At 39.8% G+C, this 57,671-nt stretch overlaps 1 protein-coding gene across 5 annotated transcripts; it reads right to left on the bottom strand.

The window, feature by feature from the left end:
• Nucleotides 1–14,091: 14,091 nt before the first annotated feature.
• On the bottom strand, nt 14,092–50,865 carry LOC120103961 (beta-glucosidase 22-like). Of its 5 annotated transcripts, none has more exons than XM_039124546.1 (13): nt 50,656–50,865; nt 50,453–50,516; nt 49,320–49,378; nt 35,523–35,598; nt 35,366–35,437; nt 34,592–34,679; nt 34,251–34,506; nt 15,565–15,680; nt 15,272–15,492; nt 15,162–15,190; nt 14,979–15,093; nt 14,673–14,766; nt 14,092–14,572 (listed from the first exon to the last, which is right to left on the bottom strand). In XM_039124546.1, the coding sequence occupies exons 1-13, from the start codon at nt 50,797–50,799 to the stop codon at nt 14,344–14,346; spliced, it is 1,563 nt and encodes a 520-aa protein (XP_038980474.1). In that variant the 5' UTR covers nt 50,800–50,865; the 3' UTR covers nt 14,092–14,343. The 5 variants fall into 5 exon arrangements, with proteins under 5 accessions (XP_038980474.1, XP_038980475.1, XP_038980476.1 ...); XM_039124547.1 differs by having other exon boundaries at nt 14,979–15,081; XM_039124548.1 differs by lacking the exon at nt 35,366–35,437 and having other exon boundaries at nt 35,490–35,598.
• Between the last annotated feature and the right edge of the window lie 6,806 nt (nt 50,866–57,671).

The following is a 57,671-nucleotide window of genomic DNA, read 5'->3' as shown; positions in this document are numbered from 1 at the left end:
CTACAATGCCCTAATCACTTAATACCAACTTCACCTATTGTCATATAAGCATGGGTTCTTCACATGCCTTATTTTGTGATGTATCAGCTGTTTAGTTTAACTGGGAAAAAAACTAGCAGTGGTCAGTGTTTGAGAAAACAGGAGACAAGGATACTTATGGACATTGGAAGAATGAAGATAATCAAACGAGTTAGCATTCATTTCCTAATAAAGTTAAAATACTGTTAATATCCCTTTATGTCTGGTGATGGCACTCCAGGATGGCACTGCCTATTTTTGTTGACAGAGCATCATTCCACACCTTTGCAATGTCACTCTAAAAAAATCATCAAAGGCATCTAGATGGCAAGGTAAGCTATATGAAGGTATTAGCTGAAGCACTAAATCTCCAACTCAGATGGTGCGAGTGGGCCCAAATCATGATTTTGCACAAAGATGAAATATCCATTAATATGGGATCAGAAGTATATCTCAAGGTCACCATTTCCCACCTTGTTCTCTCATTGCACTACTACTCTTCCTTCCCCCTCTCAATTCTATCCATCTTGACAAGAGCTACTTTTTAAATTGGAGGAACAGAATACTCTCATAAAGATAAGGGTTTCAGCATTTTTTTGCTAATATTACTCCATCCTTCCCTTCTGCCCCATTTCAGCTCCACCTTAATCAGAAAAGGAAAACATAAATAAGCTCCTAGCTGCATGAACATCACATAGTCATCCGAAAAATTATACTCTTTTAGCAAGTTCTATTCATTTTAAGAGAAAGCCAATATTTAATGCCTAATAAAAATCAAATCCAACATACATCGGCGGCGGCGGCGGCAACAACAGCTCAAAGTATGAATAGATTTTAAAATATAAGAAATCCTTCTACCAATGACAACACACAGCATGACTCTATAACCACCACCAAGCTGAAAATTTTCCTTCAATCAATGAACTAAAATAGCAAGCAAGCAAGCAACATCCCAATCATTAGTCATATACCATCTAAAATAACCCAAGGAAACAGATTAAAACCAGAAACTATAAAATAAGAGACAATCAGACAACCAAACAAGGAACTACATATAATCGCACTAAAATCGGAGATTTACAACAGAATATATGAAAAGAACGAGCACAGATTAACTAATAAAACGCTTTGATTTTGTACTCTACAGCCTCCAGGATCGCATCTTTCCCTCGGATCCAGAGCTTAAACGACTAAGAGAACATACGGATCGGCAAACTACCTGTGAGAAGATCCTGGTAGACGAGCATGGTTCCTCCAATGAACAATCCCTAACCCTAGGCGACAAAAAGATGAAGAGCCGGGGAAGGGCAAAGGAGGCGCGAGCTGAGAGGGAAGAAGTAATGCCGACAAGGATTATATAGGCGAGTGTTTGGGTGCGCCGTAGGGTTTCGCTGCGTCGGAGAGCACAGGTGCTTTAGTTTAACACTAACTCTTTCAAGGACCGTCCGATCAGTGAAATTAAGTGTGATGTGATCTTTCCGTAGATGCTCGCACTGTAAAACGTGCAAGCCAGGCTGCAAATTCTTATCGGATTCTTATAATTGAATAGGTGAGGTTCCAGCTTGACATAGGGATGTGGGCAGAGATGACGAGGCCAATCATACCCCAATAATTCTATATGACATAATTTTAAATTATTTTGACTTCTAAAATTGTTTTTAAATTTAATAATTTTAAGCTGATTCAAAAAAAATAGGGGAAATTAATCACCGGTACATTTATTGACCGTCTTTAACGTTTAATCCCTGTTGACTGGTTGTTTAACGATCAGTCCAGCCATATTTCAATACTTTATTATGAGACGAAAACGCCCCTAAGAATATTAAAATGCCCCTGCCCCTTTTGATCTCCCATTCCCAAAAGAAGAAGAAGAAACAGGGGCAGCCGCCACCGACCACGGCCCGTCCCCGCCCGAGCTCCCTCCCGCGGTCGCACCGGCGCCGTCTCGCTCCCTACCGAGCCCCATCCCGCGGCCCCGCACCTTCCGTGCCCCTTCCCTTCCTAATCTCCCGTTCTCAGAAGAAAAAGAAGAAGAAGAAGGCCCGGCCGCCGCCGACCACAGCTCGCCTCTGCCCGAGCTCCCTCCTGCGGCCGTCGCCGGCCCCTGCTCGCCCCCTCTCGCGGCCTCTTCCCTCCCGAGCCCCCTCCCATGGCCCGCCCCCCGTCCGAGCTCCCTCCCACGGCCCCCGCCCGAGCTCCCTCCCGCGGCCGCCGTCGGCCCCGGCTCGCCGTCGACGGCGGCCCCGCCCCCTCCAACGGCCGCCACGGCCCGGCCCCCTCTGGCGCCGGCGCTCGGCAGGAGGAGAAGAAAGAAGAAAGAAGAAAGAAGAAGAAGGGAAGAAGAGAAGAAAAAGAAAAGAAAAAAAGGAAAAGGAAAGAAAAAGAAGGAAAAAAAAAGAAAAAAATAAATAATTAAATAAATGCATAAATAAATAAATCAATAAATATAAATGGAACAAATAAAATAAATAAATAAAAATAAATAAATAAATAAATAATATATTCTATAATAAAATAAAATAATTATAAATAAATAAATAAAGTCGCCACGGCCGGGCCCTCTCCTGTGGCCCCCTTCTGCACCGCCATGGCCGGGCCCTCTCCCCCGGCCTCCGGTGGCGCCGGCCGGCGGGAGGAGAAGAAAGAAGAAGAAAGGAAGAAGAGAAAAAAAAGAAAAAGAAGGGAAAAAAGGAAAGAGAAGAAGAGAGGGAAAGAAAAAGAAGAAAAGGAAAGAAAAGAAGAAAAGGAAAAGAAGAAGAAAAAAGGAAAGAAAAAGAAGAAAAGGAAAAAAGAAAAAAAGAAAAGAAAAAGGAAGAAAAGGAAAGAAAAAGAAGAAAAAGGAAAGAAAGGAAAGAAAAGAAGAAAAGAAAAGAAAATGAAGAAAAGGAAAAAAAGAAAAAAAGAAAAGAAAAAAGAAGAAGAAAAAGGAAAGAAAAGAAGAGAAGGAAAGAAAAAGAAAAAGAAAAAGAAAAAAAGAAAAAGAAAAGAAAAGAAAGAAAAAAATAGAAGAAAAGAAAAGAAAAAGAAGATTCATGTATGTGCAGAGAATACTTAATTGTGTACAGAGAACATTTAACTGTGTGCATCACACACTTAAGTGTTCTCTGTACACAATTAAGTCTTCTCGCACACACTTAACTGTGTGATGCGTAGAACACTTAACTGTGTGCAGAGAAAATTTAAATGTGTGCATATAAGACTTAATTGTGTATAGAGAATATTTAACTTAACTGTGTGATGTATAGAATACTTAACTGTGTTGAGAGAAGATTTAAGTGTGTGCACAGAAGACTTAATTGTGTGTAGAGAAGGAAAGAAAAAGAAAAATAAAAGAAAAAAAAGAAGGAAAGAAAAAGAAAAAAAGAAGAAAAGGAAAGAAAAAGAGGAAAAAGGAAAGAAAAAGAAAAAAAGAAAAGAAAAAGAAGAAAAGGAAAAAAGAAAAAAAGAAAAGAAAAGAAAAAAAATTGTCGATTAACTGTGTGCAAAAAAGCAGAAAACTGTGTGCAAAAAGCACAAAACTGTGTTCGGGGGTAAATTTAGTGTGTGCCAACGTTAATTAAGTATGTTTCCAGGTTACATGCTCTAGGCTTACAACAATAAGTGTGTGCAAATGACACATATCTGTGTGCAGTAAACAATAAATTGTCTGCACAGAGCAGAATGCTTAACTTAACTGTGTGCACATGGCACATATCTGTGTGCAGTAATCGATAAACTGTGTGCAAAAAGCAGAAAACTGTGTGCAAAAAGCATAAAACTGTGTTCGGGAAATTGTGTGCATGGAGCAGAATGCTTAACTTAACTGTGTGCATATGGCACATATCTGTGTGCAGTAGTCGATTAACTGTGTGCAAAAAGCAGAAAACTGTGTGCAAAAAGCACAAAACTGTGTTCGGGGGTAAATTTAGTGTGTGCCAACGTTAATTAAGTATGTTTCTAGGTTAATTGAGTTTGTGCATGCTCTAGGCTTACAACAATAAGTGTGTGCAAATGACACATATCTGTGTACAGTAAACAATAAATTGTGTGCACAGAGCAGAATGCTGAACTTAACTGTGTGCACATGGCAAATATCTGTGTGCAGTAATCGATAAACTGTGTGCAAAAAGCAGAAAACTGTGCAAAAAGCATAAAACTGTGTTCGGGTAATTGTGTGCACAGAGCAGAATGCTTAACTTAACTGTGTGCACATGGCACATATCTGTGTGCAGTAGTCGATTAACTGTGTGCAAAAAGCAGAAAACTGTGTGCAAAAAGCACAAAACTGTGTTCGGGGGTAAATTTAGTGTGTGCCAACGTTAATTAAGTATGTTTCCAGGTTAATTGAGTTTGTGCCATGCTCTAGGCTTACAACAATAAGTGTGTGCAAATGACACATATCTGTGTGCAGTAAACAATAAATTGTGTGCACAGAGCAGAATGCTTAACTTAATTGTGTGCACATGGCACATATCTCTGTGCAGTAATCGATAAACTGTGTGCAAAAAGCAGAAAACTGTGCAAAAAGCATAAAACTGTGTTCGGGTAATTGTGTGCACAGAGCAGAATGCTTAACTTAACTGTGTGCACATGGCACATATCTGTGTGCAGTAGTCGATTAACTGTGTGCAAAAAGCAGAAAACTGTGTGCAAAAAACACAAAACTGTGTTCGGGGGGTAAATTTAGTGTGTGCCAACATTAATTAAGTATGTTTCCAGGTTAATGAGTTTGTGCCATGCTCTAGGCTTACAACAATAAGTGTGTGCAAATGACACATATCTGTGTGCAGTAAACAATAAATTGTGTGCACAGAGCAGAATGCTTAACTTAACTGTGTGCACATGGCACATATCTCTGTGCAGTAATCGATAAAACTGTGTGCAAAAAGCAGAAAACTGTGCAAAAAGCATAAAACTGTGTTCGGGTAATTGTGTGCACAGAGCAGAATGCTTAACTTAACTGTGTGCACATGGCACATATCTGTGTGCAGTAGTCGATTAACTGTGTGCAAAAAGCAGAAAACTGTGTGCAAAAAGCACAAAACTGTGTTCGGGGGTAAATTTAGTGTGTGCCAACGTTAATTAAGTATGTTTCCAGGTTAATTGAGTTTGTGCCATGCTCTAGGCTTACAACAATAAGTGTGTGCAAATGACACATATCTGTGTGCAGTAAACAATAAATTGTCTGCACAGAGCAGAATGCTTAACTTAACTGTGTGCACATGGCACATATCTCTGTGCAGTAATCGATAAACTGTGTGCAAAAAGCAGAAAACTGTGCAAAAAGCATAAAACTGTGTTCGGGTAATTGTGTGCACAGAGCAAGAATGCTTAACTTAACTGTGTGCACATGGCACATATCTGTGTGCAGTAGTCGATTAACTGTGTGCAAAAAGCAGAAAACTGTGTGCAAAAAGCACAAAACTGTGTTCGGGGGTAAATTTAGTGTGTGCCAACGTTAATTAAGTATGTTTCCAGGTTAATTGAGTTTGTGCCATGCTCTAGGCTTACAACAATAAGTGTGTGCAAATGACACATATCTGTGTGCAGTAAACAATAAATTGTCTGCACAGAGCAGAATGCTTAACTTAACTGTGTGCACATGGCACATATCTCTGTGCAGTAATCGATAAACTGTGTGCAAAAAGCAGAAAACTGTGCAAAAAGCATAAAACTGTGTTCGAGTAATTGTGTGCACAGAGCAGAATGCTTAACTTAACTGTGTGCACATGGCACATATCTGTGTGCAGTAGTCGATTAACTGTGTGCAAAAAGCAGAAAACTGTGTGCAAAAAGCACAAAACTGTGTTCGGGGGGTAAATTTAGTGTGTGCCAACGTTAATTAAGTATGTTTCCAAGTTAATTGAGTTTGTGCCATGCTCTAGGCTTACAACAATAAGTGTGTGCAAATGACACATATCTGTGTGCAGTAAACAATAAATTGTGTGCACAGAGCAGAATGCTTAACTTAACTGTGTGCACATGGCACATATCTCTGTGCAGTAATCGATAAACTGTGTGCAAAAAGCAGAAAACTGTGCAAAAAGCATAAAACTGTGTTCGGGTAATTGTGTGCACAGAGCAGAATGCTTAACTTAACTGTGTGCACATGGCACATATCTGTGTACAGTAGTCGATTAACTGTGTGCAAAAAGCAGAAAACTGTGTGCAAAAAGCACAAAACTGTGTTCGGGGGTAAATTTAGTGTGTGCCAACGTTAATTAAGTATGTTTCCAGGTTAATTGAGTTTGTGCCATGCTCTAGGCTTACAACAATAAGTGTGTGCAAATGACACATATCTGTGTGCAGTAAACAATAAATTGTCTGCACAGAGCAGAATGCTTAACTTAACTGTGTGCACATGGCACATATCTCTGTGCAGTAATCGATAAACTGTGTGCAAAAAGCAGAAAACTGTGCAAAAAGCATAAAACTGTGTTCGGGTAATTGTGTGCACAGAGCAGAATGCTTAACTTAACTGTGTGCACATGGCACATATCTGTGTGCAGTAGTCGATTAACTGTGTGCAAAAAGCAGAAAACTGTGTGCAAAAAGCACAAAACTGTGTTCGGGGGTAAATTTAGTGTGTGCCAACGTTAATTAAGTATATTTCCAGGTTAATTGAGTTTGTGCCATGCTCTAGGCTTACAACAATAAGTGTGTGCAAATGACACATATCTGTGTGCAGTAAACAATAAATTGTGTGCACAGAGCAGAATGCTTAACTTAACTGTGTGCACATGGCACATATCTCTGTGCAGTAATCGATAAACTGTGTGCAAAAAGCAGAAAACTGTGCAAAAAGCATAAAACTGTGTTCGGGTAATTGTGTGCACAGAGCAGAATGCTTAACTTAACTGTGTGCACATGGCACATATCTGTGTGCAGTAGTCGATTAACTGTGTGCAAAAAGCAGAAAACTGTGTGCAAAAAGCACAAAACTGTGTTCGGGGGTAAATTTAGTGTGTGCCAACGTTAATTAAGTATGTTCGGAGGTAAATTTAGTGTGTGCCAACGTTAATTAAGTATGTTTCCAGGTTAACTGAGTTTGTGCCATGCTCTAGGCTTACAACAATAAGTGTGTGCAAATGACACATATCTGTGTGCAGTAAACAATAAATTGTGTGCACAGAGCAGAATGCTGAACTTAACTGAGTTTTCTGCTTTTTGTAGAAATAATCCTTTTCTTCTTTTTCTTTTCTTTTTCTTCTTTCTTTCCTTTTTCTTCTTTTTCTTTCATTTTCTTCCTTTTTCTTTTCTTTTTTTCTTTTCTTTCTTTTTCTTCTTTTCTTTCTTTTTTTTCTTCTTCTTTCCTTTTCTTCTTTTTCTTTCCTTTTTTTCTTTTTCTTTCCCTCTCTTCTTTTTCTTTCCTTTTCTTCTGTTTTTTTTCTTTTCTTTTCTTTTTTTTTCTTCTTTTCTTTTTTCTTTTCCTTTCCTTTTCTTCTTTTTTCTTTTTCTTTCTTTTTCTTCCTTTTTCTTTATTTATTTATTTATTTATAATTATATTATTTTATTAGAATATATTATTTATTTATTTATTTTATTTATTTGTTTATTTATATTTATTGATTTATTTATTTATGCATTTATTTAATTATTTATTTTTTTTTCTTTTTTTTCTTTCTTTTTCTTTCCTTTTCTTTTTTTTTTCTTTTTCTTCTCTTCTTCCCTTCTTCTTCTTTCTTCTTTCTTCTCCTCCCGCGAGCCGGCGGCGCCGGAGGGGGCCGGGCCGTGGCGGCCGTTGGAGGGGGCGGGGCCGCCGTCGACGGCGAGCCGGGGCCGACGGCGGCCGCGGGAGGGAGCTCGGGCGGGGGCCGTGGGAGGGGCGAGGCCGCAGGAGGGGGCTAGGGAGGGGGCGAGCAGGGGCCGGCCGCGGCCGCAGGAGGGAGCTCGGGCGGAGGCGCGCCATGGTCGGCGGCGGCCGGGCCTTCTTCTTCTTCTTTTTCTGCTGAGATCGAAAGATTAGGAGGGGAAGGGGCACGGGAGGTGGCGGAGCCACGGGATGGGGCTCGGTAGGAAGCGAGACGGCGCCGGTGGCAGCCACGGGAGGGAGCTCGGGCGGGGATGGGCCGTGGTCGGTGGCGGCTGCCCCTGTTTCTTCTTCTTCTTCTTCTGGGAATGGGAGATCAAAAGGGTTAGGGGCATTTTCGGTATTTTTTGAAAAAACAAAAGGGGCTGAAGGACCGGGAATTAAACTTAATAGAGATAATGGACGAAAAATTTTAAGACCGGTCAACGGGGACTTTTTGTTATAGCGTGGTCTAAAAGAGGGTGGGTGATTAATTTCCCCTATTTTATTTTATTAGAATATATTATTTATTTATTTTATTTATTTATTTGTTTATTTATATTTATTGATTTATTTATTTATGCATTTATTTAATTATTTATTTTTTTTTCTTTTTTTTCTTTCTTTTTCTTTCCTTTTCTTTTTTTTTTCTTTTTCTTCTCTTCTTCCCTTCTTCTTCTTTCTTCTTTCTTCTCCTCCTGCGAGCCGGCGGCGCCGGAGGGGGCCGGGCCGTGGCGGCCGTTGGAGGGGGCGGGGCCGCCGTCGACGGCGAGCCGGGGCCGACGGCGGCCGCGGGAGGGAGCTCGGGCGGGGGCCGTGGGAGGGGGCGAGGCCGCAGGAGGGGGCTAGGGAGGGGGCGAGTAGGGGCCGGCCGCGGCCGCAGGAGGGAGCTCGGGCGGAGGCGCGCCATGGTCGGCGGCGGCCGGGCCTTCTTCTTCTTCTTTTTCTGCTGAGATCGAAAGATTAGGAGGGGAAGGGGCACGGGAGGTGGCGGAGCCGCGGGATGGGGCTCGGTAGGAAGCGAGACGGCGCCGGTGGCAGCCACGGGAGGGAGCTCGGGCGGGGATGGGCCGTGGTCGGTGGCGGCTGCCCCTGTTTCTTCTTCTTCTTCTTCTGGGAATGGGAGATCAAAAGGGGTAGGGGCATTTTCGGTATTTTTTGAAAAAACAAAAGGGGCTGAAGGACCGGGAATTAAACTTAATAGAGATAATGGACGAAAAATTTTAAGACCGGTCAACGGGGACTTTTTGTTATAGCGTGGTCTAAAAGAGGGTGGGTGATTAATTTCCCCAAAAAAATAACTTAATAAAAAAATTAATATATTAATATACCATCAATATGGGAAACACATTGTTGCCGTCCAACTTCTATTCATGCCCTCCTACGTAACCCTATCAAACAAGTTTATTTAGACTTCTCAGTAGGTTGATATCATAATGCATCAATATGCATATATTGTGTAAATTCTCAAGTATTTTTTTTTCGAAAAACTAAAATGGAAAGAAAAGAACAGCAAGAATGAACAAGATGGGCCTACAACCCCATTACAATAAACTATCTGATTTCTTTAGAAGAAGATCAAAATTGTCGATCTAATCCTAAAGAAGAAAAAAAATCTTTAAACCCATTCAGCTCTAATCTCTTAAAATAATATTAGAAAATAGAAAAACTAGTAAAAGTAGGGTCCATGATCCATTCTCTTTCGTTAGTGATGATAAAACTAAATTATGATACCTTTATTTGTATTAAAGATGTCCATCCTTATAAATTCTAGGTTGGAATTCTCTTTTAGGATGTATTTGAATGATTGGGCTGAAAATACTATTTAGTGGCTCAATCCACGAATCCCATAGAATTTTTAGTCCAATCATCGCCCTTAGTTCAAAGATGTTACATATTTTTTTCCAAAAAAAATATGTGTAGTGTAAATAGTCATAAAAAATCTAAAATCTTACATGTTGGGGATCTCAACTTTTATATTAACTTTTATTTTTAGTTGACTTGCTAATTTTTCTTAGATTGAGGAATATGTACAGCCGAGGTTTTTCCTAAAAAGAAAATTTTTATTTTGATTGGCTTGTTTTGAGGCATAAATGATGAAAATTTTCCTTTGATTGCTTGGTGCACTAGATCCTTCATGGATAGACATCATATTGTGCGTCTCAAAAAGTTACTCAATTTCATAAACAATATCACTAAATCGGACATCATATGGGCAAGTTAGGACTTTCAGAAATTTAATGCACAACTTGGCTTTCCTATGTGGCGAACCTCGCTCTTAAACCCTATGGCTAGTCGGATCCGATGATCCTCTTGGATTAACTGCTAACACTCTTAGGTGGGCAGAAGTTGTGCTAGAGGTTTAGAGATTAGGGAACAGCTACCATAACTAAGCTAGGGTTAAAATTTGTAATTGATAAAAACACTTTGATTGCATTCTCTAGGCATGCCATCTCACTGTTAGAGCAAGCTAACCCTAAGATTTCCTCAGAAGTTTGATAATCTTTTCCTTCTCTATTTCATACATAATGATAATAAGGATGAAAGCCTAGCTTTGCAACTGATCGATCTCTAGAGCTTGCCCTAAATACCTGTTGGGATCAAACCGAATCAACCTTCAAGATTATAGACTGATCTAAACACACAGACTTCAATGAACAAAACAGAAATAGAATCAAGTTATCAAACCAGGCAAGAACACGATTTTATGTGGTTCAAGTTCATAAAGAACCCTACATCCACGGGACTCAGCCACTAAGCAATTACCATACAAAACAAGATTACACCCTTAAGGAGAAAGTTATTCTCACAGCCTCACGATACAAGATTTCACTCTCTAGACTTAGCACCAAAGCAAAACTTCTCAAGACACTTCATAAATTCCAGTACACCCAATGTTCTCACTATCTTTTTTCTGAAGCAAATAATAGAATAACTAACTAACAGCTTTAGGTGCCAAGTCAGTAACTAACCAGAAAAGAGTTATAAACTAACTAACTAAAAAAATGATTACAACTAACTCTGTTTGTGAACCACAACTCACAAACCTCCACCTTGGTTTACAAACAAGTGATTTTCTGCTGTAGTTGCTTCCATGTCCTTATTCATCTTTATCAACCGACTTCAATCTGGACCAAAGTAATGCTTAAACTTGGCCAACGAAACAACCTTAGTTGCCATATCTACAAAATTATCCTCTGTAGATACCTTTTTCAAACTGATCAATCCGCTGCTCACAATATCTCTGATAAAATGGTGTCTTATATCTACATGCTTGGTTCTTTCATGATATACTGGATTCTTGCAGAGTTGAAGAGCACTCTGACTATCAGTACATAGTATTGCAGAAGAACCTATCACCCCAAGTTCCTTAACTAAACCCTGTAAACATAAAACTTCTTTCACAGCTTTTGTAGCAGTAATATATTCTACTTCTGTTGTAGACAAAGCCACAATAGATTGCAACTATGATTTCCAGCTCACAGATCCTCCACAGATGGTAAAAATATATCCAGTAGAAGATCTTCTCTTGTCCACATCCCCAGCATAATCTGAGTCAATGTACCCTAGAATACCTTCCACACTATTAGCTCTACCAAACCTCAATCCCACATTCACTGTACCTTTAAGGTATCTTAGTAACCATTTCACCCCTCTCCAATGCTCATGACCTAGATTTTTCATATACCTGCTAAGTACACTGATAGAATAAGCAATGTCAGGCCTCGAGCATACCATAGCATACATCATTGAACTAATAGTATTAGTATAGGGGATTTTAACCATTTGTTCCATCTCTTCATCAGTTCAGGACATTGAGTCACAAAAAATCTGAAGTGACCTGCTAAGGGCACACCAACAGGTTTAGACTCTTGCATAGAGAACCGTTTCAAAACCTTCTCTAGATAACTCTTTTGAGACAAAAATAGCTCCTTCTTATCGCTTTTTCTCTTGATCTCCATACCTAAAATTCATCTTACAGCCCCAAGGTCCTTGATGTCAAATTCTAAACTCAGCAGACCCTTTAGCTTTTGAATCTCAAGTTTCTCTTTGCAAGCTAGCAACATTTTATCTACATAGATTAATAAACATATCAAGTTGCCACTTTCAAGTCTTTTGAAATAGAAACACCCATCATAACTGCATCTCTTGAAACCAATCTTAATGACAAAGCCATCGAATTTCTTATACCATTGTCTAGGGACTACTTCAGTCCATATAAGGACTTTTTAAGTAGGCACACTAAATCCTCTTTGCCTGGTTCCTTGAAACCTTCTGGTTGTGACATGTATATCTTTTCTTCAAGATCTCCATGTAAGAAAGCTGTTTTGACATCAAGTTGCTCCAACTCCAAGTCATACTGCGCAACCAAAGCCATTAAAATTCTGATTGAGATATGCTTGACTACAGGAGATAATATCTCATTATAGTCAACCTCTTCCTTTTGTGTACAGCCCTTAGCAACAAGCCTGACTTTAAATCTCATTGGATCAATAGCTGTTGCACCTTCCTTCTTCTTATACACCCACTTGCAGCCCACAATTTTTTGGTTTTCTGGTTTCTTACCAAAATCTATGTCTGATTCTTATTCAGAGATTCCAACTCTTCAATCATAGCTACAATCCATTTCTTGGACTCTTTACTTTCAACAGCATCCTTGTAAGAAGTTGGCTCTTGTTCTTCAATCTCTGAGGCAGTCATAAGGGCATAAGAGATCAAATCTGCAAAACCATATCTAACAGGTGGTTTTATAGCCCTCTTAGTTCTATCTCTAGATAATTGGTAGTTCAAGACTGATCTTGATCCATCTGCTCTCAACTCCACCTGATCCTGTGCTCCAGCTGAACTAAATTCTATGGTTCCTTGGTTATTGGGTGGATCTTCAGTAACACCAGGTTGAGATACTTGGTGCTCGTAGTCAATTTAGGATGGAAACTCCACCTCAAACTCAAAATACTCCTTGTCTGGTGAGGACATACTCCTCTCTGTACTTTTAGCCTCATTACCTGCATTGTTAGTCCTCAAACAAAGCATTTCATTTTCATTAAAGATTACATATCTACTAATAATGATCTTAACCCCAGGAGCATCTTTCACCTATAATCTGTACCCTGTAACACCTTCTGGGTACCCTAAGAACACACATTTTAGAGATCTAGGCTCAAGCTTTCCTTCACTTTGGTGTACATAAGCTGTACAACCAAAAACTTTGAGATTTCTATAATTTGTCATTAATTTGTCAGATATCTTTGCGGTATTTTGGACAATACCGGGCTTGTAGCAAGCTGTTTCTGTAGCTGGAATTATGGATTTGAGCTTGAAAAAATATTGGTGCTTGAATAGAATCAGAAACATAATTAAATTGAGATTTGTATATGAGTTGATGGCATCTTAACTTGTTAAAAGGGCTCTTATATTTTTAAAATGCTGTGCTTGGGGTAGAACAAAAGTTTTGACTGTTTGTGTTAAATTTAGCATAATGCCAAAACAAAGGCATGCGGAAGAATATTGTTGGGCATGGTACAAGACAGATATGTCAAATAGTGTATGCACTTTTGTTATGATTATTATTTTAGAGACCTATTTGCATGACAAAATTATATTTAAAACTAAGGATGAGTAAACTAAACAAAAAAGAACATTTTTTATTAATATATCCCCTTTTATCTGATCTGACTTTTGACATGTTTTTCATTACTTTGTTATCATTTGTCCTATGTAAAGTTTTTCTTTTAATTTTTTTAATTTATATTAGAGTGTAGATCAGTATAAGCTTCCACTCTTGGCGACCACAGCCAAAATCTTGACATCAAATGAGCCAAGAGATTCCACAGAGTGGCACTATGACATATGACTTGGCCATGTAAAATGCTTGTGGGAATTGTGTGCAGATGTGTTATGTTCGGATGGAATAGAATATATGTTTACATTTGCATTATTGGTGGAGAAGGAAAGCAAAAAAAATTTGTTTCTTCTTTGAATTATGAGATAAACACTGGTGTGAGAACCATTCCATGATCTAAGCATCAATCCTCTATAGTTTCAGCATCTCAAACCTATGAGGTTGGGGTTCCAATTATTAGTGTAGGAAATCAAAATATTATACTTATGGTTGGGGTTTCTTTTCCATATCCGATAGATGCTATACTTATTGGATATAACCCACCAATTCTTTTTTTTTTAAAAAAAGTTTTGTTCTGCAAGGCTTCCCCAAGTCTCTGTCAAAATGTTTAACAGACAAATGACTGAAAATGATTCTAGGCGTCAGGAAAAGATATGTTGTCCTGTCACAAGAATAACTGGTCTGAAAATAGAAGGGAAGAAGTGCATTGATAGCTCAAATGCCACTGCATGGAAACTGAAATAGCTTACTGAACATTTACATGCAACTAGATTGTAACTTTGCCCGCTGATTATAACTTATTAATCTCATAACTTTGAATTACTGAGCCATTTAGGGAGTGCACATCACGCCTAATCTGATTTGGCAGAAGGTAGCTGTGTGCATTGTCTTCTCGCTCTCCATTGTAGGCCAAAAGGGATAATCTGAAGCAGTCTCATTGCTGAGCATGAGATGTGCCATTTAGACCAGTCCTTTCTATGTTCATATCTTGCTTCTTCTTGAGGAAGTTGGAGTACCAAAAGGCAGAGAGCTTTGGAACCCTTTCACGCTTCTCATCATCAAAATCCACAAAGTAGAGCCCAAAGCGTGATCTATACCCAGCCAAGAGCTCAAATACATCTAAAAATGACCACACAAAGTATCCTCTCACATCTGATCCATTCCTGCAGAAATGAACAAGGTGCTTAAAAGGTTTACAACATAAGTTTTCCTACTTTTTGTTTTGGTGGCTTGTAGTGTATATCATCAAGACAGCAGCGTTACCTGACAGCATCTAGAGTGCTTCCAATGAAGCCACTCAAGAAATCTATCCTGGCAGTGTCATGGATTGTGTCGTTGAATATTCCTACTCCATAACCTGATGGCAAAAATGCATTGTTGCAGACATAGACATCAGACATTCAAGCATCACCTCAGACACTTAGGGTGGTTGACACATTCAAAAAGTATGGTTTATGAGGGTATAAAAACTTCAAAAAAAGGTTTTCCAGGACATATTTTAACAACTGTTTGATTTTTGAAAAGTTGAAGATTTTAGGAGGTGCCTCGTGACCTTGGAAGCAGACTGACCATTTTCTTGGATATAAATGGGAGGATTTCCATAGGCTTCTTTAAGATACTCCAACATATATTCCAGCCCTTGTGGATCTGCTGGTGCAGGAACTGGGATAAGCTGATTTAACACCTGAGTCAGCCACAAGAAGCAGTGAACTAGTAACCAGCATTCAATAAAGGAATCATTTGCACTTTTACCTGATCAGTGGGTGTTATATTCTTTGATACTGCAATGAGATATCAGCCATTGGTTAGAGTACAGTCCACATAGTCTCCATCAGCCTATTACCAATGCAAGGAAACCAAACCTGTGAATTTTGCAAAGATATCTGCATTGTAGTCTCGAAGATCTGTCCTGGAACCATTGGAGTTATCACTGACATATGCCGAAAAATAGTGATTCAGACCAACAAAGTCGAATGAACCCTTCACTTGTTTGGACTGGTATTTGTTGAAGGATGGTAGCCTTGAACCAGCGTTTTTCTTCATGACCTCAGGGTAGTCTCCAAATACTAGGGGATTTATGATCCTGAAGTGGATGCTAGGAGGTCAGCTGCTTATATCCATATCAGTGTGGGTACTATACATGCTATTCCCTTACCAGCCTATCATGAAGTCTAATGATCTTTGGGCTGCTTGAACATCTGCTGTGGAGTTTGTAAATGCATAAGCCCAGAAAGTATACACATTCAAGCCTATCCAGCCATTTTGCATAACCTGAATTTAAGGATGTCAGCAGCATTGCCTCCCTTCTTTCTTGATCTAAAGCATGCAGTTTTAATGAAATTTGATAGACTATTATGTGGATATTGTTCAAATAAAATGATAGTGTTGTCAAGAAGAACTGAGTAAAACTACATAGTGCTGTATGCATGAACTGAAAATTCTTCATAAATATTGACTTTGAACTAGGATAGAAAGGAAGGAACCTCACTCAGAATCTGTGAGAACAAAATTCATAGAAGCTAATGCTATAAGGATGTTTTGTGCAGTGGGTTTGAATGGCAAGGAATGAAAACTAAAAGCTAACCAAATTACTAGGCTCTTAAAGTTCGTTAGTCATAGTTATAGGCAGAATAAAAGTTATAGGTTAATGGTCATATTTAGCCTTGCATTTCAAGGTGTTTAACAAGTAGATGTCTTCAATTTTTGTTATGATACATTACTCTAGGTTAAATACAACATTTCAATGACTTGCTTGTGGCGTTTTCGATGCTGTACCAAATTTGGTATCATTAGAGTAGAGCATTTTCCTGGAGAGATTATGACCTGAACAAAACATTCTTTAGATAATCAATGAAGAGATGAGAGCCATCCCGTTTTAAATTTGTAGTCACTAATATCTTTTGAACATTCTGTTAGACTATAATAGGTGAATGAGAAAATAGGCTGCAAAATGACCCACTTGAAAGGGTGCTTCTTAGAAGAGGTATGTCTCTTCAAAAGAGTTGCATCTTTTCATTGCATCTTTGTATGATGCATCTTTTCATTTAAAAGACATGACTATTAGCATGAAAGACATAACTATTTGTAGGGATGTGTCTATTCATTTGAATAGAAAAGATATGTCTCTTCACTTGGTGTCTATTCTGAAAAGTCACCATGAACTCTATAAATAGAGCCTTCCTCCAACCATTCTAAACACCGAATTTTTCCAATTCATCTAGTTCTCTCATTCTAGAGTTCTTAGAGAGCATAAGTGAGTTCATTCAAAGAGAGTACAAAAACTCAGTTTTTGGTTCGCCGTACAAACAAATTGGTGTGCTCATTTTGTTTGTGAAGATCATTGTATCCTGGGAGACAGACGCTCACGAGATCCAAAGCACCTGTGTGGAGGGCGAAATCTGTCTTAAGGACATAGTGTCAAACACTAGCCTTGATCTAACATAGTTGATTCTTCATTTGAGGTCAGATTTATTTATTCATATATTTATTATTCAATTTATTTTATAAATTCACAATACACGCAAACAACAATCTTAAGACAGATTTACACTTTTTATATTGTGTATATTGTGATTTTGTATTTATTTAATTATTTGCAAATAGTTTTATATATACACTTTATAATTCTATTTGCAAAATTTGTTCATTGTTGGTTTGCATTAACTTGACAAACTAAATTTTGATATTACTCATTCTAATTTGAGATTATTCATTTATTTAGTAATTAGAGATGGCTTTAAGTTCAAGCAATGTGGTGCCTACCGCCATTCCCATTGCCTCACATGTGAGCCATGGAGAGAAGCCCGAAAAGTTCAATGGGAACGATTTCAAGAGATGGCAACAAAATATGTTGTTCTATCTCACTACGTTGAATCTTGTGAAGGTTCTTCGTGAAGAAGCTCCTATTCCTGCCGAGGGTGAAGAGAATGCTCAAACTATGGCTACTGTAGAAGCATGGAAGCATTCTGACTTTCTATGCAAAAACTACATTCTCAATGGATTGGACAATACATTATATAATGTGTATCGTCCTCTCAAGTCGGCAAAGGAACTATGGGAATCCTTGGACAAGAAGTACAAAACGGAAGATGCTGGAACAAAGAAGTTCATTGTGGGCAAATTCTTAGACTACAAAATGGTCGACTCCAAGGATGTCATAAGTCAAGTTCAAGATCTCCAAGTGATCATCCCTGACATTCATGCTGAAGGGATGATACTAAGTGAGTCTTTTCAAGTGGCTGCAATTATTGAAAAATTACCACCACTTTGGAAGGATTTCAAAAATTATCTCAAGCATAAGCGCAAGGAGATGAAACTTGAAGACTTGATTGTTAGATTGAGAATTGAAGAAGACAATCAAAATTCTGAGAAAAAGGTTGGAAACCATTTCATGGAGTCCAAGGCTCATGTGGTGGAAGAGGGACACAAGACCAACAAAAGAAAAAGAAAGAATAATGATCAACAAGATACCAAGAGTGGCAATAGAAAGAGGTTCAAGGAAAATTGCTATGTGTGCAACAAACCTGGCCATCGTGCTAAGGATTGTCGCCACCGAAAGGCGCACGAGAATTTTAAGAAAAAGTCTCCACAAGCTAATATAACCGAGGTGGATAAGCTAGCTTCGAATGTTGCAGAATTGACTTTTTCTGCTGTTATATCTGAAGCAAATTTGGTTTCCAATACCAAGACATGGTGGGTAGACACTGGGGCTACTCGACACATATGTTCTAATAAGAACATGTTCACCTCCTATGAAACAGTTAGTGGTGAAAAACTATTCATGGGTAATTCTGCCACTTCAAAAGTTGAAGGCAAGGGCAAGGTTATATTGAAAATGACTTCGGAAAAAGAACTTACTCTAAACGAAGTGCTGCACGTGCCTGATATTAGAAAGAACCTCGTGTCTGGGTCATTGTTGAGCAAAAATGGCTTTAAGTTGGTTTTTGAGTCTGACAAATTTGTACTCACTAAAGGTGGAATTTATTTAGGCAAAGGGTACGTGAGCGAAGGGCTCTTTAAGATGAATGTAATGACTATTGTACCATCTATTAATAATAAGAATTTATCTTCTGCTTATATTATTGAGTCCTCAAATGTGTGGCATGGTAGATTAGGACATGTTAACTTTGATACTATGCGTAGATTGGTAAGTTTAGATTTATTGCCTAAATTTGATATTGATACTAGTAATAAATGTGAGACTTGTATAGAATCAAAACTAACAAGATCCTCTTTTCATTCAATTGAAAGAAGTACTGAACCTTTAGAATTGATACATACTGACATATGTGATTTGAAAAATATTCAAACTAGAGGAGGAAAAAAGTATTTTATTACTTTTATTGATGATTGCACAAGGTACTGCTATGTGTATTTACTTAGAAGCAAAGATGAGGCATTAGATATGTTTGTCCAATATAAGGATAAAGTTGAAAATCAACTTAGCAAAAGCATTAAGGCAATTAGAAGTGATAGAGGTGGTGAATATGATGCACCGCTTAATAAGTTCTGTCAAGAACATGGCATTATTCACCAAACTACTACGCCTTATTCACCTCAGCAAAACGGTGTTGCTGAAAGAAAGAATAGAACTCTAAAAGAGATGATGAATGCTATGTTGATAAGTTCAGGATTACCTCAGAATTTGTGGGGGGAAGCTTTGCTTTCTGCAAATTACATACTCAATAAGTTACCCCATAAGAAAACAAACAAAATCCCTTATGAAGCATGGAAAGGTAGAAGACCTTCCTACAAATATTTAAAAGTGTGGGGGTGTTTGGCTAAGGTATTGGTTCCTACTCCCAAAAAGAGCAAAATAGGACCTAAAACCATTGATTGCATATTTATTGGATATGCAAATAATAGTAGTGCTTATAGATTTCTTGTGCATAAATCTAATATTTCTGAAATACATGTCAATACAATTATTGAATCTAGAAATGCATCATTTTTTGAGAATATTTTTCCATGCAAAAATACAAGTGATACAAGTTCTCATAAAAGAACTTATGATGTTGCAACTAGTGATATGGATCATGAGTCCATTGAAAAAGAAAGAGGCAATGAAATTAGACGCAGTAAGAGGGCAAAGACTGCAAAGTCATTTGGTCCCGATTTTCTAACATATTTATTAGAAAATAAGCCTCAAAGCTTCAAAGAAGCAATGTCCACTCCTGAAGCACCTTTTTGAAAAGAAGCTGTTAATAGTGAAATTGAATCCATTATGCAAAATCACACATGGGAATTGGTAGATCTTCCACCTGGAAGTAAATCTTTGGGTAGTAAATGGATTTTCAAGAGAAAAATGAAAGCTGATGGATCAATTGATAATACAATGCTAGACTTGTGGCAAAGGGTTACAAGCAAAAGGAAGGTATTGATTATTTCGATACCTACTCGCCTGTTACGAGAATAACATCCATTCGTATGCTAATTGCTATTGCAGCATTGTATAACCTTGAAATACATCAAATGGATGTTAAAACAGCTTTCCTAAATGGTGATTTAAATGAGGAGATTTATATGGAACAACCTGAAGGTACCATTGTTCCAGGACAAGAAAAGAAAGTGTGCAAACTTATTAAATCCCTGTATGGATTAAAACAAGCACCTAAGCAATGGCATGAGAAATTTGATAAACACATGATCACAAATGGATTTAAAATCAATGAATGTGATAAATGTGTTTATGTCAAAAATGATAGCCAAGCCTATGTCATTGTTTGCCTCTATGTGGATGATATGATCATTCTGGGTAGTAATAATGAAATCATTAAAATTACCAAGAGAATGCTATCAAGTAAGTTTGACATGAAGGATTTAGGTGTTGCAGATGTTATATTAGGAATTAAGATTTCTAAAACATCTGATGGACTTATATTATCTCAATCTCACTACATTGAGAAAATACTTGAAAAGTTCAACAAAGAAGATAACAATGTAGCTAGAACACCTGTTGACATAAACCTTCATTTAGCCAAAAATACTGGAGAGTGCATTTCTCAAGTGGAATATTCTCGTATAATTGGTAGTCTAATGTATGTCATGAATTGCACTAGACCCGATATAGCATACTCAGTTAGCAAATTGAGTAGATATACGAGTAATCCTGGAGTTGATCATTGGAAGGCAATTATTAGAGTGCTGAGATATTTGAGATACACTCTAAACTTTGGTTTGCACTATACAAGATATCCAGCTGTACTTGAGGGATACAGTGATGCAAACTGGATATCTGATACTAAAGATACAAAATCCACAAGTGGTTATGTATTTACACTTGGTGGTGGTGCCGTGTCTTGGAAATCCTCTAAGCAAACATGTATTGCAAGATCCACAATGGAATCTGAATTTATGGCTTTAGATAAAGCAGGAGAAGAAGCAGAGTGGCTTCGACATTTTCTAGAGGATATTCCAATATGGCCAAAACCTGTGCCAGCAATATGTATACATTGTGATAACCAATCAGCAATAGGAAGGGCACAGAGTAATATGTATAATGGTAAATCTCGACATATCTGTCGAAGACATAATACCATAAGACAATTGCTCTCAAATGGAATTATATCGATAGACTATATAAAGTCTAAAGAGAATCTTGCGGATCCGCTTACTAAAGGTTTAACTAGAGAGCAAGTAAATTGCACATCGAGGGGAATGGGATTAAAGCCTATAATTAAAGAGTCATCATAATGGCAACCCAACCTAGTTGACTGGAGATCCCAAGATCTATGTTCAAAGGGACAACCGAATTATGTGTGGCTTAACATAAGCACTAGGGAGACAAAATCTCCAACCTATTCCTAAGATTAACTAGTGCTGCCTGCAGCGTTTATAATTAAGGGTAAGCTTCGCTTTTAATGAACTCTTATATCTTGAAAATCTAAGTGGGATATAGCAGGATATTCCTAATAAGAGTCACCTATATGAGTGTGAAGGGGCTGCTTCTATGAGAATTTTTATAAGGCTGAATTCTCTAGAGCACTCATGAATACCAGGAGTTGTTCAGGGCCAAAATGAACACAATCATGAGAACTAACTGTGTTAGCAAAGAGACTGTGTGAAGTCTATTTGATTCGATTTACTTAATCAGCTGAATAGTTCAAGACATCTTGTTCACTATTTAGCCAGTAAATCCGATAGCCTTTCACTAGAGAAGGTTCAAGGCCAAAAGCTACCTATCTCGATGCAGAATCTTTTCGCAATGTACTCTCTTAAGTGTCTGCATTAACATTTACATGCATTCAGCCAATTTTCTATTCATGTGGAGGATTGTTAGACTATAATAGGTGAATGAGAAAATAGGCTGCAAAATGACCCACTTGAAAGGGTGCTTCTTAGAAGAGGTATGTCTCTTCAAAAGAGTTGCATCTTTTCATTGCATCTTTGTATGATGCATCTTTTCATTTAAAAGACATGACTATTAGCATGAAAGACATAACTATTCATAGGGATGTGTCTATTCATTTGAATAGAAAAGACATGTCTCTTCACTTGGTGTCTATTCTGAAAAGTCACCATGAACTCTATAAATAGAGCCTTCCTCCAACCATTCTAAACACCAAATTTTTCCAATTCATCTAGTTCTCTCATTCTAGAGTTCTTAGAGAGCATAAGTGAGTTCATTCAAAGAGAGTACAAAAACTCAGTTTTTGGTTCGCCGTACAAACAAATTGGTGTGCTCCTTTTGTTTGTGAAGATCATTGTATCCTGGGAGACAGACGTTCACGAGATCCAAAGCACCTGTGTGGAGGGCGAAATCTGTCTTAAGGACATAGTGTCAAACACTAGCCTTGATCTAACATAGTTGATTCTTCATTTGAGGTCAGATTTATTTATTCATATATTTATTATTCAATTTATTTTATAAATTCACAATACACGCAAACAACACATTCATTATAGTAGATTTTTTATTTAAAAAATGCGATACCTGTTTTCGCCACACGCAGATCATTCACCCCTATTACAATCATGTATATTGTGGAGTGATTGATTATAACCCTATTTGATTTTGATGAGCTCAAAGCATTTGAGTATATCTTATGTTTACTAATGAATTCAATCTAGTGTTTCAGTGAAATTCTTGTAAATTTATGGTTAAGTGTCTCTAGATTTGGTTCAAGACATTTTGGATAAGTTAAGAAGTCAATTTGAACCAAAGTCTGAGACTCGAGTCGACTCCGGGATATTACGAGTCGACTCCAAGCGTATCAGAAGCACTGGCACAGGCTCGAGTCGACTCCTGTACCTTACGAGTCGACTCCAACTGAGAACAGACAGACAGACAGAAAGATCCAACTCAAAACCTGTCAACGAGTCGACTCCTGAAGAGCGCGAGTCGACTCCGATGCTTGCCGAGTCGACTCCAGAGTAGTATGAGTCGACTCCAGGGAGTTACAGACAGAAAGACAGAGAAGTTATTTTGGACTCTGAGAGCCGAGTCGACTCCTGAGGAACTCGAGTCGACTCCGATGGTTGGCTGGTCGACTCCAAAGGAAGCGAGAGTCGACTCCCAGTGTAATACAAGGCAAAAGTCAGAGAGCAACTTTCGGACACTGAGCGCCGAGTCGACTCCCGCAAAGCCCGAGTCGACTCCGAGACAGCGCGACCCCAAAAAGACAGAAGACAGTATTTTCGTCTCTGAGAGGCGAGTCGACTCCAAGACAGTTCGAGTCGACTCCAAGGCAGCGCTACCCCAAAAAGACAGAAGACTGTTTTTCGGATACTGAGAGCCGAGTCGACTCCGAAACAGTCCGAGTCGACTCCAAGACGGCACGAGCCAAAAGACAGAAGATCGGGAGTTCAGACTCTGAGCGCCGAGTCGACTCCCAGAATTTCTGAGTCGACTCGAGTGAGCAAAGTTGAAGAATACCTCTATGGATTCCTTGGAATGAGTCGACTCCAAAAGTGCCAGGTCAGCTCCAGACTTTGGAGAGTCGACTCCGGGTTAAGTCGAGTCGACTCCTAGTCGAGAAGAGCACTTTAATTCAAATCCGGAACAGTTGCCGAGCCGACTCCAGAAAAGCATGAGTCGACTCCTGCTGCAGCCGAGTCGACTCCAGATCGCGCGAGTCGACTCCGATCCCAACGGAAATATTGTCAGGATGTGCAGAATGTGCAAAACGGCTAGAAGATTGTGTCTAACGGCTAGTTTCCGTGGGGAATGGCTTAAATAGCCACAGAGAACTGTAGCAAGGTAGAGAAGTGATATTCCTTTCAAAGAAAACACGAAATCTTCATCTGCCAAAGGATTTCAACGGAAAAGAAGGAAGAGGGCCATTAACTCCATTCAACCAACTCTTTCCAGCATTAAAGAAGTCTCCTTCAACCTTCAAGTCGTCAAGACATTCAAGAGGAGACCCAGAGTTCGAGAAGCCCTCCTCTACATCATCATAAACTTGTTTGAGGGCTCTTAACTTCTCTCCTATTTCATATTGCTGAATATCTGCTTGTTTAGAAGCTGTATTTTTCTGTTTGTTTTTCTATTCATTTGGTCCTTACTTGATTCAATCAGGGGATTGAATCAAGGGTGTAAAGGTTTGTTGGTGAGCCTAGGTTGAAACCAACGTGTAAGGGTTTGATTGTGATCCCGGAAAAACAATCGGATGGTTCTAGTCGGTGAGCCTGGGAAAACCGACCGAGTTCGTTGTGATCTCGTAAAACAACAAGTTAGGTTGTGAGCTTGTAAAACAACCGGCTGTAATCCGAGGGGTTATAGTGAATTCTCAAGTGAGGCTTGAGGAGTGGACGTAGGAGCAAGGGTTAGCTCCGAACCACTATAAAATCATTGTGTTTGTGATTGCCTTGTCGTCTTTACTTTCATTTCATTCACTGTACATAGCATCTAATTAATCAACTTGCAAAAAGTATTAATTAGTATTTCACAAACCATTTAATTGCAATAATTATTTTAAAACCCAATTCACCCCCCCCCCTCTTGGGTTGTCTATCTGGGCAACAAGTGGTATCAGAGCGGGAACTCTATTACCCAAAGAGTAAAAGATCAAAATGACAACCCCATTTGGATCTTCTCACATTGAGGGCCAGTCCACACATAGACCTCCATTCTTTAATGGATCCGACTACTCATATTGGAAGGCTAGGATGAAAATATTTATCCAAGCCCAAGACTATGAGATGTGGACCACCATTCTAAATGGACCATACATCCCATCCATTTATGTAGAGGGTGTCACCATACCCAAGCTTGAAAAGAATTGGGATGACAATGACATTAGGAAGGCACAACTAAATGCCAAAGCAATGAATGTACTTTACTGTGCATTAGATAGAAATGAATTCAATAGAGTCTCTACTTGCATTTCTGCAAAAGAGATTTGGGATAGACTTGAAGTGACCCATGAGGGCACAAATCAAGTAAAAAAATCCAAAATAAATATATTAGTTCATAAATATGAATTATTTAAGATGGACTCTAATGAAACAATCACTTGCATGTTCACTAGATTTACTGACATTGTCAATGGCCTAAAAAGCCTTGGCAAAAATTATACTAACAGTGAGCTTGTCAGAAAGATTCTTCGTTGTCTACCAAGGTCATGGGAAGCCAAGGTGACGGCAATCCAAGAGGCTAAGGATTTAAACAAGCTGCCACTCGAGGAGCTACTTGGATCCCTCATGACGCATGAGCTAACGATGAAACAACACAATGAAGAAGAGTCCTCTCACAAGAAAAAGGTAATAGCACTAAAATCTGTTTCCACTAACAAAGATGTGTCTTGCAGCAGTAGCAGTGAAGAGGAAGACAATGAGGGAGATGATGATGAGGCACTCCTTGTAAGAAAATTCCGAAGATTCATCAACCGGAAGAAGTCCTCTCATCAAAGGAGAGGCCCCTCAAATTCCTATCACAAGGATAAAGGTAAGGAAAGAGAAAATGAAGGGATTGGATGTTATGAGTGTAAGAAGCCGGGGCACTTCAGAGCTGAGTGTCCTTTGCTGAAGAAGGGGAGTAAGTACAAGAAAAAGAAAGTTCTTGTCTCCACCCTATCGGACTCCGACACATCATCATCATCATCGGATGAGGAACAAGAAGAGAAGACCAACCTTTGTTTTACGGCTAACGACAATGAGGTAACATCCGGAACACATTTAGACTTTACTTTCGATGAGTTATATGATGCCTTCAATGAATTAATGGACGAGTATAAGACAATAAACCTTAAAAACAAAGAATTAAAACTAACTAACCAAACTCACCTCCGTAAGTATGATACATTAATTAAGGATAAAGATGTTATTATTAAAGAAAATTCAGAACTTAAGACAAGCAACCAAATCTTAATTCAAAAGACTAATACCTTAACTAAAGATAACGAAAGGCTGACCAAAGAAATATTAGAACTTAAAAACAATAAACAAATCTTAAAAGAGAGTCTCACAAAAGACCTAAATGGACTAAAAACAGAAAAACAAAAATTGACACTAGAACTTGAAAAGTACAAGCCTTTTGTAGAAAAATTTACATATAGCTCAGAAAAATTAGAAATGATACTTAATAGTCAACGAGCTATGTTCAATAGAGCTGGTTTAGGGTATAAACCTAAAAATAAGCAAAAAATCCTTAGTAATTTCTTTATTAAAGCAGGAAAAAGTAAAACTAAGAAAATAACATGTTTTTGCTGTGGAACATTAGGACATAAAGCAAATGTGTGTGATTATAGAAAAGAAAAAACTAAAAGAAAAATTAAAAGAGTTTGGGTTCCAAAAGGAACCAACATTACTAACCATGAAGGACCCAAGAAAACTTGGGTACCTAAAATTGTATGATTTGCTTGTGTAGGAGTGTCTTGCAGCCAAGGTCGACAAAAATTGTTGGTACTTGGATAGTGGCTGCTCAAGACACATGACGGATGACAAAGACCAATTCTTCACCCTTGAGGCTAAGAAGGGAGGTGCTGTGACTTTTGGAGACAATAACCAAGGTCACATCATTGGTATAGGTAAAGTACAAATTACCTCTTCAACCTTTATTGATAATGTTCGATATGTTGATGGTCTTAAACATAATCTACTTAGCATTAGTCAATTGTGTGATAGAGGTTTTGATGTTTTGTTCAAACCATCCTTATGCATCATAACCAACTCAAAAGACAATTGTTTAGTTTTTAAAGGAATAAGACGTGGGAATGTGTATGTAGTAGACCTTGAGGATCTTGCCAAACATAACCCATGTTTAGTTGTAAATGAAACTAAGGATAATGATGCTAGTTGGTTATGGCACCGTAAGTTAGGTCATGCAAGTATGGACACAATTTCAAAACTAGTTAAAAGAGATTCCGTGATAGGTTTGCCAAAACTAAAGTTTGAAAAGAATAAAATATGTGAAGCTTGTCAATATGGCAAACAATCAAGGAACTCCTTTAAATCCATAAAGTGTGTCTCTACCTCTAGACCTCTAGAACTACTACACATGGATCTATTCGGACCAACTAGAACCACAAGTCTAGGAGGAAATAAATATGGTCTAGTTATTGTAGATGACTTTTCTAGATATACTTGGGTCATGTTCTTAGCTCATAAAGATCAAGCATTTTCAGTTTTTAAGAAATTTCATAAGGAAGTAACAAATGCTAGAGATACCTCAGTCATAGCAATTAGAAGTGACCATGGAACCGAATTCGAAAATCATTTATTTGATGAGTTTTATAGTAAAAAGGGAATAACTCATAATTTTTCTGCACCTAGGACACCACAACAAAATAGAGTTGTAGAAAAGAAAAATAGAACCCTAGAGGAAATGGCTAGAACCATGCTATGTGAAAGTAACCTCCCTAAGTACTTTTGGGGAGAAGCCATTAATACCTCATGTCATATATTAAATAGAGTTTTATTGAGACCCATTATAAAGAAAACACCTTATGAACTTTGGAAAAACAGAAAACCAAAAGTAAACTATTTTCATGTCTTTGGATGTAGGTGTTTTGTTCATAATAATGAGAAAGATAATCTAGGTAAATTTGACTCTAAATCTGATGAGGGTATATTTTTGGGGTATTCTACAACTAGTAAAGCCTATAGAGTTTTTAATAAAAGAACTCTTGTTATAGAAGAATCTATACATGTAGTTTTTGATGATTCTAGTGATATCTCTTCTAGCAAGAGAGTAGATCTTGATGATGATGCTGAAATTCTTGAAGAAAAGATTGATGAGATGACATTACAAGATGATGAACAAAAATTAATTGGAAATGCATCATCAAGCCAAGAGGCTATTATGGATCATGGGCTGACTAAGGCTTGGAGGTATGCTCATGGGCATCCTAAGGAATTAATTTTAGATGATCCATCTCAACCTGTTAGGACTAGAGCATCTCTTAGGAACTTAAATAACCATCTAGCTTTTGTCTCACATTTTGAACCCAAACACATAGAAGAAGCTGAAAAAGATGTAAATTGGATAAATGCAATGCAAGAAGAACTAAACCAATTTACTAGAAACAAGGTATGGAACCTAGTTGAACGACCCTCTGAATATTCAATTATAGGTACCAAATGGATATATAAAAATAAACTTGATGAAAATGGAATTGTAATTAGGAATAAGGCTAGACTAGTAGCAAAGGGGTATAATCAAGAAGAAGGTATAGATTTTGATGAAACCTTTGCTCCTGTAGCTAGACTTGAGGCAATTAGGCTGTTACTAGTATTTGCATGCTCTAAGAATTTCAAATTATTTCAAATGGATGTAAAAAGTGCATTTTTAAATGGGTATATTAATGAGGAGGTGTATGTAGAACAACCTCCTGGTTTTGAAAATCATCAATACCCTAATCATGTGTATAAATTGAACAAAGCACTTTATGATTTGAAACAAGCACCTAGAGCATGGTATGAAAGACTTAGCAAATTTCTACTAGAACATGAGTTCACTAGGAAAAATGTAGATACAACACTGTTTTTAAAGAAGAAAAACAAAGATATGTTAGTAGTGCAGATTTATATTGATGATATTATTTTCGGTGCTACTAACAATCGCCTCTGCGAAGAATTTGCTGACTTGATGCAGAGTGAGTTTGAAATGAGCATGATGGGAGAGCTGAACTATTTCCTCGGGCTTCAAATCAAACAATCTGAAGAAGGGATCTTCATCAATCAAGCTAAATACATCAAGGAGATGCTTAAGAAGTTTGATATGGAGGGAAACAAGTCAATCAGCACACCCATGAGCTCATCATGCAAACTAGACCAAGATGAATCAGGTAAATCTGTAGATCAAAAGATGTATAGAGGTATGATAGGATCTTTATTATATCTCACTACAAGTAGACCTGATATCATGTTTAGTGTATGCATGTGTGCTAGATATCAGTCTAATCCTAAGGAATCTCATCTAATTGTAGTCAAGAGAATCTTTAAATACCTAATAGGAACTAAAAATATAGGCTTATGGTATTCTAAAGAATCTAGCCTGAACTTAATAGGATACACAGATTCAGACTTTGCTGGTTGTAAACTTGATAGAAAAAGCACCAGCGGGTCATGTCAATTCTTAGGAGAAAATTTAATCTCATAGTTTAGCAAGAAACAAAACTCGGTTGCATTATCTACTGCTGAAGCAGAATATGTTACTGCCGGGAGTTGTTGTGCTCAAATCATATGGATCAAACAACAACTGGAAGATTATGGAATTAAACAAGATAAAATTTCCATTAATTGTGACAATACAAGTGCTATTAACTTAACTAAGAATCCAATTCAGCACTCAAGAACCAAACACATTGAAATAAGACATCACTTCATAAGAGATCATGTACTGAATGGTGATGTTACACTTCAATTTATTTGCACAGATGATCAACTAGCTGACATCTTCACAAAACCCTTGAGTGAAGAGCGATTTAGTGTGCTTAGGAGAGGATTAGGAGTGATTGATCCATCCTAGTGATATTCTATTCTAGTTCATTGATTTTGATGATTAGCTTGTGCTAAATATGGAGTTTCTCATCTATGATCATCAAATCAGATCATAACTTAGTGATTGTCCCTTGTTTGGTACGAAAATAGCATGATTTTTAGGTGCGTGTCAGAGTTCGAGTCGACTCGGATACGTTTCAGAGTTGGCTCATGACAGGGAGTCAACTCGCACATAGACGGGAGTCGACTCGAGGTCGATGGCAGCATAAGGGGAGTCGACTCACGCATATTTTGGAGTCGACTCGAGGTCGAGTCGACTCGCGACTTACTGGAGTCGACTCGCGGTCGGGATCCGAGTTTTTAACCCTAATCCAAGCGTTTATTCAACACTTCTATTCATCGCCTCCACTGTTCACAAACCCTAGAGCCGTCTCCGACCTCCGTTAGGGTTTTTCCGTCGAGCTTCTTCCGTCCATTAGGTTTATTCCCCATCCCTAGGTCAAGCATGCCTCGTAAGATGGTTGTCCCAAGCCGGAAGAGGCCCCAACCCGCGAGCGGCGCCGAGCGACGGTCCAAGGCTCGGAATGATCCCGTGAGGCCACAACCTCCGATTCGTTCCCCGCCAAGACCGGTTCCCTCGCGTCCGTGCGCCGGGAAGGCGGTCTCCACCGGGAGATATGTCAACTTCGACTATCTCTCCCGGGAAGGCTTCACTATAGGGGATAGGTTGAGGGCCCAAGGACTAGAGTTCTTTTGCTCACTAGATCTTCCCACTTACCCAGGGCTAGTTAGGGAGTTCTATGGGACAGTGTCCAGGGGCAATGGTGGAATACAGGGAACCGTAGCGGGTGTCCCTTTATTCATTTCTGAGGATTTTATAGCACAAATCCTACATCTTCCCCAAGTAGGGGTAGTTCCTACTCCCCCGGCCGATAGGACTGAGGCCCTTACGGCCATATTAGGGAGTCCACCCCAGTCCCCACTAGATGAGGTGTCCGCTAGTTCACTATCAGTTGAAATGCGGCTCCTCTTGAGTATTATTTCTAGGACCCTATTTTCTAAGACTGGCCGCTTCGACTTTGTATCCGAGAGGGACCTAGCCCTCATGTATTATATTCTCCAAGATACCCCAGTCAACTTCCCTAAACTGATCTACAAATACCTATGTGAGCCACTAGACAAACCTAGGCTCACCCTTCCATATGGGATGATGTATACCCTGATTTTTAGGGAGTCCGAGATCCCTATTCCTGAGGGGGAACCCTCTCGCGCACTGCGACACACAGATCGCATGGGTGAGGGAACCCTTCACAGGATGGGATTTCATAGGGTAGAGGGAGCCTGGGTCAGGAAACCATCCTCCTCCACACCTACTACTAGACACTCCCCCAGTCCTGATCCTGATTCTGACTTTTCCACCTATCCCTCCACCTCAGCACCATCCACTTCAGCCGGACCCTCCTCTTCAGCACCTCCTACTCAGCCATTAGAGGTCCGGATCTCTCCTGAGCAGCTCCGGGAGTTGCGGCAGGAGATTGTACGAGATCTTCGGGACGACCTACTGAGGGAACTCCGAGGTCCAGCTACTGCCCCCTCTTCTGCATTGGTTCCCTCCTTATCAGCCGTGACCGAGATGACGGCTCATCTGAGGGAGGAGATCTACAATGTCAGAAGCCTTATACAAGCCCAATTCTCAAACATGAGCGATGTCACAAGCAACACAAGGAAGATGCGAGATGACATCCGACATGACATAGGCACCCAGAGTCAGGGGGTCGAGCGTCTGGCGAATGTGTTGATCGCCAAGTTGGACACACTTCAGGCGAGTCTGACTGAGCTCTCCTCGATCCACAGTAGGGCCACCTCGGCGATCATCACGCAGCTAGGGAACGTCACAGATGGGGTCAGTCTACTTATGGAACAATCAAGACTGGGCAAGGGAGCCACATCCTCCTCGAAGAAACCCTAGCCTGCTTTTTCACTTTTGACATGTACTTACTGCTTTACTCTTTGTATTCACAAGTGTACCTATATATACATCAATACAATGAGTAGACAATTTTCTTCAAAAATGTGCAAATTAATCTCTAATTGCTTGTTTGATGTGCTTTCTTCCTTTTTGCTATGATGACAAAAAGGAGGAGAAAATATATTGAATAGACATGTAAAGAAAATCAATGAAAATCAATAAAAAGAAAACTTTTAAAACACACAATAATTTGTTCTTAGTGGATTCGATACCTTGAGGCTCATTATCTCTCTGTTGGGGCTCCTAACGGAGTAATCTCCAGAATCTATTCAAGGGATATTCGGAGATTAGTTGAATCATACTCAAGAACAAATTGGCAGATTTTCCCTCTAAAAACCAAAAATTTAAGTTCAAAAGCTTCAATGCACTAAAAGAAAATTCAGAGAATCAAAACAAAGTTGAATGCATGTGTTGAGGGGGAGAATCTGAATTTTTTTTAAGAAAGCAAAATCATTAAATATATATAAGCCAAACAATTGATTGCATGACATGAAGGCTTATATAATTCCAAATGAAAGGGGGAGCTTTAACTTCAAAATTTATTGTTTCACACCTTTCAGGTTTAGATAAATTAAATAACCAGACACTTGAATTCATTTTAAAATTTTTACTATAAATCTCCTTGTTTGTTGAGCAATTCACTTTACATATACTCAATATTTTGTCATCATCAAAAAGGGGAAGATTGTGGAGTGATTGATTATAACCCTATTTGATTTTGATGAGCTCAAAGCATTTGAGTATATCTTATGTTTACTAATGAATTCAATCTAGTGTTTCAGTGAAATTCTTGTAAATTTATGGTTAAGTGTCTCTAGATTTGGTTCAAGACATTTTGGATAAGTTAAGAAGTCAATTTGAACCAAAGTCTGAGACTCGAGTCGACTTCGGGATATTACGAGTCGACTCCAAGCGTATCAGAAGTACTGGCACAGGCTCGAGTCGACTTCTGTACCTTACGAGTCGACTCCAACTGAGAACAGACAGACAGACAGAAAGATCCAACTCAAAACCTGTCAACGAGTCGACTCCTGAAGAGCGCGAGTCGACTCCGATGCTTGCCGAGTCGACTCCAGAGTACTATGAGTCGACTCCAGGGAGTTACAGACAGAAAGACAGAGAAGTTATTTTGGACTCTGAGAGCCGAGTCGACTCCTGAGGAACTCGAGTCGACTCCGATGGTTGGCTGGTCGACTCCAAAGGAAGCGAGAGTCGACTCCCAGTGTAATACAAGGCAAAAATCAGAGAGCAACTTTCGGACACTGAGCGCCGAGTCGACTCCTGCAAAGCCCGAGTCGACTCCGAGACAGCGCGACCCCAAAAAGACAGAAGACAGTATTTTCGTCTCTGAGAGGCGAGTCGACTCAAAGATAGTTCGAGTCGACTCCAAGGCAGCGCTACCCCAAAAAGACAGAAGACTGTTTTTCGGATACTGAGAGCCGAGTCGACTCCGAAACAGTCCGAGTCGACTCCAAGACGGCACGAGCCAAAAGACAGAAGATCGGGAGTTCGGACTCTGAGCGCCGAGTCGACTCCCAGAATTTCCGAGTCGACTCGAGTGAGCAAAGTTGAACAATACCTCTATGGATTCCTTGGAATGAGTCGACTCCAAAAGTGCCAGGTCAGCTCCAGACTTTGGGGAGTCGACTCCGGGTTAAGTCGAGTCGACTCCCAGTCGAGAAGAGCACTTTAATTCAAATCCGGAACAGTTGCCGAGCCGACTCCAGAAAAGCATGAGTCGACTCCTGCTGCAGCCGAGTCGACTCCAGATCGCGCGAGTCGACTCCGATCCCAACGGAAACATTGTCAGGATGTGCAGAATGTGCAGAACGTCTAGAAGATTGTGTCTAACGGCTAGTTTCCGTGGGGAATGGCTTAAATAGCCACAGAGAACTGTAGCAAGGTAGAGAAGTGATATTCTTTTCAAAGAAAGCACGAAATCTTCATCTGCCAAAGGATTTCAATGGAAAAGAAGGAAGAGGGCCATTAACTTCATTCAACCAACTCTTCCCAGCATTAAAGAAGTCTCCTTCAGCCTTCAAGTCGTCAAGACATTCAAGAGGAGACCCAGAGTTCGAGAAGCCCTCCTCTACATCATCATAAACTTGTTTGAGGGCTCTTAACTTCTCTCCTATTTCATATTGCTGAATATCTGCTTGTTTAGAAGCTGTATTTTTCTGTTTGTTTTTCTATTCATTTGGTCCTTACTTGATTCAATCAGGGGATTGAATCAAGGGTGTAAAGGTTTGTTGGTGAGCCTAGGTTGAAACCAACGTGTAAGGGTTTGATTGTGATCCCGGAAAAACAATCGGATGGTTCTAGTCGGTGAGCCTGGGAAAACCGACCGAGTTCGTTGTGATCTCGTAAAACAACAAGTTAGGTTGTGAGCTTGTAAAACAACCGGCTGTAATCCGAGGGGTTATAGTGAATTCCCAAGTGAGGCTTGGGGAGTGGACATAGGAGCAAGGGTTAGCTCCGAACCACTATAAAATCATTGTGTTTGTGATTGCCTTGTCGTCTTTGCTTTCATTTCATTCACTGCACATAGCATCTAATTAATCAACTTGCAAAAAGTATTAATTAGTATTTCACAAACCATTTAATTGCAATAATTATTTTAAAACCCAATTCACCCCCCCCCCCCCCCCCCCCCCCTCTTGGGTTGTCTATCTGGGCAACATATATGAACTGTACAGATAGAGTCTGTCTATGGTTCTATAATATACGTATTTAGCATGTTTTCTTGGAGGGTTCAACACCTTTGCAACTGCATAAATTTGGAAGCGTGTCCTCACAATTATAAAGCATTCACTCAAACACTTCTGCTTTTCCATTCTGAAAGATAGATGTATGATGATAGAAGCCTGGCCCCTTATGGAAGTCACTAGAATGGATACTTAATTTAAGAAAATGATTTGAACAAAATGACTTACTTGATATTTCGTCCGATACAGTCTGACAGCTGATGCATGTGCCAGTAGGGCATGGTGAACCACGATGTATGGCTCTACACTGGAATTGCCTGCTATACAATTGATGCCAAATGGATAAGAACACCGATTGGGTGGGAATGCTCCGCTGTCATAGGCAGCAATCGCCATGATGTTGGGTTCTATAATGGTGGTCCAGTGGGAAACTCTATCACCAAATTCCCTAAAACACACATCCGCGTATGCTGTGAAATCATCTCTGTTATCAATTTGAAGGGGTTAGGACATTAGATCACTAGTATTTTGGTAGGAAAGTTTAGAACATCAAATAGAAAAAGGATTACACAATCTTAGGACTCAGCCATCCTCGGTACTCATCTTCAAGTACTTGGGGAAGATCTAGATGATAGAGTGAAGCATGTGGCTGAATTCCTATATCATTCAGAAGAAAACAGAACTGAGAAGAAGATATAATCAAATGCAGTTCATCTTAGGAGCACAGGTTTGACATCTTCGGTATCTATGGTGCGATATTTACACTTAAAGAACTGACACCTGGTTTCAGTTCTCATCCTCCCATAAATATGCATATAGTGAGATAGTCTTTACGTGATGTTGAAATATCAGGCATTACTTATGTGATGATGATGTTCTATTTCTTGTCCAACTTTATGCTGGATTTTTTGATAGTACATTTATTTAACTGTCATCCATCTGATTTTCAGGAAGAACCACTCCTGACTGATGTTATCTTAGTGGAAATTGAGCACCATTTTAAAGGGTCGGCATCATCTTGATCCATAGAGTGACACCTGCTTGGTATGGCTAGTCTTCCCTATAAATTTGACTAATTTGAAAGGTGAGAGAGGTATGTTGTATAGTGTGGCTAATTTATCAGAAAGTTACTGAAACTGTCGTTTATGGAGAGGCTGAGCAATCTTTAGAGCTTTTGATAACTTAATTGATATGTATTTCCCATTGTTGATCTCTTGTGCCTTCTTATGGTATCACGCACACAACAAAGGATGCATGGCTTTAGAATTTTGTGACTTCGTAATTTTGAATTTCGTTTATCAATAAACTAAGGATAAGAGCAAATTAGAACAAACTGAGCTGACCATGTTTTACCAGCTCGTTGATGAGATTGTTAAAAAACTCAAGGCCTTTTGGATTGACAGCTCCTCTCCCATCTACAAAATAAGAGACAGCACACAAGTAAGGAACATTTTTTATAGTGCACACCTGTAATCAGAAGCATTGGTTTGTTTGTGATACTTGGGAGAAGTCTTGACCAAGAGATGGAGAATTTGTAGGCCTCCAGTCCTGTATCTGTCATAAGCTTGACATCTTCCTGAAAGATTACATTGGACGTTAGGAAAGTGTCACAAACAATCATAGATTCACATCTTTGCTGCAAAACTTTGATGCATGACTTTACATCTCAATTCTTCAGACTGTTTTGTTTTTTCCTTGAAAAAATGTGATCACAAAAGCTAAGTTACTATGCATTTAGAAGATGAGACCCACAGTTCACCATTACAAGATGCAAATAATACTATCTAGGCATGGACCATAAATTACTCCATATATTTTACTCTTCGACCAAACAACAAATTTCTCCGAGCTTTCCTAGTGAAGGTGTCCGCAACCGTACATCCTCTTTGGTAGTTGGCCGGCCGTTGGACCCCTCTGCCTCCCCCTCTCTCTCTCTCCCTCCAGTCCTCCCCCTCTCTCTCTCTCCCTCCAGTCCTCCCTCTCTCTCTCTCTCTCTTGCGCTCTCCTCTTGTTCTCTTCCTATCTTCCTCCCTCTTCCCTTATTTTTTTTTGATACCGTTGCTGATAAGATTTCTACACCTATCTCTCAACTGGCCCCCCAAATCTACTCATGCTCTCTGTCACGCCCCGGATCCGGATCCGTGACACGGCCGTGCTATTGCCGACTATCGCCCACAGTAGCACGCAGCCTCATACAGGGGTAACAGGTAGCCAAAAAGGATTCATCCTTATATATATATTAAAAGTTTGCAGTACAACCTTCAAGTTTGAAACCAAAAATACAGAACTTCTATGCTATTCAAATGTACAGAAGTATATAAGCTTCTCCAAAAATACGAAGCTCTGTAACAAAATAAAAACATATCTGATGGCGATCACTGGTGAGGATCTGAAAGAAAACGAAACATAAACAGATGTGAGCTACACGGCTCAGTAAGTAATCCTGCATAATCCTACCGGATCAACCAGTAGACTAAACATGTAAATCAGGGTTTTGAGAAGCTGACATGCATGTTTATCTAATAATCATCCTGGCATAATAAGTATGCAATTTAAACAAAGCAGTAGTACAAATCACAAAATTTTCATATTATATGCATATGAAACCGTGCCCCCCGGCATGCCGTGGTCCTTTTACTCTCGGATGCTACTGCGAAGTCAGACTCGGCCACTGGCGGGGCCAGCTCAGTTACTATTCAGCCACTGGCGGGGCAAGCTCAGTTACTATTCAGCCACTGGTGGGGCAGGCCCAATTCCAATTCAGCCACTGGCGGGGCAGGCTCAGTTACTATTCAGCCACTGGCGGGGCAGCTCAGTTACTATTCAGCCACTGGCGGCTCAGTCATTCTCAGTAGCATCTTTGAGCCCATTATAGTGCCTCTGGGCTAGCTAAGACTTTATAAACTTACATGCATGATTATAATATCAGTATCATCATGTTGCATACATAGCCATAGCTTCTGGGATCATTAAAGTTACTTATGCATTGTAACATATCATGTATGAAACATATATACTTAAAATAAATGCTTAGGAAACATTAATAACATAACATGATCCATAACAGGATTAGGACAGGTTACTTACAGTGATTCGTTTTCTCCCAAGTTTCTTATGTCCTGGTGACGGATCCTGAGTCACCTAAAATCACATTATAATGAACATATTATTTCCTTTTACTTGTTTGGATTCTACCCGAAATTTAGCCCAAGTCTAATGTGTTCATATTGGAGCCTTGATTGGGTCCATATGGTTTAATTGGCCTTCTAATTGGTCATTAGGCTTAATCCCAAGTTTAATTTGGGTTTAATTTTGGTTAAATTTATAGTCTGGCTTGTCCAGACTTAGCCCAATTTGATTGGGCTCGGGTTTAGTCAAATTTGGCTAAACCCTTTCCCCTTTTTTTTTTCTCTTTTTCTTTTTCTTTTTCTTTTTCTTTTTCTTTTTCTTTTTCTTTTTCTTTTTCTTTGGGCTTAACGGGTTGCGGGTTCGGATTCGGATCCGACCCGCGAACCCGTTATCAGGTTTTCTTCCCCCCTTCCAGAGGCTTCCGCCTCTTCATCTCCCGCTCTCCTCTCTCTCCTCTCTTTTCTCCTTCGTCTCCACCGAAACCCACGCCTCCGGCCGGTCCTCCGGCCCCCTCCTTCTCCTCCGGCCAGATCTGTGGCCTTCTCCCTCTCGGTCACTCCCTCTCCTTCTCTCTCTCTTTCTCTTTCTTTCTTCTTTGTTTTCGCCGAGACCCTAGCCTCCGGCCGAGCCCTCGGCTTTCTTCTTCTTTTTTTTTTTCCTTTATTTTCATCGAAACCCTGACTTCCGGCCCACCGAAACCCTCCTCTTCTCCCTTTTTCTTCCCTTGCAGGCGGCCGGGGAGACGAGGCTCCCCCCGATCTACCAACCGAGGTGGAGTTTCCCCCCCCGGAGCGCCGGCGGAAGGGAAGGCCAGCCCTTCCTCCCTCCGAAGTAATGCCGGAGAGGGGAAGGGCTCGGAGATGGGTCGGGATCCGGCTATAAACGAGAGCCTCCACCCGCTCCGTCCACGGCAAGGCATGGCCGGAGGGGATGAAGCCTCAAGGTCCGGTGAGTTCTTTTTTTTTTTTTTTTTTTTTTCTTTCTTTCTTTCTTCTTTTTCTTTTCTTCGGTCCTTCCTTCCGGCACCACCACCCCTTGCCGGAGAAGAGGTGGTGGTCCGGCCGGGGCTGGCGGCCCTGTGGCCGCCTCTGTTGTCGTCCCGGCCAGATATGGCGGCCTGGGTTGCCCCCCCCGAACCCCAAGGTACCCGCGGCCGAGGCCGCGGTGTCCGGTTCGTCAACAGGCCGAACCCGGTTGGGTTCGGTCCGGATGGTCGCGGCCTGTGAGTCCGGCCCGACCCAGGGATTGTGGGTTTTTCTCCCTCTCCTGTGCCGGCCTCCTCCCCTCTATGTCACTGTTGACACAGAGGGGAAGAGCACCCCACAGAGGGGTTTCTCCATGCTTTATAATTTTATTAACAGGGAGTCCATACCTGGTTTTAGTCGGGTGTAGTCGGGCAGTGCTTCCTCCCTGGTAGTCCCCCCTTCTTCAGAGCTTCAGGGCTCCTTGGCCTTAGGCTCCAGGGCTTCGGCTCCCTCTCTCTTTCTCTCGTTCGGTGTTTAGGGGGGTCTGTGATTTGGGGTTGCCGGCAGAGGCTTAAATATTTGTTTAGAGGATGAAACCCCCCTCTGAGAGGTCCCATCCTCTCCTTTCCTCCATACTTCGGGACTGGCCGCCGCCCCCCCTTGTCTCCGGCGCGCCGGCATCGGCTGCCAGCAGGGGGTGCGGTAACCCCTCCCTGTCGGTCTTATCCCTTCGTTTTTTTTTTTTTTTATTCCTGATAATAATTATGCTGGCTACAGTGAAATTTGGGCCCAACCCTTAACTGGGCCTATTTCTTATTGGGCCTAGTAGGTTGTGGGCCCGGACATTACATCCTTCCCCCCTTAAATAAATTTCGTCCTCGAAATTAAACATACCTCGGTTCTCGAAGAGCTGAGGGTAGCGTTGTCGCATCTCTTCCTCCAATTTCCAGGTAGCTTCCCTTTCAGTGTGGTTGGTCCACTGGACTTTAACGTAGGGAATGGTGCGCCTTCGGAGAATTTGCTCTTTTCTGTCTATGATGCGCAGGGGAGCCTCCTCATAGGTTAAATCTTTATTTAATTGCAGAGGCTCATGTGGTACCACATGGCTGGAATTCGGAACGTACCTCCGTAACAAAGAGACGTGAAAGACGTTGTGTACGCCTGATAGCTCTGAAGGTAGGGCCAATTTGTAGGCAACTTTGCCTATTCTAGCAAGAACCTCAAATGGGCCAATGTAGCGAGGACTTAATTTGCCGTGTCTTCCGAATCGGGTAATACCCTTTGATGGTGAAATTTTTAGGAAGACAAAGTTCCCCTCCAAAAATTCCAAGGCCCTTCTTCCTCTGTCAGCCCATCTTTTCTGTCTATCCTGGGCAGCCTGAAGCCTTTGCTTAATTAGTAGTACCTTGTCTCGGGTGTGCTGGGCCAGTTCGGGGCCTAGCATTTTCCGCTCCCCGACATCATCCCAGTGTAAGGGGGATCGACATCTTCTCCCATAGAGAGCTTCGTATGGGGCCATCTGGATACTGGAATGGTAGCTATTGTTATAAGCAAATTCCACCAGTGGTATGTGACTATCCCAGTTTCCACCTAGGTCCACAGTGCAAGCCCTCAGCATGTCTTCCAGAGTTTGGATTGTCCGCTCTGACTGGCCGTCAGTCTGGGGGTGGTATGCTGTACTGAGCCTCAGTCCGGTACCCATGGCCTTCTGAAAGCTTTCCCAGAATCTGGACACGAATCGGGGGTCACGATCAGAAATGATACTCACTGGTACTCCGTGCAGGCGTACAATCTCATCGATGTATAATTGGGCCAGCTTGTCTAAAGGAGTACCAATTCTGAATGGCAGAAAATGAGCTGATTTTGTAAGGCGATCAACAATCACCCACACTGCATCATTCTTTCTCACCGTTTTGGGGAGTCCTGTAACAAAATCCATCGTGATGTGCTCCCACTTCCATTCAGGAATTTCTATTGGTTCCAGCAACCCTGCTGGCCTCTGGTGCTCTGCTTTTACTAGCTGACAGGTCAAGCATCGGGCCACAAACTCAACTATTTCTCTCTTCATCCCCTTCCACCAGTAATGTTCCCGAAGGTCCCGGTACATTTTAGTACTGCCTGGATGAATAGAGAAACGGGATTGGTGGGCTTCTTCCATGATTTCCCTTTTTAGGTCAACATTTGCCGGTACACACAGTCGGTGGCCAAACCTTAAAGTGCCATCTGGGTGCATTTGGAGTTCGGGTCGCAACCCTTTCTCCACTTCATCCTTGAGCTGGCAAATGTGCTCATCAGACTGCTGGGCAACCTTTATTCTATCGATCAAGGTTGGTTGTATACTCAAGGCGGCCAGCAAAATTTTTGTAGTTTGGGTAACCACCTCAACCTGCATTTTATCGAGATCCTTCTGAATCTGTGGTTGAGTGGTGAGTAAAGCGGCGGAGCTTATAACTGACTTTCTGCTTAGGGCATCCGCCACCACGTTGGCCTTTCCTGGGTGGTATTTAATACTCAGGTCATAATCCTTCAAGAGTTCCAACCACCTTCTTTGCCTCATATTCAATTCCTTCTGGGTGAATATATACTTCAGGCTCTTGTGGTCGGTGTACACATCACAGTGTTCGCCATACAAATAATGTCTCCAAAGTTTCAAGGCGAACACTACTGCGGCCAACTCTAGGTCATGTGTTGGGTAGTTCTGTTCATAGGGTTTCAGCTGTCTCGAGGCATAGGCTACCACCTTGCCATCTTGCATCAGCACACAGCCTAGCCCGTTCTTGGAAGCATCACTGTAGATGGTAAATTCTCCAGTTAAGGACGGTAATGTCAAAATTGGGGCAGAAACTAACCTTTGTTTAAGCTCCCGGAAGCTCCTCTCACACTTGCCGTCCCAGATAAACTTGGCCCGTTTCTTAGTCAACTGGGTCAAGGGGGTAGCTATTTTGGAGAACCCTTCCGCAAATCGCCGGTAATACCCGGCTAATCCCAAAAAGCTTCTTATTTCCTTGGCGTTGGTGGGACGAGGCCAATCCACCACCGCTTCTATCTTCTTGGGGTCCACTGACACTCCTTCCTTGGAGATTATATGGCCGAGGAACGCCACACTGTCCAGCCAAAACTCACATTTGTTCAGCTTGGCGTACAGCCTCTTCTCTCGAAGGATTTGTAGCACCACCCTCAAATGGTCTTCATGTTCCTTCCGGCTCTTTGAGTATATCAAAATGTCATCGATAAAAACTATCACGAACTGATCCAAATATTGTTTAAAGACTCTGTTCATCAAGTCCATAAATGCAGCCGGGGCATTGGTCAGTCCAAAAGGCATAACCAGAAATTCATAATGCCCATACCTGGTTCGAAATGCAGTTTTTGGCACATCCTCAGATTTGATCTTCAGCTGATGGTAGCCTGACCTCAAATCTATCTTGGAGAAGACTTGGGCGCCTTGCAGCTGATCAAACAGGTCATCGATCCGAGGTAGGGGATATTTGTTCTTTATGGTTATCTTGTTCAATTTTCGGTAATCGATGCATAGCCGCATACTCCCGTCTTTCTTTTTCACAAATAGGACAGGAGCTCCCCATGGCGACGCACTGGGCTGGATGAACTTTTTATCCAGGAGTTCTTGTAGTTGTACCTTCAATTCCCTTAACTCAGCAGGGGCCATCCGGTAAGGAGCCTTGGAGACTGGCCCCTCTCCTGGTGCGAGGTCGATTGTGAATTCGATCTCTCGGTCTGGGGGTAATCCTGGTAATTCCTCCGGGAAGACATCCGGATATTCTCTGACTACTGGAATATCTTCCAGTTTGGTCTCTTTCTGGGTATCCATTACACAGGCTAGATAGGCCATACACCCTTTTCTCACAGCCTTTCCAGCTTTCAAGGCAGAAATAAAGTGTAGTGTGGGAGCATCTTGAAGGGGTATATCGCCCTGAAAGAAAAATTCTTGCTCCCCAGGTATCCGAAATACCACCCTCTTGTGGTAACAATCAATGTGGGCGTGATACTGTGACATCCAGTCCATGCCCAAGATAATATCAAAGTCTTGCATGTCAAGCTGTAAAAGATTTGTCTCTAATTCTTTTTCCCCTATCTGAATTATGCAATCTTTATATTTAGTGTCAACAATTGCGGTTTTCTAAAGGGGTGTAGCAACATGCCATGGTTCCACTAATTTCTCAGATGTGCTATGTAATTGTCTGGAAAAGCTAACCGACACGAAAGAATGCGTAGAACCAGAATCAAATAGAATGAGGGCAGGAACCAAGTTGACCAGAAGTGTACCTGTCACCACTTGATCGCTAGCACTGGCATCCTGTCGAGTCAGTGCGAAAACCCGAGGGTTACCCCTCGATCTCTGGTCCTCTGGTGCAGTATGTCTGGGCTCGTCCTTCTTTCGGCTAGGGCAGTTGCGGGCGATGTGTCCTGTCTGCCCGCAAGAATAACAAGCTCCGGTCTTCTTCATGCAGGTACCCCTGTGGTTTCCGCCACAGGTGGGGCAGCCTCTGCTCTGTCTCTTCTTGGGCATAGACCCCTTGCTGCCTCCAGCCCCACTACTCGGTGCTCCTGATGACCGGGTCCTCTTCAGGTCCTCCCTCTCTCTCCCGGACTATATCAGGTCAGCCTCAACCTTCAAGGCTCGGTCCAGTACATCTTTGTAGCTTGAGAATAAATGAGAGGATATTCAGGACCGAATCCCGTACCTCAATCCCTGCTCAAACCGGTTCACCTTACTTCTCTCATCCTCCATGAACTGGGGGCAAAATCGTCCCAGTTCGTTAAATTTATTGGCGTACTCCAGAACGGACATCTGGTCAGTCTGGGTTAGTGTCAAAAACTCATTCTGCTTCGCCAGGTGCACTGAGTCCGGAAAGTATTGATTGTAAAACATCCTCTTAAAGTCCCTCCAGGTGAGTCTGTCAACGGCATAAGCCGTCTCCATGGCCGTCCACCAGTATTCGGCGTTTCCTGTCAGCATAGAGGTCGCCTGCCGGACTGTCACCTCATCAGGAAAGTGGAGGGCTCGGAACATCTTTTCTATCTCTCGGATCCATGTTTCAGCCGCCATAGGGTCAGACCCACCCTCAAAGGTCGGGGGGTTCAGTCGGCGGAACCTCTCATAGCAGGAGTCTGCTGATGGCATAGCGGCCAACTGCATCATCTGCTGCTGTTGCAGCACTTGCGCCATAAGCTGATACACTCCGGCTAGGCCTGCCTGACCTGCTGCAGACCGTGGAGTATCCGGGGAAACTGACCGCTCGCTGGGCTCCGGGGAGGGTGGTCTCCGGTCGTCATCCATATCTTCCTAATGATCACCTAGCAGTCAAAAATTTTTAAAGTGAGGTTATGATAAACTAGCATATTATAACATTTTCTATGACGGTGACATTCTTAACTACCCTTTTCCTTAGGCATTTTATGGTTATTCTATTGTTTAACCTAAGGCTCTGATACCACTAGATGTCACGCCCCGGATCCGGATCCGTGACACGGCCATGCTATTGCCGACTATCGCCCACAGTAGCACGCAGCCTCATACAGGGGTAACAGGTAGCCAAAAAGGATTCATCCTTATATATATATTAAAAGTTTGCAGTACAACCTTCAAGTTTGAAACCAAAAATACAGAACTTCTATGCTATTCAAATGTACAGAAGTATATAAGCTTCTCCAAAAATACGAAGCTCTGTAACAAAATAAAAACATATCTGATGGCGATCACTGGTGAGGATCTGAAAGAAAACGAAACATAAACAGATGTGAGCTACACGGCTCAGTAAGTAATCCTGCATAATCCTACCGGATCAACCAGTAGACTAAACATGTAAATCAGGGTTTTGAGAAGCTGACATGCATGTTTATCTAATAATCATCTTGGCATAATAAGTATGCAATTTAAACAAAGCAGTAGTGCAAATCACAAAATTTTCATATTATATGCATATGAAATCGTGCCCCCCGGCATGCCGTGGTCCTTTTACTCTCGGATGCTACTGCGAAGTCAGACTCGGCCACTGGCGGGGCCAGCTCAGTTACTATTCAGCCACTGGCGGGGCAAGCTCAGTTACTATTCAGCCACTGGCGGGGCAGGCCCAATTCCAATTCAGCCACTGGCGGGGCAGGCTCAGTTACTATTCAGCCACTGGCGGGGCAGCTCAGTTACTATTCAGCCACTGGCGGCTCAGTCATTCTCAGTAGCATCTTTGAGCCCATTATAGTGCCTCTGGGCTAGCTAAGACTTTATAAACTTACATGCATGATTATAATATCAGTATCATCATGTTGCATACATAGCCATAGCTTCTGGGATCATTAAAGTTACTTATGCATTGTAACATATCATGTATGAAACATATATACTTAAAATAAATGCTTAGGAAACATTAATAACATAACATGATCCATAACAGGATTAGGACATGTTACTTACAGTGATTCGTTTTCTCCCAAGTTTCTTACGTCCTGGTGACGGATCCTGAGTCACCTAAAATCACATTATAATGAGCATATTATTTCCTTTTACTTGTTTGGATTCTACCCGAAATTTAGCCCAAGTCTAATGTGTTCATATTGGAGCCTTGATTGGGTCCATATGGTTTAATTGGCCTTCTAATTGGTCATTAGGCTTAATCCCAAGTTTAATTTAGGTTTAATTTTGGTTAAATTTATAGTCTGGCTTGTCCAGACTTAGCCCAATTTGATTGGGCTCGGGTTTAGTCAAATTTGGCTAAACCCTTTCCCCTTTTTTTTTCTCTTTTTCTTTTTCTTTTTCTTTTTCTTTTTCTTTTTCTTTTTCTTTGGGCTTAACGGGTTGCGGGTTTGGATTCGGATCCGACCCGCGAACCCGTTATCAGGTTTTCTTCTCCCCTTCCAGAGGCTTCCGCCTCTTCATCTCCCGCTCTCCTCTCTCTCCTCTCTTTTCTCCTTCGTCTCCACCGAAACCCACGCCTCCGGCCGGTCCTCCGGCCCCCTCCTTCTCCTCCGGCCAGATCTGTGGCCTTCTCCCTCTCGGTCACTCCCTCTCCTTCTCTCTCTCTTTCTCTTTCTTTCTTCTTTGTTTTCGCCGAGACCCTAGCCTCCGGCCGAGCCCTCGGCTTTCTTCTTTTTTTTTTTTTTTTCTTTATTTTCACCGAAACCCTGACTTCCGGCCCACCGAAACCCTCCTCTTCTCCCTTTTTCTTCCCTTGCAGGCGGACGGGGAGACGAGGCTCCCTCCGATCTACCAACCGAGGTGGAGTTTCCCCCCCCGGAGCGCCGGCGGAAGGGAAGGCCAGCCCTTCCTCCCTCCGAAGTAATCCCGGAGAGGGGAAGGGCTCGGAGATGGGTCGGGATCCGGCTATAAACGAGAGCCTCCACCCGCTCCGTCCACGGCAAGGCATGGCCGGAGGGGATGAAGCCTCAAGGTCCGGTGAGTTCTTTTTTTTTTTTTTTTTTCTTTCTTTCTTTCTTTCTTCTTTTCTTTTCTTCGGTCCTTCCTTCCGGCACCACCACCCCTTGCCGGAGAAGAGGTGGTGGTCCGGCCGGGGCTGGCGGCCCTGTGGCCGCCTCTGTTGTCGTCCCGGCCAGATATGGCGGCCTGGGTTGCCCCCCCCGAACCCCAAGGTACCCGCGGCCGAGGCCGCGGTGTCCGGTTCGTCAACAGGCCGAACCCGGTTGGGTTCGGTCCGGATGGTCACGGCCTGTGAGTCCGGCCCGACCCAGGGATTGTGGGTTTTTCTCCCTCTCCTGTGCCGGCCTCCTCCCCTCTATGTCACTGTTGACACAGAGGGGAAGAGCACCCCACAGAGGGGTTTCTCCATGCTTTATAATTTTATTAACAGGGAGTCCATACCTGGTTTTAGTCGGGTGTAGTCGGGCAGTGCTTCCTCCCTGGTAGTCCCCCCTTCTTCAGAGCTTCAGGGCTCCTTGGCCTTAGGCTCCAGGGCTTCGGCTCCCTCTCTCTTTCTCTCGTTCGGTGTTTAGGGGGGTCTGTGATTTGGGGTTGCCGACAGAGGCTTAAATATTTGTTTAGAGGATGAAACCCCCCTCTGAGAGGTCCCATCCTCTCCTTTCCTCCATACTTCGGGACTGGCCGCCGCCCCCCTTGTCTCCGGCGCGCCGGCATCGGCTGCCAGCAGGGAGTGCGGTAACCCCTCCCTGTCGGTCTTATCCCTTCGTTTTTTTTTTTTTATTCCTGATAATAATTATGCTGGCTACAGTGAAATTTGGGCCCAACCCTTAACTGGGCCTATTTCTTATTGGGCCTAGTAGGTTGTGGGCCCAAACATTACACTCTCATTCCTTTTTCTCCTCTTTTTTCTCTCTTCAATGTGAATGCCTCCCATTAGTTTCAACTTCCCTTCCTTCCCCTCTCCCTTCTCTCTTTACGAGAGCTCAATTAGTAGATTGCTTTACGGACGTCAATGTCCTAGTTGTGCTCTTCCTTAATGCTTTTCAGCGACTTAGGCCCTGTTTGGAAAGCTTTTGAAGGGCCAAAAAGCATTTTCTGGTTCTCCAAAAGTACTTTTAGATAAAAAATGATGTTTAGTAAAATTTTCGGAAAGCTGTTTCAGCTTTTGCGGGAAGCTGAAAACAACTTTTGGGAAGAAGCTCTAATTTGGAGCTTTCCGAAATGCTGTTTTCAGCTTTGTCGGGAAGCTATTTTTTGACCAAAATACCCTCATTTAAATCACACTTTTTTCCTCAAAACCCTTATCCCGCCTCTTCCTTTCTCCCTTTCCCTCTCAATCTTCTTCTTCCTTTCTCTCTATTTGTTAGAGTGATAAATAGTCATTAGAAGGATGAAAAATTAATTTACACTAATAATTATAATATTTTATATATTTAATATTGTATTATACTATAAATATAATATTATATTACATTATATCATAATGCATTGATATATTATAAATAATTTAATATTATATTAAATTATTATTCTATAATATATAATGTTATAATACTATATTATGATAATATTATATTACATTATATTAATATTATACTATATCATATATTTATATATTAATATATATTATATTATATTATGCTCTGTTATATAATACTGGTAATGTTCTTTATGATCATTTTGTCACACAAAAGTACTTTCTCAGTTTATTTACCAAACACATGTTAAAGTGCCACAGCACTTTAGAAATGTAGCTATCAAACAGCAAACAGCTTTTTATAAACACTCTGCTTCAAACAGCTCTGCTTCAAACAGCTCTTCTTTTAACAGCTTTACTTCCAAAAGCTCTACTTCCAAAAGCTCTACTTCTAACAGCTCTACTTCCAAAAGCTCTACTACTAACAGCTCCCCCAAACAAGGCCTTAATTTGCGTGCTTATCTATGCACTAATCTTTGGTGAGTCAACCAGCAGCGAAGTAGACTGCAGTCAAAATTTGAATTTTTAAGTTTTAAAATTTGAATGAGGTATATGGTTTGTATGGGAGGTATTTTGAATTTTAAGTTTTGAATCTCAGAGTCTTATCTTAGATGGAAGTAAAAAAAATTTCCAGCTTTTGTGCTCTTCTCTTCTTGTACTCCTTAATTACCTCTTAATGAAATATAGGATGGGTCTCCCTCCCTTTTCATAAAAAAAAAAAAAAAAAAAAAAGGACTCCATATATTCAAATAGAGTTATAATCTATAACCAGAAAAAATAGGTGCAACAAAGAGGAAAAGTTTGATGTGTATATAATTTTAACTATAATAGGATTTGAAGAGTCTTCATCAAAATTTTGCTATCATGAAGATAGTGCTCTTTTCCGTTCATCAATACACAAAAACGTCTTACTTGGTTATTTATGTCTTGTATTTTGACAAGGACCATTGACGCATGTGCAGTACAATGGGGAAGTGAAAGTCAAGAAAGAAGGATAAGAAGAAAGGGACCTTATTAATTCAAGTTCAGGCTGCATCTAATACCTGTCTAAATTTTCTCATAAAAAATGTAAATGTTCCAAACCTTTCTTCTTGTATTGGCCTGCAAAAGAATCATGCTATTTTTTTATGATAGACATTTAAACATACGTAGGCTGAAGCTCCACATAAGCCGAACTCTTGGCTTGGCTTGGCTTGATAGCTCGCTGTGGTTTGGTAATTCACGATTAAGCGCAACAAGAATGTATATTGGGTTAAGTTTGAGCTAGGCTCGAGCTCAGTTTACTCTTATGAAGTTGTTGGATTTGCAAAAAGAATTTTTCCTCGCTGTAATATTTTTATTGAGAAGATGATTTCTAAAAATATAATGGAAAATAGTTTTAGTATATTTGATTGATCATGAGAAAATAATATATTACAGAGTGACTTATGTTTGGTTCAGCCTCTACTTTTTTAGAAAAGTTATATAAAATACCTATTATACTCTTAACAAAGAAAAAATCTTACCTATAGATTTTGATGACTTAAGGGTACTTTTAGAAAAAAAGAGCTCCAATTTTCAACTGGTGGGAAAGTAGCTTTCTTATGTCCTCCATGAATTTTTTTTCTCTACTTTTTGTTACACTTTTTTGTTTCTCTGTTGACCATTTTTTTTTTCATTTTTTTTCCACGAATCAAACAAGTCCTCTATGTTAAGTTTGAACATATATTTTTTTTCTTTTAAAGAAAACTTCTTTATCTTTAGATTTGTTTGGTTTGCGAAAAAAAGAAAAAAAAGTAAGGTCAACGGAAAAAATAAAAAAATATCTCTTATTTAGTTAGAATTTTTCAATAAGAAAGGTGGAAAAGTAACATTTTCATAAAAATAAGATTTTCATATTTTATGAAGAAGAAAAATCTATGAATGGCACGACAAAGTTACTTCCTTACTGGTTGGAAATTGGAATCTTTTTCTTTTAGTAGGACTCTTAAGCCATCAAAATCTATCGGTAAAGATTTTTCCTTTATTAAGAATATAATAGGTATTTTATATAACTTTTTTGGTAAAACATATGCTCAATCAAACATAAGCCATTCTATAATTTGTCATTTTTTTCTGATCAACTAAATATACCAAAACTATTTTTCTAAATATTATATTTTTAAAAATATTTTTTAAAAAATATTTAAAAAAAATTCTGCCAAATAAGTTCTTCAACTCTCGCACGCTCAGGGTGGACTATGACGACATGCTCAGGGGACTTCGAGAGAAAGAAATGAAAATTTATAAATAAAATACCGCTCGAGCAGCATGGTGGAATCAATGCATGGACGGCCTTTAGCTAGGACGTGACATACCTTGTATTTGTGGTACCCATCAGAAGCCACGTCACCGGTGCTCTTGTCTGGCATCTTTCCTGTCATGGTCGTGAACTCGTTATCGATGGTCAACCCTTTTATGGATGTGTGTGTATATGTATGTATGCATGTGTATATATATATATATATATATATATATATATATATATATATATATATATATATATATATATATATATATATATATATATATATATAAAAGTTTAAAATATATTTGTAATTCAGATCCACATCTAATTAAAATCTTAAATCTAATTTTAATATTATAGTAAAAATAGTCCAATATCATATTGCATTAGGATAGAGATCGAGTATTTAACAAATTGTTTTGCCATATTTTTGAATCATTTTTCAAAGTATACTATTTTCAAACACCACATATTGATATAGAAAAAATAATAGTTGTGTCGAGCATTCATGCAATCAGAAGAGTTTAAAAGTATAAACATTAAGTAAAAATATTGGCAAATGAGATGAGCATAAAGTTGGTGGAATAAGATGGGTTAAGATTTTTACTATTCTTTCCGATTCTATAACACTCAATATACTTTTAACCGAATAATTAATATAATACGGGAGAAGTATTTACTTCCTCCATTCTAAAAAAAAAAAAAGTTTTACTATTCTTTACTTGATTTTTGTTTTCTTTTATGACCGACAAGAAAAGTTATAGATAAACATACATGTATGTACGTGTACGTGTATTTTTACATGTGCAAGTACATATATGCATATATTTGTATCTAAGCATATAATTGGTTTGGATTTGGGACAAATCCCAAATCCTATGGAGCAAGACTTTGGGTATAATTTTGAAATACCTAATCAAAAAAATTATTAGATGTATTTTTCATGCCCAAACCCATTGTTTTAGCAGGAGAGAGAGAGAGAGAGAGAGAGAGAAACCCTTTGCCGATAAATTGTTGTTTGCGAACCTGATCGGCCCCAGCAAATCTTAAATCTAAAACATTCTATGATGTACACCTAACGTGAAAACCGATTGCACCGATCTTTCTGTCCTTTTTTCCGGCTAACAACAAATTAATCTGATGGCATAAAACCATGCCCCTCCCATGCATGCACCCAATCCAAGCTGACAGAAATGGACTCACCTTCATGAGTAAACGTATCCCAGATGCAAGGACTCCTTCCATCCTCAGCTGCTGCTCCCTCCACCTACAGTTTAGAACGAAGAACCAGTATATTACTTGTCTCAATCTTGCTCATTATTGCCTCTCTCTCTCTCTCTCTCTCTCTCTCTCTCTCTCTCTCTCTCTCTCTCTGAGGAGCTTAAATCGAGAGAAAACTTAATTACCTGGTAAGCTGAGGTTCCAGCCCCAAAGACAAAGTCCGGTGAGAAGTCATCCCTGCTATATCGTGGTGCAGTTCGGCTCGAATCCACCTCCAGAGATGCAAACAGTAGGAGGAGCAACAAAGGAACGGTGCTCCCCCTCCTCATCCTTTTTCTTCTGTCGTGCCCCCCTTCAGTTGATGCGCAGAAGAGCTGGGCGAGAAAAGGCTATAGAACTCGCTCTTGTATATGGAATTCATGGGCGGCGTGAGATGCCGATTCAGTAGGGCCATGCGGTTGCCGACAACGAAACCCCCCCAGCGACAAGAACGTATGATCGGGCCCCACGCGATTGTGTTTTTTTTTTTTCCTTCTAACACGAACAAAAACACTAGTAAGATGCGTTGTATTCCCGGTGCTCCTTCTATATTGGCCTTGGGAATTATGTCACGTAATGAAGCAAAGTGGATGGTAAAAGATTAATTAGGTTGAGAGAGACTTTTTGGAGTGCTATTTCCCGTAGTTACCATAACATTGCTCATAACCACCACAGGTCATGAAGCGTCCGTCAATTAGAGAGCTGCTCTTATGGGAGTTGGTAGCCAATTTTGTTTTTTTTTTATATATTATTTTTATGGCAGCCAACTTTGTAACTTTGTAAGTGTTAATAATTGCTCTGCTTTTATTTTTGACCGAATGATATAATATAATATTTGTTTTATTAGAATGAAAAAGACGGCGGTAGAGCCCGGCCTTCGGATTGCATTAGGTTTGCTAACTGAACGATAGATTGGTCCAACCATGAACCAACACAAACAGACAAAAAGAGATAACACGAAAAATGGAGCGATATACACGTGTTTTGTGCATGTCGGTTTATAGTTGGACTGGTCCACTAGCTCATCGGTGCTCCTGATCCAACTAAAATTACAATTGAAGGATGCTGAGATAGATGCTATTGGCATGAATCCGACATCTGCTATGGGGGAGCCACGATGGTGAGATACCATAGAATTAGCAACAAAAACAACAAATAATGTGGACCACCACCGTCTTTATGCCTTTTGATAAATCTACCTTAAGAGGGTATTTGGTATGGAGCGATCATCCTAAAATCAAGGATGATGTGGGTAGAAGAGATCGAGTATCCAGGATCACCATATGTGGTTGCATTGCAGTGATTGATCCTATGTGGCATTGATCTTAAAATACCCCTTACTTCTCAAATCACCACCTAACCCAATGATTGAAAACCTATCCCTGAGATCGAGTATCCAGAATCATCCCAAGACAGTGATCTTGGATTGAAATTTGAAGACAAAAAATACTCTTGGGTCTAGAAAAAAATTAGTATATCAATATATCTAATATTTTATATCAATATTACATAAATTATATTATATTGATATACATATTTATGATTTTGATATATACTATATTATAATATATTATCAATCATATTATTCAATCATAATTTTAAATTATAATACAAAAATATTATTGCACTTTATATTTGTATTATGAAATTATTTAATATATTACTTCTATTTTATCTTATTTTCTAATCAAAATAAATATTAATTTTAAAAATAAAATAATATAAGTATAAATAAAAAATAATTTATAATAATAATTAATGTATTTTATATATGCTCAATAATCTTGGATTCGTATGCAATACCAAACGTATTTATGGATATTCGGATATCTTTAGTCGCTAGAATATTGCATGCCAAACATGATGATCTTTGATCATCAAAAATAAAATTATTTTAAAATAAAAATTATTAATAATCTAAAATTATTTTGATGAACTCATTTAGGCCATCGAATGCCTTTAAAATTAAAAGTTGTCCGCCAACCACCGGCGATAGCGGCTCAAATGCGGGTTCCAAGCGAGGTGGGGTCTAGGGAGAACAATCGAGAAGAGGCAACGTATGAAAAATAAAAAGCAAAGCATCTCCTAGAGACAGGATGCGTCGGGTATACTTGGCTAGATCGCAAAGTTCAAAAAAAGAAAACAATCCTGTCTTTAAAAATGTAATAAAAATAACATAAGAAGGTGAGCGGTCCAAGCGGATGTGCACTTAAGTCAAGCGAGCTCATGGAAGCTGACAAGTGACGTGAGGCATGATGATATTGGTATCTAAGTGACGTGATGCATGATGATATTGGTATCTAAGTGACGTGATGCATGATGATATTGGCATTAACTCCTCGGACGCGAGTAGGATAATTAACAGCCCCCTTACTGCTACATGAGTTTTTCACTATTAATTAGCACAATTTTAATAATCATATAATAATCTATATTAGTCCACATTATTCTTTATTAACATAATTCTATATTGTTAGTATTATTTTTTATTAGTATGATTATATATCGGTCTACATTATTTTTTTATCAGCATAATTTTAAAAATTACATAACAACTTATATTGACGAATATTATTTTTTTTATTAGCATTTTTTTATATCAGCTTATATTAATTTTTTTATGAAGTCTGTTCACGATTATATATGATTTTTGAGGTTGTACCAAATATAATAGAATAGAAAAATAAAATTATTTTTTTAATTGTTAAATAAATCAAACTATAAAAGATGGCTTGTGAACTTAATTTTTCCAAATAATTACGTTGTTGCTTTTCCTCGAAATGCACCTGGTTCACGCCAAATGGTGGGTTGCCACTATATTTTCTCTTGCTCGAACTCTGCTGTTGCCTGTTGGATCTAACTGCACCTTTTGAGCCTTGTGATCGCCCTTGAATTGTTGCCTGCTAATAAGACGTCTCTATGTTAATCTGCAAGAAATGTGGATGCGGGTTCTTTCTCCCCGGGACAAAGTATATATACACAGTCTAGAAGTTTGCATGGGGATCGATGACTGCTAAAAAGGAAGAAAAAGATTCAGAATGAGTTCAAGAAGCGCAGCAAAATGATCCATGCGTGCATAAGAAGTTAAGACTGCTATAAATTAATATATACTCAGGGAAATGGCGGGGGAGGAAAGGAGTATGAAACAGTACTCGCTGCTCCCTCTAATAAAAACTTCAATAAAAAATAAAATGGTAGGCAATTATACAATGTAAAAATCTATCCTAGATGCATGCAAGAGGGTTGCAGGCCAACCACCAGCGATAGCGGCTCAAATACGGGTTCCAAGCAAGCAAGGAGAGTCCAAGGAGAACAATCGAGAAGAGGTAACGTCTGAAAAATAAGAAGCAAAGCATCTCCTAGATAGAGACAAGGATGTGTCGGCTATACTTGGCTCGATCACAAAACAATCCTTCCTTTAGAAATGTAGTAAAAATAATATAAGACGGACAGCGGATGTGCCCTCAAGTCAAGCGAGCTCATGGAAGCTGACAAGTGACGTGATGCGTGATAACATTGGTATCTCAGAAAGCGGAGTGCTTTAGCCTATACAATTTATTAAAGAACAAAAAGAATAGAACAAGATACCTTAGGGAAGGCCACGATCGAGTAGGATAAATAGCCTCCTAAATGCTACTAAAATTTTCCATTATTAATATAATTTTAGAGGTTACATGACTATCTATATCAGTTTATATTATTTTTTTATTAATATAATTCTATATCATCAATATTATTTTTTTATTAGTATAATTCTATATTGGTTATTATTTTTTCATCAGCATTTTTTTTAAAATAATTTTAAAAATTACATAATAACTTATATCGACGAATATAATTTTTTTTTGTTAACATGATCTTATATAAAACTATATTATTTTTTTATAAGAATCTGTACACGAGTATATATAACTCCTGAGATATATTGAATGTGATGGAATTCTTTATTCTTTTTTTCTTATTTTTCTATTCTTTTGCAAATACTTTAACATGGTATTAGCGTCACCAATTACCTAATCTACTGCCACCATCTCTTTCGCCTTTGTTGTGGTTATCGTTGCCATGTCTAGAAGCTTCAAATATCCCCATTGTCGATCTATCGATCTCTGTTTTCGGATGAATCAATACTCGAAAATTCTCTATTTTTTGGTGTATCCACTGTAACAACCCAGGACCTCACCCAAAATGGCTAGCTAGAAGGTATTATTTAGGTTCCTTAATCCTCTATAAGTACCCAAGATCTACTCAGCGAATAACTAATGTGGGACTAAATATACGCCCGTACGGTCCTCGCATACTCTCTCTGTTTAAGTACTGACGTTCTCGTCAGGCTAAGAGTTCAAATCCATTCAAATTTAATCACAAATATCACGATTGGTCCATAGTCAGCTCCAATAGAACCATATTACAGTGTCTCCTAGTCTACATAGATTATAGACTAGACCTGCTCTGATATTATTTATAATAATTTAAAATCTCATCCAAAATAGCTGCTCGGAAGGTGTTATTTAATTTTTTTTTATTCTGCACAATTATCCCAGATTTTTTCATGGCAACGGATTGCACATATAGAGGCTGATAGCGGAGTGCGGACTTCACATCGAACTTGCCGCCAACGAACTTTTTCATAAACTATTAGAAAAAGATGACGAGGCGGCGCGTCCCGTGGAGCCGTCCTTTTCTTCTCAAATCCACGGGGACGATCCCTTCGAGGAGGCCTTCGCTGCCGTGGACCGCGGCCGCGCCGGTGAGGAATCCTTACTCTTAGTCCATAGCATCGACAATCTCTGAAAAGTTATGCTGAAGTTTTCCTTTATTTTTTCTTCTTGTCCGAATGGTTCTTCGATTTGTCCTCAGATAGACAGATTAATCAATAATTATATCTTATATTTGTTTGTACCTAGTGCTAAAGGGCGGATGAGATAGTCTCTGGTTGCTTGATATGATGATTTCTTGGATTTGATGTTTGGTATTAATCTTTCACCGACTTAGAGCGAAGTTTGTGTCATAGAAAATACAATTTTGTTATTATTTTGGAGTTACGTTGATGGCAAAATGGACAATGTAAGATGAAAAATTTACTTAATTTTTGTGGAAAAATTCGTGAGCGAAACAGATTAGTCGTTGAAACTGCCTTTTAGGTCAACAGATTTGGCTTTTACTGAATAGGAAGCGCAAGCTGCATCACATATAGCTGAAAAGGTTGCAGTTTGGTGCTTGTTTTGGAACTGGATCGAAGAGGTCGATCAGTTAATCTGCTATCATGATAAACTTATATTGATACATTGGGACGAAGATTCTAGTATGTTACCTTTATTTTGAGCAATATTTGCAAGTCAGCAAGGATGTCAATATATGTCGAATGCAAGCTCTGTCATTGGAAGCTGTTTCTCTTTATTGATTGGGAATTCTCAGGGCTCATGATAACACAAAAAACCTAATTTAATTGTCATCTGGGTATATGGAGTCGATATAATCCAGAATAGGCAGTTACGGTTATCTCGAGTGCTGGATCATCAATGATGGAATGTTTCCATAGTTATATTTGACAATGTTGTGCTCATTCTGTGTTGTTTCCATAGCTAGAATGACTAGGACTAGCATTGTTGGCAAGATTTATTGTTCATGGTTTCTCGTTTATAGTTTTGTCATTTTAAAGAGCAAAAGTTTTGGGTGCTTACGGTACATTTAACATAACGCCAAAAAAATGCATGTTGAAGGATGTTGTGGGACATGGTGCAAGTTAGATGTGTCAACTAGTACATGCCATTTATCATGGTTATAGACCTATTCTTACAACAAAATTATATTTAAAACTAAAAAGGCATTAGTAAAACAAACTAACAGAGAACGTTGTTTTCAGTATGTTCAACTTGTTGTCTGTGCTATGTTGTGATCCAAAGTTATGTATTTCATCAATATTCAATTTCTTATCATCTTTCTGCAATGTCAAGATTTTTTTTCTTTTTGAGTCTTTCCTGGGGTTTAAACTCAAATTAAGGTGCCATGCTTCAGTAGTTAACTATGGTTGAAGTCTTACAATAGAATGTTACAATAGGTTAGCAAATGGCTTAGCTAAGAGATCCAACAGCTTCATATGGTAGATTTCCGATTTATACACTTGGCAATGTGTAGTGATCTTTCAAATACATACAAGAGTGTTAGGTCCCGATAGAATAGTGCTCTGTGCTTACATTTAAATTAAAGGCAGAAAAAGAAAAATAAAGTGAGAAAAGTGCATGATAGATTTATTCTGTTCTCTCTTTAATTTGGGAGTTAAATAGCGATCAGAAAATTATACCATTATCTGAGCATCAATATACCATGCTTTCAGCATGTCAGACAGGTGAGGTTGGTTTCCAAGGATGAAATCCAAAATATTGTATTTGTGTGTGGGGTTTCTTTCCCATCTTTTACAACTATAAGTTCTTATAATTTTCTTAGATTCTGCCAGTTTTTATGCTTTCTCAAATAATTTTTAATGTTTAACAAATCAATCAATAAAAATACTGTAGCTACCAGGAGGGAAAAGTTCATTTTTAACTTGAAGAACTTGTATGTACTTACAATGGAAAAAAATTCTCTCAAGATTATAAGTGGAAAAAATCCACTGATAGCTCAATGCCATGACATGAAAACTAATATAGCTTACTGAAGCAGAACATACAATAGGATCATAAATTTCATTTCCTCAGGCGCCTTATTATTCTCCTTACCTTCGAATGATCAAGCCAGAGTGTGCATCAAATAGCCACTATATGTATTGTTTTCTGTTTTTCACCATTTCCATTCCAACAGAGGATAACCTGAAGAAAACTCATTGTCGAGCATTAGATTTGGCATTGATACCAGTCCATTCTATCTTGAAGACATTCTTCTTCTTGAGGAAGTTGGAGTACCAAAATGCAGATAGCTTCGGTATCCTTTCATGCTTCTCATCCTCAAAATCCACATAGTAGAGTCCAAAGCATGATGTATACCCTGCCAAGAACTCAAATACATCTAAGAATGACCACACAAAATATCCTCTCACATCTGATCCATTCCTGCAGAAAAGAACCAAGTTGTTAAAAGGTGTATGGCACAAACTTTTTTTATTTCTTGGATTTGGTGGCTTGTAGTGTTTTTGACCTACATTACAGCATTACTGACAGCATCTAAT

Source organism: Phoenix dactylifera, chromosome 3 (assembly GCF_009389715.1).
Source record: "Phoenix dactylifera cultivar Barhee BC4 chromosome 3, palm_55x_up_171113_PBpolish2nd_filt_p, whole genome shotgun sequence".
In the NCBI taxonomy this organism is placed as follows: domain Eukaryota; kingdom Viridiplantae; phylum Streptophyta; class Magnoliopsida; order Arecales; family Arecaceae; genus Phoenix; species Phoenix dactylifera.
Note: the sequence above shows the minus strand (reverse complement) of the source record. Positions and strands in the feature narration are given on the sequence as shown.

Coding starts and splice junctions, on each gene's coding strand:
- LOC120103961 (XM_039124546.1), bottom strand. CDS start 50,799: ATGAGGAGGGGGAGCACCGTTCCTTTGTTGCTCCTCCTACTGTTTGCA. Junction 34,680..35,365: donor CAACGAGCTGGTAAAACATG/GTCAGCTCAGTT, acceptor TGAATGATATAG/GAATTCAGCCACATGCTTCA. Junction 14,767..14,978: donor CATTTATATCCAAGAAAATG/GTCAGTCTGCTT, acceptor TTTTGCCATCAG/GTTATGGAGTAGGAATATTC.